A 72,089-nucleotide genomic window follows, 5' to 3' on the forward strand; every position below is an offset into this window, starting at 1 on the left:
GCAACTCTGGGAAGCGGAATGATTAACCAATCTGGTCCATTCTGGAGGAACTCAAAGCTAATAGCCCAAACATCGTTGGCTAGTTTGTGGCTCAGCGTTGCTGTCTGAACTCAGGCAACCAGATTAATGAAGTCAGCCCTGGTTCCATTAACTATGGGCTAGCTTATTAGTAGGATCCTCCAAAATATACCTTCCTTGTAATTTTCCATCCATTGGCTTTAGCTCAGTTTTTCCTCTAGTCAAGAAAAGGTCACCTGTGTCCTTCCAGAGCCTGTCCTTCAATAATAAGCCTGTTGCTTTAACAGGAGTAAATAAACGAGGAGAGAGATAAAAGGGCGTGGTTAGCGACAAAAGGGAGGAGTTTTAACCCTAAAAGCAACAGTGCCTACCAAATACTTCGCTCCCCGTTTTTCCCCCTTCTTGCACGGGAGCAAAGCAGGTAGCGCATTCCTTTCCTTCGCTCGCGGCTTTCCCGAGGGGTGGGCGAGGGGGGCAAAGAGGCCGTCCAGAGCTGCGAAGCTCAAGGCTCCGCTGCCCTTTGGCGGGGGCCGCTTGCCACCGGGCGGAGTCACGGGAAGATGGAGGGGCCGGGATGGGGAGGGCGAGGGAGCTCGCAGGCGCTGCCTGCCTACCTGACGAGCCAGCACAAAGAGCGAGGGAGAAGAGGCACGGTGGCTCCCTCCGGCCCGCCCCAGCCTCAGCGCGTTGGAGCTGGGGAGCGGGGCGCCGTTTTCTCTCCGTCCCGCGAGGGGAGCCTTCCTGCCCTTCCCGCGACGTCCTCGCCTCGCCTGGGCGGACTGGAGCCTGGGTACCGCTGACTGGTCCTTAGGCGGACCTCGGCGGTGATGTACTGACCACGGAAGGGAGCGCGGGGCGCCTCCTGGGCAACTCTCGGGGCGCTTTTCCTCTCTCCCTCGTTTATCTTAACCCTCCTTTTTCGCTCTAAATTTAACAGTTTTGTAAAGACTAACTGTTGATCGGTCGAGCAAGGCGAGGCGCGAACCAAATAAACATAGGGGGTAAGTAACTTAGATGAATCGCTAGGGAAGAGGGTCGCATCAGGCTGCGAAGGGAGGGCTCTTTGCATGCTTACCCGGGAGCAAGTGCGGGTGAACTGGGGCAGATTTCTGCAAAGAGTAGGAATGGAGCTGCCATACGCCCTTGGGTGTGTGATATTCATTCACTCTAAATAAGCCTTGCTATGTTATGTGGATCTGGCTATTATGTAAGTGTGCAAAGAAAGCAGTGCCAAACTGCAATTCTGTGCATACTCACTTTTGGACTAATTCCCCTGAAATGGGCAAGATTTTGGAATAAGATGCTTGAATCGGCTTTGGCACAGGAACAAATAAATAATCAGCAGACATGGCTGTGGGAGAAAGAAGAATGTTAATAATAGATGTTAATAATAGATGTTTTAGTTAACCTCTCAAGAATGGCCAGAGCAGTGCAACTGGGGAATATCTCCTTGTTGTTGCTGAAGTTGCCTTGTGTGGCATCTTTGTGGGCAAAGAGAATTGATGTATCTAGCCTGAACATCATATACGGATAAACAAACTTCCTTCTGGTTTTACTTGCCTTGTTTCCTTGGAATTCTGGGAAAACAAGCCATGCTAAGATGCATATTGCCTTCTGTACCATGATGGTCTCCAGATGCCCTGGCCCAGAGTTTGTTATCCTTGCCAACCTAGGTGGTTGGGGTGATGGGAATTGTGATCTAGTGCATCTAAAGGATGTCAGAGAAGGGCTGGACTGGTTTGTGATTGGGGTTTCTGCACAACAGCCCTTCAACAGATGGTTGAAAAATGCACTGTGTCCTTCCCGTGATAGGCTGGAATGCAGGAATGTGAAGAAAGGGGATTCCATCTCCCTGATGCTCTTCAGCCCCCAGTGAAAAAGACCTTGACTCTAAAGAGTGAAGCTGACCTAATGTATTGGAAATTCAGTTGCACCCATTCTGCTAGAAATCTCAGACGCAGAACATCTCAGGTTTCCAAATAGTTAAATAAAGATTGTATCTTATTTGTTTCCCTTGTGTAAGAGTCTTGTGTGGGTGAGAGAGAGAGAGAGAGAGAAAATAGGAATTAGCATGTCCCTGTGATTTACAATGTCCCCTTTTCAGGAGGAAAAGTCAATTCCCCATTTTAGGAAACTGAGGAACTTTTGACGAATCAAGATAAAGTCCAAGCAGATCTGAAGATTTGCCTTCTTAATGATCTGGTGTTCCAAGCAAAAAAGCTTAGCCTCATTTCATATGCATATGTTTTATCTACATCTGTTACTTTGCTCCTCCCTCACCCTCAATTAATTTGGCAAATACTTATTTCAGAGCTGATAGTCTAGCCTGGGTTCCACACTGGTCTGCTGGTGCCAAAATTAATCATTTGTCCAGTAATTTAGGGGAGAAGCAAAACTATGACTATCTCTGTTCAGATGATATTTCATTTTGTCTTATAAATTGTGCTGCTGTGAATGAAAGTGAATCCTGAAATTTTTCAGGATACAAAAGGATCTTTGGTTGTTTCTCAGATATTTGCAATATGGAATTGTTTCAAAGCAAACCGTATTGTCGACTTGAACATGATCTCAGCTGATGTTAGAATCTTCCCTTTGAGACAATCAAAGGCTCCTCCTCATCACCTCATTCCTTTTGGAGTTCACACTCCTATTTTAAAAGAATTACTCACTTGCTTGTGGTTCAGAAGAACTTGCTGTTGTGCCAGATTATGGCTTTACATTTCTATTCTTTCCATCTTGGCAGAATTGGGGCCCTGATTTATTTTAAAATCTGGTTGAAAGGCAAATGTGCTACAAAGCTCCAGCTACTTAAAAAGATATTGGGGTGTTAGTGAGAGAATCCTGGATAAAATGGAACTGTTATATTCTTAAACACTAACGTTTTACCTGCTTTGGAATGAGGAACTATCAGTTGTTATTCCATATGTCCCTATTTTTGAGTAAAGCTTGATCTGAGGTTTATTTGTGGTTACAGTGCATGATATAGTCTGCATGGTGACAGCCACATTCACTTATTAAAAATAAATATAATTTAAATTAGTAGAATTAATCTCTTGCTAAACTTAGCTTGGAATGGGTTCTTAATGTACCATCTGGAATATACCCCAAGATGTAGCAGGGAGTAATCATTTCCAATGTGTTGATGAGATGTTATCTGACAGTGTTTCACAAAAAACATTTACAATGCAGGAAACATTTGGGCTGGGTTTGCACATCACATTAAGCCATAATGTAGTTTGTTGAGTTTTGAGTTAGCATGTTGCATGAATCCAGATTTTATGGTTTGTAAATCATGCTTATAGTCTAGCACATTGTAGGAGCCCAATTCTTGGACTATGGTTTATGCTTAGCATGTTGCATGAATTGAGCCATTTGTGGTTATTGGCACACCACGGTTGCAGAAATTATGGCATAGTGTAATATGTAACATGTCAGTGTAATGATACTGCATTGTCAGAATAACCAGGAAATCAGAGAAACACTTTACATGCACATACAGTCCACCGCAGAAGGCTTAGAAATCTAAATTATCAGGTAGTCTGATGAAAAGATTCATTAAACTGATAGATCCTTTTGATAAAAGAGAAAGTGGATGTATGTTCTAGTTAGATCCCATTGAAGTAGTCGAAAGAAAAGCAAGCTGAAGGAAATGGATGCATCTCATTTGGAAGTGTAACATTTGCCATCTTGTAATTACATAACTTGCAGCTGAATAAAAGCTAACTTACAGTCTAGATCCTGTATTGATTCTGCAAGTATAGATCCTTGTAATTGAAGCAAAAGCCCATGTGTTATAGATGGTTAAATTACATGCTCTAATCTGTGAATCTGAACATCTCAGGTTAATCATAAACCAATTGTTCTGTCTTAGCTGGATGCTGTTGAAAGATAGTTGAGAAGATGGAACATTTGCTCCTTTGACCCCCTTGATGATTTAATTCCAGGGATATTAATAAATGAATGTCTGGATCTAGAACAGTCTGTGCTTCTATTTTATTTGTGGAGGTTGGCTTTTTTAGTACACCCATGATTGGATGCTATAGTTACTAGGGGTCAAATGAGGGAAAGAGGTGGTATGAGTTTACCATTTAAAAAGTTGAGCAAAATGATATTTATTGTTAAAAATGATGAAATATTCAAAGACATCTTTTCATAAAGCCAAAAGATAAAACCACTGTGAAACAATCCTTTTAAACAAAGACTGTTAAAATACATTAAAGCAATATTTCCAAAATTAAACCATCTTAAAAAGCATAACATCATGACACCAAAATGCAAAGACTTAGAAGGTACTAAAAAGCTGTGGGATGATGGATCTCTTTGGGGAAAGGCATTACACAGGAATGGGGACTCCTGAAAGTCCTCTCTCAAGAGATAATGCACCCAGTTGCAGTGTGCCAGGGCAAGATGCAACAGATACTTGGTTGATTCAAACCACTTGTTCATCTGCTGCAAATAATCCTGTGGTTTGCACCATAGTACAAAATTGTTTTTGTGATTATATACATGAAGGACAGTGGGGGTTCTAATGAGCATGTTCCTATCCCATTTCCCCTCCCCTGGTGATTTGGTTATCTCCATATGTAGCCATCTGCATAGGTTTAGACCAAGATGGTCAAGTATGCATAGATGGGCATGTTATTCCTTCCAAACAACAACATGCTATTCTTTCTTAAATAACATAATGAGTTACATAAAAGTTATCTGTCTTTTCAGTTCTGGGCATAGACATTCTTTGGCCATGGATGTATTCATGAAAGGATTTAATAAAGCTAAGGAAGGAGTGGTGGCAGCAGCAGAAAAAACCAAGCAAGGTGTGGCAGAAGCAGCAGGGAAAACGAAAGAAGGTGTTCTCTATGTGGGTAAGTGGCAAGAGGCACTAAACCTGGAGTGTGCAATCTTTTTTTTGAGATAGGGGCCACACAGCCTTTGATTGGCAGGTCAGGAACCACAAATCAAGAATCGGGTGGAGCCCAGACAAAAAGAAAATATGAATGAAATTGAATGAAATCTAAATTCAATTGTTAACATTTTAATAATTTCCCTTGTGTCCCAGTCAAATTAAGATTTGATGCAAATAGAGAGAGTTGGGGGGCAGGGACATACAGAGTCAAGGTTCATTAGGAACATGTGAAGTTCTGGGTTCAGTATGTATATGTATGTAGAATTTAGATTTTTATCCAGTTTTATCTCCAGGAACTCAAAGTGAGGTGTCTTGCACTCCTTTCTTCAATTTTCCTTCACAAAAACAATCCAGTGAGATAGGTTGGACTGAAGATGGACCTGAGCTTGGATCTCCTGGGTCCCAGTCCAACATCTTAACCATGACAGTAATCTGAATCTCTCTTACATGCTGCCATTCTGTACAGAGTGAACAATCAAGATGGCCTGTAGTAAGGTGCTCCTCCTTTAAACCAAACATGTCATTACATTTCTTGTGCTGCTTGAATGGCGAACCTTTAAAACTGGAAACAAGCTAAAGCTTCTACTAAGTGTAGAAGTGTAATAACATTTATTTGGGTATAATATTTATTCCACTTAGGAATGAAATGTCTGTTGTATTGGCAGATTGCTTGCATCTCTTCAGGGAGAGACCTTAATGTTAAAGAAATTCAAAAGGGATGCATCGCATCTGTGGGGAGTAGATTCATGGCTGCTATCAGGATCATCAGGTCCAGATCTAACCTTTGCAGAGCTAACCTAGATGAATGTGTTGAACACTGATGAACCATGGGTTTGTTTCCAGATGTGTCTTAAGGGCATAATTTACCCCTACTCAGGTTTGCCCAGTATTTCCTTATCCAGTGAGAATATAGTCTAGGCTGGTTTACTGCTTAGAAATGTTGTTCACATACGGCAAGCAACTTTGTCTGCTGACCTTTCAGAGGAGGCCATCTAGAGATGTGAGGATGTCATCAGAAAGGGTGTGGCCAAAATATTTAAGTCCATTTTTGCTTTGTTGTTATTCTTGTTAAAGGATGGGAAGGGGAAAATCACTCCAGCCACACCTTTAAGCCACATGCCCAAACTGTCAACAAAGAGTCCCCACTTTTGGAGGCGCCCATTTGGAGTTGTCTTTCCATGGCTTTAAGGGTAGCTTAAAAATGATTTGCCTCCCAGTCATTTCTCAGCCTCATTCCCACCCCTAAAATCCTGGGAAAGAAGACAGAAAGGGGACCAAGCCCCCAAATGGTTACTTCTCTAAAGATAAAACAACAGCATGCTGCCATTTTACTGTTGGCGCAATCTTAGGGAATGTGGGGAGCGGGGCTCATGCAACCTGTGGACTTCCCACTCCTGGCCTAGATTGTGGATAGGATGGGGATGGTGGACTTATTTAGCAGTTGTTTTGATGGAATTCCAGTCATTAAAGAAAGTGAACCAGCAGATTTCTCCATGCTCAGCTGAAAACTGTGTGATTCATGCTTCATAGCTAGTGTGAAAGCAGCAGCATTTTCCATAGATGTTCTGCTTTGGAACACACATAAACTTTCAATTTTCTTATCTCGGCTCCCCCATCACCACCATCTGGTATACACACCAAAAAGAAAGCAACCTAACTGATTTGCCTAGAGGAAAATTCGTGCTTTACAAAAATACATGTGGGTTTCTTTCACTGGTGTTCTCAAGAATGATCTTTCTGTTAGTGGTAATGTTCTATTTATTTCTTTTAATAAGCAGAGAAAAGGGTAGTTTTGGAAGCTTTTACTTTCATTTTTGGTTAACTGCAATTTGTTACATCATCTGGAACGGCAAGCTGTGCTTAATACTATAAATATTTTTAAAGAAGGCAATATCAAGTCATGGACTGTGAAGTTGGCTGTTGTTGTCATTCACTTTAGTTTTCAGTCTGAATAATATGGAAAACTAAGTTCAAAGCAGTATGAAAACTTAAAAGGTCTCCAGTTTGGTGGAGTGGGCAAGTGCACAAATCTTAATTTAGCCAACTTCTGTGAATGTTGCAGGACACCCAGAGGATGCAACTTCAACATGCTCAAGGGTCACATTAGGCTTTGCACAACATGTCAAGGACTGTTCTCCAGAAGTGAGTGGGGCCAGTAGTAGCCCACAGTGTGGAGAGGGGAGCAGAGGAATGAGAGCTGCTTTTCCTTTGTCATATGAAATGTTAATAACCATGATATTATCTCAGATGACAAAGCTGGAGCAATATGGAAGCCATCTTAGTAAAGGAATACCTGATGTTTCATATGAATTTTGGAAAAGATTGGCTTCTGCCATTTAAAGAAATGTCCAGTGATCTGAGCAAAGGAAATGTTTTGCTGATTATTCAAATGGAGTTTGCATTTATGAAGAAGATAACGTACAACAAAAACCAATGAGCATGAAAGGAGTGGGGATGTGTAGAAAGGATATGTAAGCTTTCAATTTGCAAAAGGCCAGCACCAGCATATGACATCCTTAGTCAATGTCTATTGATGCAGCAATGGACCTGGCCTATGGCATCAGATCCACTTCAACTAGTATGAGTTTACCACAATTTTAATTTCCCACAATACCCTTACCTTTGTTTCATTCCATTGCATTATGGGGCAATTAAAAAGGCATAGCTAAATCCAACAAATTCATATCTGGGAGCACTGTCACCATAAACCAGCTAAGCACATTATATCAGTGATTTAATCTTTCTAAACCACAAAAGGCAAATGATTGAAGCATCTTTCTGTCGTGGAAGGCTTATCTATGCATCAGATTCTTTTTGCATCTATAGGGGGTTAGGGTACTTTGCTACAAAAGACCTCTAATGACTCCAATAACTTTTCACCAGAAAGTGGATCTGTCTGATAAATTCCTGTTTCTGGAATGTATTACCACTTGGACAAATAAAGGCAGGGTGGTTGGAACATGACCATTGTCTTTGTGTGAACCCAAGCCCTTATGTTAAGCCATAATTTGCAGTTTATTGTGTGGGCTACTATTTTATATAAACACAACAATTGTGCTTTGTGAACTTAGGTTCAACAAGTTATGTGAACTCAGCCCGGGGTTCTTTAACTTTATCCTTATGCTTCCTAAGACCCAGTCCATTCAGTTCCCACTGAGACTGATTTGTTGTATTGTTGTTGGATAAACAGGGTCAAAGACCAAGGAGGGAGTTGTCCATGGTGTCACGACAGGTAAGTCCATAATTGCATTTCTATTTCTAAGTCTGCAACAAATCTCTTGTCTGTTCTTTTAAAAGTAGACTCTGATTTAGGAAGGAAAGTAGGTCTCCAATATGATTAAGTATTTGGGAAACCATACTGTTGGTCTTATTGGGAGATGAATATTCCTGTAGATATGACATTTGGAGATATTAATCTGTAGTACAATTCCAGTTTCACTGATTATTCAAACACATGACATGCCATCTGTGGTGGACACGTAGCCAGCAAAGTATTGGCCCAGATTGCATATCTGTTTCTGGGCAATAACCAGTGGGCCTCAGTGATGATTTGCACTGCAAGAGAATCATGTAATGGATGGAATGCTCCATTGCATCTGTAGTCTTTTCTTACATTGAAAGCAGCTTTCATACCTGGAACTCCTTTGATGCATTGGCAATTGTTTATAAATTAGTTATATAAAGTAATATACTGGTGTAGGCTTTCACGGCTGGTATCTGTTGGGCTTCAGGTTTTAGTGATCATGGTCTAGAGAACAGATTTCCTGATATTTTGCGGGAATTGTGGCTCACATCTTCAGAGACAAAGTGGTCAGTCGGTCCCTGCTCAGTTGCCTGTGGTCTGCATAGCAGACCACTTTTCCTCTAAAAATGCCAGCCACAGTTGCCGGTGAAATGACAGGAAATCTGTTCTCTAGACCATGGTCACTAAACCCTGAAGCCCAACACTGTCCAATGGTACAAGCAGCTTTGATTTTTTTCCCCCCTAAGGAACTTCAGAAAGTCTGGATACCCAAGAGTCTGTTTACAGGTGTTGAAATTTTTAAAAGCTGCATTGGGCTGAAATTTCAGGAAGACTTCTTACATCCCCCCTACCTGAAGAAGCCAACTGGCCTCAGTGCTCTACAGCATCCCTTGAAAACTCTTAGAAGGATCTGAGGGTGAAGGCAGCTTGAAAGACTCTTTCTAAATGTCCAAAATCAGGATGGTGTTGTTTTTCTTTTAAAAAGCTGGTGGTTTCTGTTAACAGCCCAGAAAACTTTGCTGGGAGTTACTTCTTAAAATGCTGAATTGCTTTCTTAATGGTCATGCAGCTTCCACTTCCACACTGAATACCCTGATTAACTAAGCCATGGTTCCTCTGCAATTCGTTAACAGTTGCTGATGGAGCCACCTTCTCTTACACTTGTTTTTCCTGATGAGGTGAGGCCAAAAAAAAATTAAATTTCAGGGAAAAGGAGGGGCCTAGCTAGGCCTCAGCAAACCAGAATTGGCCTATAGACTGAAAGTTCTTTACTGCTAATCAAGCTAGACGATTGCTCCTGACTCCACATTCACTGGCTCTTATATGAGTTCAAAGAACATTTTTCATTTCAGTATCGATAGCTAACCTTACTCTCTCTTTGGTAAGCCCTGAATATTTTGACTGGTGCTAGAAAAAAAGAATTAAAAAGTTTCCCACCAAGGAGCAAGAAATTGAGATAATTAACACAAACTGTTGGGAAAGTAGCTGTTTAGGTCATCATGTGTATTTTTATTTTACATAATGTGCATATTTAAAGAGGATGATGGTAAAATAAGTGCAGCATTACATGATCAGGATATTTCCTTGCATTCTTTTTCCCCATGATGCTCAATCCTTCTGCATGGAAAGATATTTAACAAGTTGGTGGCTCGTCTTGCACTGGCTGAATTCCTGTTGCTGGGGTGTGAAATCTTTTGCATCTAGGAAAGGCTAAAAGAGAACAAACGTATGGATTTGGGTCTTTTGATGACCTACATTCATCTCAAATAGTCCCAGAAAGTCACAGAGTTGAAAAGGGACATTCAGGCCATGTCCAATCCTTGTCCCTGTAAGAGATGTAGCCTCTGCTTGAATAGATCCAGTGAAGAGATGCCTACTATTTTGCTGGGTAATTAGTTCCACTGTCAAATTTCTCTTACTGTTATCAAATTTGTCCTTATTTTTAACTGGAGAGCCAGTTTGGTCTAGTGGTGAAGGCTCCAGGCTAGAAACCAGGAGACTGGGAGTTCTAGTCCTGCCTTAGGCATGAAAGCCAGCTGGGTGATTTTGGGCCAGTCACTCTCAGCCCCTAATGTCAGGCTTAGGCAACAAGTCAGTCAGTCAATTCCTGTCACAACCAACAGATCAACATTCAACTGACTGAAAAAAAGCAGACCCTGCACATGCCAGAAAAATGCTAGGAAGAAAAAAAAATAACTGGAGTCTGCTTTCCTGCGTCTTCTTATAATTCCTCCCTGCTTTTGTACACAAATCACAATGAAAGGGAAACTCTCATTCCCAGGCTGCATGTGGATCACAAGCAGACAGCCCTCTGTGTGTCATCAACATTCCTTAAAATCTTGGGTTTCCAAGCTTCATTCCTTGTCCTGTCGGGATGTCTGTCTTTGACCAACAAAGATTATTTTTAAAAGTCCGAAAAACAAATCTCCGTGCTTTTTTTCAGCAGCATTGGTCAATTCTGCTGAATGACTTAAGACCCCAAACACATTTTTAGTATGTCATTCTTGAGATTTGCAAATAACCTGGTGATATGGAAGTAATCCACATCCATTAGCTTCATAGGCTACAAAATCCTCCTACATTGCTTTCTTTTCTAATTGTGCAGAATGCTGTTCAAGTAGTGCAAGATCTATATTTAGTCTCACAAAACAATCAGCACATCCTCTAGGTACCATAACCTAATGCACATCAGGATTTCATCTTGTTTTTCTGTATCTCTGGAACAGTATTGAGTGAATATATTAGAAGAGCTCTATTGTTTCTTGGGTGGGCAATTGAAAGCGAAACACTTAAAATCAATGTTTAGAATGAGAAGGAACAATACACTGTGATGTCCAAGTGATAATAGATCTATAACCAGATCAATGACAACCCTTGGACCAAAATAGGAGTTGTTGATCCAGAAAGGCCCCAAATGGCAATGCTATACTGCCCAACTGGTCAAGGTTGCAGAAGCAACACTTCATTTTAAAAAATGGAAATATAAATGGCAGGCAACGGCCATTCTGATGTTATCTTTGTGGGTGAGGGTCAAGGATGGCATTGGAATAGTAATGGTTTCGAGGCATTCCAGTGCAATTGTTGGCTGCAGCATATAATTGATAAATCTGCCTGTTACTTACATTTCCATGAACTCTTCTCTTATCAAATGATTTGTGGCCCTTGTAGCTGCAGCTGCAATTCATGACAGGATCTCAGAATACAATTTGACCTTGCGTGGTGATCAAAAGACAGTTGATATAGGAACAAATTCAGATTTTCTTCCCTTGTGCCTCCCCTTTTTGATAAAGTATGGATGTAAGAAGGAAGCTCCAAAGCCTGGGGTAGTTCTGCTGTTCTACCTAATTCTCCAAATCATTGTATTCTGCAACGTCTGTATCAAAGATGGGCAACCTAGTATCTGCAGATACTTTGGACTATAGCTAACTTAATCTATAACCATTAGCCATGCTGCTGTAGACTAAACCATTTGAAGGTGCCAACTTGCTTGTCTCTTGCAAAGCTTGTCTGCTTTGGAACTTTTATCAAATATATTTTGTTTCTCTTCTGCACACACACCAGAGCTGTTCTCATTGTCTACACATCTGCTGTCTGCAGGTTCATTGGAGCATGTGAATAATGTTGATACTAGCTTCCATGCAATTGGAACAAAACTGTTTCCATCTGATGCATTCATTTAGCTTGAACCTGTGTGTACTCCTAAAATAGCTTTTAAGTAGGGCTGTGCAATTCTTTACAACATGGAATTAATTCAATGAAGTATCTATGATTTCATTTGTTGAATCATACTTGTTTGTCAAACTGGACTGAATGATACAGAAGAGACCTTATCGCCCAAGTAAAAAAGCTGTTCAACTTCTGAGTCAAGTCAATCTGCTCCGTATATTTGAATTGATTATTTGAAGTGGACTCAATTCACATAGGTATATTTTTTATTCAGGTTAATGGATTTTTCAGTATAAGCAGTGGGGTATGCCTTTTGTAAAATAGCAGTCTGTAAACAAGCATGTATTTATTTAGTTAACCTTGATGTACGAGGTTGCTTTAGATCTGCCTTCCCATATCAGATATGTTAATACTGAAACTCCCCAATCCATCATGGGATGGCAGTTGTACTGCCAACACATTTGATAAAGGATGGCACTTTTAGAAGATCCATCAGGTAGACCTGGGTAAGCAATGTATGAACATTGGAGGCTAAACTCAGTCAGTCTGACTTCTAAAGAGACTAGAATGTCATCAAATGACAATGTGACATGAAAGGGCTGGGTAGTTTTGGCCTTCTGGGGGTATTTAGGCTAGGGAAGGGAGATGAAAACCCCCAAGAAGTATCATTCTCATCCTTGAAACCACCTCAAATCCCCCAAATGGGCTGAGGTTGCACCACTGAAATGGTGCACAATGATCTGCAGAAGACTATGCAAACACTTCCCCGTGAGCTGTTATCCTTCCCTCCATCAGGGTACCAACCTGCTCAAGTAGATTTTCTGCAGCAGGGAACTATCCTCTACATGCCAATCACACAGCAAGTGTGGTTTCTCACAGTCTTGAGTTTCTGTAGAAGCTCCATATCTAGCAGAAGAAAAGAACGTTTCCCCCTTACGAAGCCAAAGGAAAGATTCATCTCAAGAGAATTACAGCCTCTTTTTTTGTTTGTGTTAGGTAACCCGGAAAAAAGAATCAAATTTAGAAACAGTTGCATATTGAGTACCTTTGGGTTCAACTAACTTTGGAAGAAGTGTTGATGTGGCTCCTTTTGAAAAAAAGAAGTTCACATTTCAATTTTGTTTAGGAAGACTCATTGACTTTTGTAGGTGCTCATGCTCTTTTGAATGATCTACTAATGGTTTTGGAAACTCACTGGATAAGAGTTGAAATGGATATTGCACACTTTTATGATGTGGAAAAAGTACTGATACTACAAGATTGAAAGGACGCACCATCCATTTTACAATGATCTGAAGAGCTGACTTTTCTTTGCATATATAAGCAAACATTAGCTGTCAGGAGCCCCAGCTGGAAGATTATTTCAAAATTTGAACTGTAATTTATATAAATAGATTAGTTAAAAATATTTTTAATTACATTTAAAAAAAAATATATGTAATTGTATACTAGGACACAAAATACGTATGTAGGGCAAGTTTTATTTAGTACCTAACAGATATAGATCGATAGATGTGTGTGTGTGTGTGTGTGTGTGTGTGTGTGTATATATGCGCTTTTGTGGTTTTCTTTCTTTCTTTTGCATGCCCAAATTGCATCCTCTGCCATCTGTGAATGACCTGAGACAGCCATATTTACCTTGGAAAGTAAGCCTGAGAAACTTTCTCCCTCCCTTACCTTTCACTTTTTCTCCCCTACAGTGGCTGAGAAAACTAAAGAGCAAGTGTCAAATGTAGGGGGAGCGGTTGTCACCGGAGTGACAGCTGTAGCACAGAAGACAGTGGAAGGTGCTGGAAATATTGCTGCAGCCACTGGCTTTGTCAAGAAGGATCAGTTGGCCAAACAGGTTTGTGGAGCTGGTGGATATTTGCAAAAGATGGGTTTAAAACGGAGCATCTTCTTTCTGTGGTTTTGGAAAGGCTTAACTAGTTGCGCTTGCTCTGTTTTTCTTTGCTAACTCTCTTCTCTATAATGTAGGTAAACCCAGTGAATGATGGGAAATCACTGTTTATATTGGTTGCCTTGCTAACGTCCTACCAGGACCATTATGTCCTACTTGACCCAATTACACATCACTGACTAGTGGGATCAGCACAGTGGAAAGCCTTAGGATGTCACGTTAGATGCATCTCGCTCTGCTTTCAAATCATCATTGTTCAAGGAGGCCTTGGCCGTATGCATGGGTGGTTTCCTTCCTTCTTCAGTTCTGGGCAAGCCCACCTATAATCTCCAAGCTCCTTTTGTGCCTCTTCTGTCTAAAATACCATGGTGTGATTTTCTGGCATTCTGAGGCAGGAGGTAATGAAAACTGTAGCATAAACTCTCTAAAAATGTTCTTCCTTGAATATAGTGAGGGGACAAAACCAGAAAACTTCACCCCTACCTTGTTGGTCTGTTCCTGCCCCCATCCTGCAGAACCCTCCCTTCCCCTCAAAATGTCAAGGGCAATGCCTGAACACCAAAAGACTGTGTAGCTCTATACTAGAATATGATAGGGGGACTGATCTAAGTTCACATCTGTCAGCTTCAAGGTTGAATATTGTCAGCCGTCCCAGGTAGACTAGACAGGAAACAAGACCAGATGAGCTAATTCTACTTAATTGTAAGGCTACATTAACAGAATCTTGCAAGTCTGAAAGTACAAATCTCCTACAGTCTCCTTCACAGGGTCCCTTCTGATTCTGTTTTTCCGCCTATTATGCAGCTGTGGGCTATGCCCTCTCTTATCTGATGATTGCTTAGGCAGCATCTCTTTGCCCTGTTTCTCAAAGTCTTTCTCACATTCCATTACAATATGGATTGGAACCCAGCTGCTTTGCCCTAGCCTAATATTTTGGGTTTACTAAGGTATGGAAACATAGATAGCATGTAGGAAGTCTGATTATTTGATGGCTTATACCGTTTGTTTTGACTGAGAGCAGTTTTCTCAGCTCTAGAGCACAGAGCAGCTTTTCTGATCATTTTTATCCAATCCATTTTAACTGGGAATCCCAGGGATTGAAACTTTCATCCTTTGCATTTCAAGCATTTGTTCTATCTCTGTGGTTTACAAAGAAAAGAAAGGGAAGAGTAGGGATGCATGTCAGTGTTGACAGTTGGAAAGCTGTATTTGCTGCCTTAACTTAGGGTGTAGGTATTTTTTTTTTAAGAAGAGCTTTATAGTAAATCATTTGTCTAAGAGGTGTGGGTTTTGTTTTGTTTTTTGCACTTTCCTTTCAATTTTTAAAAAACAAATATTGATTAAAGGCTAAATGAGAAAGGTGCTTTACTGTACATTTGGCCTATGTTCTTTGTATAAGCCATTTAGAAGCATTTGCAGTTAACATGGAGCAAATCACTGGGGAATCTGATGAAAAGCTGTTGGGCAGAAACCACTGTTTTATTACTTGGAGATATCTTTCTATATCTGTCAAAAAAGCAGTTTTATTCATTCTTCCTACAGACCTTTATGAAACCATATTGCCCATTTAGCAAAGATAGTGCAAATACAATACTGCTTGTTGTGTGGCCCGGTTATCACTACTGATGGAAATCTATATTAGGCTGAACCATCTCACACTGCAGATTTTTAATGGAAGCAGCCCCTTCTGTTTTCTCTCCATGTCTCTTTTAAATTTTTATTTTGTATTTAAAGTCTCAAAATCTGTACAAGGTTTTCCTCTCTCATATCTGTTTTGGGCTAAAAGCCTATGATTCTGATATTCAGTTTGATGGACCAGCTTCCTAAAATATGCTACATCCATTTCATAATTTATCACATTTAAAATCAATTTGAAATGATACTTCCCCCCCCTTTTTTTTTTTGCAAAGCCATTGTTACATTGTCATTTAAAGTACAACCAGTTTATGGATTACACTAATCTTCCATTAAGTACTTGTTCAGCCCACATCAGTATGCATTTATGATATGATTCAATGAATTAAGATAAATGCATCCAACAGCTTTTGAATGTGCCTATCATAATAGTTTAATACAGGCATTTACTAGGCACTTGTTTCATTGTCCAGATTTTTCAAGGCTTAATTTTTTTAAAAAATAAAGGACACATCTCTAATATATAGAAAGCATCAGCCTTAGAAAACTTAGTGAAAGGAACATGAATAAGTACAAGAACCAGATGTTTCCAGGCATATAAAAGATTCATGCCTCTAATAAATTGAAAAGACATCTGCTGGAAAGGTGATTCAAATGTGATAAATATTTTTCAATTCCCAAAAGCCTAAACTTGGAGGGCATTCACATCTTTAAACTTGCCAGGCATCAGTCCAGTAAAATTTGAAAAGTGTTATGTTAGCCTTCCCCAATTTATATGCTAGGATTACAGCTCTTGGGATTATCCATGATAGCTTGTAAATTTCAGAGTGGGGACAGCTGTGCTAGATTGTCAATTGTAGAGGCTGAAGTATATTTTTTCACCCTGATCCAGGCTTAACCAGTGGTCTCATAACTTCTGAGACTCTATATATTTCAGAGATAGGTAAGATATTTTGAGCTGTAGTATCAAATCGTGGAAGAGGTATGGTCAACTTAAGTAGTTCATGGTCTTAGCTGTTGCTGTTGATGAAGGTGGGCTATTGGAAGATTCTGAGGCTTATTTTTTTGTTCCTCCAATACTTTAATAAAGGCAAGCACACCAATCAGTCCTGCAAACAAGAGTTATTGAAAAACAGTAATGCATCTGCAGTGTCTGTCTTTGTTAACTAAGCAAAGTTAGAGAATAAATGTCACCATTACAATGGCAGATCTACCAAGAATAGTGGTTTTACTTTGTCCCATAGGCGTAAATGGAATCAAGCCACTTTTATGAATGAAATGAAAGGGTACATCTTTTGTGGCAAGACATTGAGAATATTATGTAGCCTCCACCCCAGATTCTAGGACTGACCTAAACAGAAGCTGTCTAACAAAGGCACCTTTGGGGAAGACATCAAAACAAGGTCAATATGGTGGTCATGACTGTGCAATCAAAACTCCACCCCTTTTATATGGGTGTGGGTCACAGCTGCCAACTTAACTTTTTTTGATACCCCCAGCTGCCTAAAGGAATAAGTAGCTGATGCTTCCATTAACTCACCCAGGCTAAGGTGTATAGTATTTAAAGCCAGGAAAGTTATTTAAGCACAGGAGGCAGTAAATTCTACCAACACCTATCTTTGTTCCAGTATGATTGAATATTAGGAGCTAGCTTTTATATCTTTAGATAAGAAGATAGTAGGCTACCTATTATGATGGATGTTTTAAAAAGAAAGAAGTAAATGAGTAAGAAATTCTATAGAGAGAACACAGACCTTGCCTTTAGGCATGCAAATTTGTCTGTCTAATTAAAGGTAAAACAGGAGAACTTGCCAGATGTCAAGAATGAAGCACTGCAAGATCTTCACTTTTGAAAGGTCAAGTGAGTCTTATTAATATCTGGAAAATACAAACAAGATGACACACATATAAAAATGGTTGTTTTTGCATGCTATTATGGGTTCTGTTCTTGCATTCCTGCCAGCCTCTGCCACCTGCACCTTTACCTTCCCAGAAAGAAAACTGTTTCTTTAAGAAAAGGGCTTTTACATGGGAATGGATAGCCATTCAGGAGATAAGAACCAAGAGTAACAATTCAGTATGGATGCCTTCATCTGTTACAGCTTCAAGAAAATGAGTAATATCAATAACACTATGTTTTCAGAAGAGCAATATAAAGAGTAGATGTCTCCTTATTTACAAGGTATCACAAGGCAGGTGTCTTAGTGCCTGCATCTCCAGATTCTTGATCTTTAGCCCTCACCAGTATCTTCAAAGGGAATGGATTGGTGCTGATTATTCAAAATATCTGGAGGCCACTAGGTTGCCTACCCTGGTAACCTTCTGTAATCTATCTACTCAGAAGTAAGCCCTACTGATTTCAGTAGGATTTTCCCAGGTAAGTAAATGTAGAATTGCAATCCTAGTTTCAGATGCATTGGTGATAATGAAATAAACACTGATTTTGGGGGAGGGGGCATTGAAGACCTAGCTCTTTGCCCAGGCTTTTGGCTAGGGCAGTTGAAGCCCCTTCTAAGTAGCCTGTGTATGCTTTTTGTTGTTGCCTGGTATTGCCATTTTTGGTTCCTTTATTTTTATTGTTATATTGTTTTCTTGATTTTATTTTTCCTGTGTTTTTACCTTGGGAACTGTCCAGAGTTGCTAGGAGTCGGGCAGTGTATGAGTAAATAAATAAAGCAAATAGCCCACTGCCAGGATCAGAAATCCTTTACCATGCCCAGGACGATATGGGAATATTTTTTTATGTCTTCTCCTCCCACCTGCACTGCACTGAACAGAACAAAACCTTAGTAACTTGGGCTGAAGCAAGGTTACCACTGTGAGGTCAGTCATCCCGTAGGCCCAAGCCAAGGGAAATACGTTTAAATAATGAAACGGCACTATCTGCTTACCAGATTACTGCAAATGTCATTTACTACAATGACTAATTGTTCTGCAGGTTGTTGTTGTTTTTTTAAAAACGATGAAAAAATAATTATTTATTCACTGTTCTGAATGTTAGTTTTATGATATTTTTGCTTGAACCTCGTTTTAAGCATAGCGCAGCCATAAGACATGAAAATAGAATCTCTTTTCCACGTCAAAGAACGTCCAAATGGAGTGATATGCAGGGTTTGAAAAAAAAAATTCTCATTTCTATATCAAAGAAGTCATTGGTAGCACTTCAGAATAAAATCTTCCTTCTATATTAATGAACCCTATAATGTTTGAAAATAAAAAAATGATCCTGCATCAGACAACCGAAGTAGTGAGCAATATTTAAAATACAGTGAACATCCTTGATTCCAGACAAACTTGCTGGGAAATCTGTATGATAGGCTGGTGTACCCACAAGTCAGAATGAGTTAGGGATAGCCACTGGTTAGTCCTATCCTTTGATCTTAATGTGAAAAATTGTTGAGAATTCAGGAAGTTGACCTACACATCTGGTAACACCCAGCTTGAGGAAGACCCTTTTAGTGTATGTCTTTCGGTTAAAATTCACTCAATTACAACAATGAAAAGCATGAGATGTTTCAATTTTATTTTAATTTTTGGGGGGGACCCTTGAAAATTAGGCTTGGGCTCATGTGCCCTTTCAGTAAGGTAACTTTCAGCAGTTCAGTCAGAAAATTAGCATATATTTTTAGGACAAGTTGTGTGAAGAGCATTCACAAGATTGAATGCATATTTAGCACTTTTCCCTCCACCTCCTACACAGATGAGCTTTTCAAGTTGCTAGAGTTCTCTGAGGATATTGTTGTGCAGTTTATTTTTCGGACATGTGATTTGCTCTGAGCTGAAGGGGAAATGATTGATGAAATTTTCCAGGGAGGCTGCATATCTACTTTACAGAAAAACTTTTATTTAAAGATGGGGAGTCAAGTTGCACCAAAGGTTTTCTGAAACTTGCTGGTGGAAGAAACAAGAAAATAATTGTCCCCCATTCTGAAAAATGTAAAATCCAGCTGTTAAAGTAAAATCTTGGACTTTAATAGGACTCTGTATTTGATAAGATTCAGTTCTTATATCTACAAATTATTCCAACATGTGTCTAAAACTGTAGCTTGATAAAATCATGGTTTCAATATTAGCCATATTTCTGTATCCTACCGCCAGTTCTTAAAAAGCTCTGCACTGCTTTGTCATCTTTAGTGGATATAACAAAATTATTGCCTATTTAGATTATTTCCCCCTGATCAAGTCTGATGTTTTTGCTTTTGATATTATGTTGGTGGTTGTTATGGAAATAGCCTTTGAAGACTGAGCACATTTACAGTTCTGAACATTTATTTCAGGGTAACTCACTCCCCCCAAAGCACACATGATTACAACCTACAGTCCATCTATTTCTTAATTTATATTTTAAAATGGAGCATTTGGAGGCCAGTCTTAAGATTTTTTACAAAATAGTTACACTGACTTTAATGGAACTTATTCAGAATGCGCATAGTATTTTAGTTTTATTTCTATATACAAATTTATGGGTTGTGTCATGTGTGTGGTTTAGAGCTGCCAGAATATAAATCAAATAATTTATTAGAGAAAAAAGTATACGTGTTTGTGGGAAACAAAGCATTAACACTCTCAGAAGATGGGCTTGTTCAGCCCAAGTTACTAAGGTTTTGTTCTGTTCAGTGCAGTGCAGGATGAACTTTAAGAATAAAAAAATGATGAAAGTGCTTAAGTACTAGAAATAATTTTAATACAATTTGGCTTGCTTCAGCCAGTGTGGCTATTTATAATAAAGCTTAAATTAGGCTTTGGATCCCTTCAATCCAACAATGCCATCTCTCAGATCAGGAAGCGCACCCTCTTTGTCATGGTGCCTGCCTTCTAGAATAATGTCCCCCCAGAGATCCACATTGCTCCCACCCTGATGATATTCTGGAAGTCTTTAAAAACTTGACTGTTCTCCCAGCTTTGGGATAGAGTGCTTGTGGAGCACTGTCAGCGATGTTTATCAGAGGGGGTTTGTTTGTTCAGATCCATGGGATTTCCTTCTTCTTATTTCCTTTTTTTTATTTCTGATATAAGCTACCCAGAGTCATCTGGACAGTCTTTAAGTCTCATAGATAGATAGATAGATAGATAGATAGATAGATAGATAGATAGATAGATAGATAGATAGATAAATCCAGGTGTATCCCCATCATCTGCTATTATCAGGGAACAGATCAGTATGAGCCCTGGGTGACCTACTTATTTTAAATAGCTGCATATTTTCAGGTAAATGGAGACCCTAAAGTGGGGAATGACAAGAACAGCCCTACAATGGTATGTGAGAGAGTCTCTCTGAGGAACTTTTTATGTCCTGCTTATTTCCTGTTCAGAAGAATAGTTGATGCAACTCTGATGGCTATTCCATCATTTCATGATCCTCAAATAGAGATTTTGTAGATTTCCAATCAAGCTTCCTTTCATCAGTGTTTCTATTTAATTCTTGGTTGGTAGTGTTGTTGAATGCTTGGAATGGTTCCATTTCAGAAGTGGTGTTCTTCATTTGCCAAAACTGATGAAGTTGGCTCGGGAGAATGGGATTACTGGTACAAATCAAAGCCAGGAAGCCAATCCATTAATTTTCATAGTGCAGTACTTCCTGATACCATTTCAAAAGACTTTTCCTTTCAGCTTCAAATGCCATTTAGATGCATGTGTCTTCATCTTGTGCTAATGGAGTTTAAAGAAACAAGAAAGCCTATTGGCTTGACTTTCCAAAAATATTGTGTGTTTCGAGAAATATTATTCACACTCATTTTATACTACTAATTTTCAGTGATGTTCATTATGGTTGGCCAAAGCCAATGCCTCATTAGACCATCACAGTAATAAGTACTGTAGGTGCTGGGAGGAGGAGACACAAAATCAGAGACTCTAGAACAGAGCAAATGGCCCAGCACAAAATATATGTGGGGAAAAAAGCCAGTGTACCTGAAGTTCTCCATAACAGCCCATCAGAAGATTGCTCTCAGGGTGCTCCCTGGAATCTGGAACCCTTTCAATATGTTGGACAGTAACCCCCTTTAGCCAGCATGGCCAAATTTTAAAAAGTTGTGGCTTTCCTACTTTTCCCTTTTGACAATTCAGTCCCTCAGAACTGAATCAACACAGTTTCAAAGAAATAGGAAATGAAGAAGCAGAAATAACCCAATGCCACTTCTTTATTCATTTCTATCAAAGAAGAAAGCATTTATTGCAAGGGCTTTGAGATTGTTTCCTGAATTAAGATGAATTTGGTTTTCTTTTTTGATATTCCCCATGAGACAGAATGCAATACTGCAAACAGTCAAAGCAGCTATTAGAATTTTTGCTTTATTAGAAATGTTCTGAGTCTACAATTTTCTAGTTAGTATGTTTGCACAAACACATTGAACCATTAACTAGTGAGTCATTTCAGCCATGGGAGGAGGCTAACAATGTGGTACAGGCTTTCCAACCTCGCGCTCTCCAAATGTGCTGGAGGACAACTCCAGAGAAGTCCAGCTTCTTGAATTTCTAATCAGAATGGCCATTGGCTAACTTGCTTGAGGATGTTGGGAGTCAAAATCCAGTGCAACCAGAAGGCACTATGTTAGTGATGTCTGTTGTTTGTGAATTATACAAGCCACAGATTAAATCTGTAACATCTCCATCTCAGGGAAGCAGGTGCTGGGAGGAAACCTTGGTGATCCTTCATGTAAAAACAGAGTCATATGGATTCCTCAATAAGGTAGCCTTTTAACTTCCAAAACTACCATGTTTCCTAAAATGAAACTATTGATTAAAAGAGTGATGTTTTCCAATGGGGCTATTGAAAGATTGCTTGGTAAATTACTCAGTATAGAACAGTACCTCAGTAAAGAAATTAGATACTGCATCCTACACAGCTGAATGCCACAATTAATAGAAATCTCTCATAAAATCACATTGTTAGAAAAAGTGACTAAGGGCCATATGAGTTCATTTTAAATGTCCCCTTTGTTCATGCAGGGTGTGGTGGTTTCTCTGTTGCAAAACATCAGCAAGTTCTAAATGCAGCATTGTCCAGATGCCCAAATCTGGGAGGCAATAGCATTATTGTCATTTCAATGGAAATACTGAAAAAAAAATGTAAGCAGCTTTTCACTTTTGAGAAATGAGTCCTTGTTTAGTTTTGCTTTCACAAAGGAGGGTTTCAAAAATGACTGTTAGTCAAGGGAGCAATTTTTGGTTTTGTTCCCCCTCCCAAAGAATGTTCTGAAATTATTGTGTGTTGGATACAAAAACTGCTATGTGTGAAAGAAGCCACTTCTTCTAGTAGAAAGAGAAATTGTCGATTTCTCCCCCTCCCCCACTATAAAACTGTATTTCCCTTCCATAGTTGTCACTTGGACAACAATCTAAGCAGGCAAGCAGATAGGTCCACTGATCACAACATTCACTATAATGGTAAAATGTTTTTTCACTGTAAGTAGTCTTTCTAAAATTTGCAGCCTCATACCATCAAGGACGTGGCATTTTCATGCAAATATGTATCCTTCATTTATTTAGTCATTTACTGCCTCTCTAATACAAGTCACCCAAATATAGGCAGAGGGATAGCATGGTGTAGAAATTTATAACTCACTAATTTTCACCAATTTCCAATATTACCTGGGTAATTTTTACATGTCTCCTTATTCCAAGATAAGTATAGAAATGCAGGCGTATTTGTACAAACTCTCACTTCTAGAAAATATAGCCAGTTCCAAACAATTGAATCTTATCAGTGCACATGTTGTTCTCAATTTCCATGTGGAATTCATCGACAAGAAACCAGAAAGCAAACTATAAGCCATTTTTAAACGTTTGTTCACATCTGAGAATATTCACAATTTCAGAATTCAAAATCTTGGAATTTAGAGTGAAACTATCCATTCAAAAACTTTTTTAAAAAACAGTAACAATAAAGAGTTGTGCTTTTCTTGCATAAAGGAATAGGAATGTATGTTCTCCTATATTCTAGAGGAGTATGTTCTCCTCTGGAATGTAATAATCTTATCTCTGAAGATGCCAGCCTCAGTTCCTGATGAAACATCAGGAAATTTGTGGTCTAGACCATGGCCACTAAACCCTGAAGCCCAACACTGCTCAACAGATACTGTCCATGAAAGCCTATACCAGTATACTTTTCTGGTCTGATTAGCTTTTGTTTTAATTTTTTACTAGAATACTTTGAAAACTATTTCTTTTGCTCTAGATTTACTTATCTGAACCAAGCAAAATTTGTCCTCAATTCATTAGGTTCAGTCTGCTTATTCAATCTGCTAGTGAAACTAAGATCTGGTTCAGTGTTCTTTTCTGGAGATAGAAGTCCATCTGAAGAAACTTAAAAGTAAGTCATAAAGAGAAAAATATGTGTTCATTAAAGCTTACTGTCTGGAAACTTTGCAGAGAATTGTAACCTAAAGCTGCACACTGAGACCCAGCATGATGTAGTGGTGAAGGTTTTAGACTGGTACCAGGGACACCCATTTCAAGCCCCCTTTCAATCACTGAAGCTCACAGAGTAACTTTGGCCAGGCACTCTCGCTCAGCTCAACGTACCTTAAAGGGTGTAGTTGTGGGGAAAAATTGGGAGAGGGAGCCTTGAACCCGTGAACAAAAGACAGGATGTAAATCTAATAATCAAATCCAATATACACTTAATTGAGGTAATTAGGGGTCATGCTAGGATCATGCTATAAATTTCATGGTAGTGGCTATCTTGGGAGACCAAATTCTTCAAGTCAGCTATGCAAAGAAGTATCTTCTCCTCCCTGCCTGGAAATTGATCAGAAATCAATTTGTTTGGGTAGCAATGTTTTTGTCTGTTCCTTTGTGTTGGAACTACAACTCCCAGAATTCACAGCCTATATGACTAAAGTGAATTCTGAAAGTTTTGCTCAAAATATGCCGGAAGGGCTTGAGTTAAAAAGACTGTTCTGATACTGTATTTTTGCATCATCTGAAGGTGCTAATATCCAGTACAAAATCGCAGTTTTATAAGCCAAGGTGGCGGGGGAACCTTCCAAAAGTTGTGAATTAGATTTCTTAGACTGTATTTAATTCAAGACATGTAACAGATAGAGATCCTACTGGTATGCAGGTAGTCCCCAGTTTAAGAACAAGTTCCATTCCCAAGGTCAGTCATTAAGTCAAATTTGTACGTAAGCCGGAATAGTATTATTGTGTAATACTGTATAAGTAGTATTGTGTAATGAACTCCAACCATTGTGTATTTAACTCAAATCATTGTATATTTAACTCAGATTTTGCTACCATAAGCTCTGTTCTTAACTATGGGTCATCTGTACCCTGGGTGTTCTTAACCCAAGGACTACCTGACCACTCATTCAGTGACCATTCAAATTTGCAACGGTGTGAATGAGTGGTACTTACAACCAGTCCTCAGAGTTCTGGCCATTGCAGTGTCCCTGCAGTCACATGGTTGCCATTTGTGACCTTCCTTGCCAGCTTCTGAAAAGCAAAGTCAACGGGAAAGCCAGCAGGAGGTCACAAATGGCGACTACATGACATTCTCGCTTAATGACCCATAGTGATTCGCTTAATGATGGCAACCAGGACTGCCAGAATTGCCACTACTAAGCAGCACAGTCATTTGATGTCACCCTTTACAACCGTGTCACTTAATGACAGCAATTCCGGTCCCAATTGCCATCGTAAACCAAGGACTACATGTAGATACAATCATCTTCTTGCATTGAATGTACAAGGAGAGGTGAGCTACTCCTGTGCATGGCCAATCTTCACATCCCTCTGGTCTCCTGTGTCCATACTGTGGACATGTTATATAGGACCATTCCTGACAAACTATTATTATACTCCCACGCAAAGCCAATGGATAGCTCTACTAGCTGTTACCATCAAGGAGAAAATGCTTTAATCAAAAACTGCAGAAAGATGAGTAATGGTGGAGACAGACGAACTAAGTACTGTGTGGATCAATTATCAAGACTTCCTCTCTCTCACTTTCCTAAGCCCTTTTTTCTGTCTTTTAAAACTGCCTGGATAACAAGTGTTTTCCTGGTTCCTCACTCTGTAAAACTGTTTCCCCAGCTGTAGGAAAAGAGAAACCCAACAATCAAAAGCAGCAGTGCTGTAGCATCACACCAGCTATTATTCAGGCACTTCCTTTTATTGCAGGGTATAAATTGGATTAGTAATGATAGTTTTTTTGAACTTCGTTCTTTTTCTTCTTGATTCTACACAGCAAGAAGCGTAAAACCACTTCTCTGCACCCATTCTTATAAATACTCTTTCAACATTGATAACACAATGTTTTGGAAATCTTACCCACACAGATCTTTTCTATAACACATAACACACCTCGTACTTACAGATGGACAATTTTGAATTCGTTTCCACATCACATCAACAGTGATACCTGGTAAGCAATGCTAATTATTAAAGTCATATCTATCTCTTAATCAATCTTCATGTTCTTTTAATACATCTTTGTGCCTTTCACATCTTTACCCCGTGACAAAATGCAATTGCCATGCAGGGTCACTCATTTATCCCCAGAGCTAAATTGTATGCCTTATTATTTGCATAGGGTTGTCACTTGATCACAATTGGCCAATTATTTATAGTCCCACCGTTCTCTGCCTAAGTCAAGGGAAACAGGGACCTTTTCACGCTCCACATCCATCATCCTTAGTCAGTATGGCTGCAGTAGAACACTAAGGATTTTGTTACAACTGCAATATTATCAGGTACCTCCAGACATATCTTCCTCTGTAACAGCAGCCTCTGCATAGGGGAGAGATGAAGATATTTGGTACATAGTTTATTCCAACAATACAGACTCTTAGATGAACTCATCATCTCCTTTGATTGCAAGTTTATGGAATGTTCACACATCATGGAGGGAAGTGAGAAGAGAGTAACACAGGTCCTGGTTTATATATTTCATGAACTAATAGTTGTTTAGTTTTGGTTTAGCACAATGGGTAACCATCTCATTTGGGCTACTACAGAGGGGCATCCTCATTCTGTCTCAAAGGAGGGCATTTGGAGTAGAGTGAGGGATTTGCAACAGAACTCTAATACATATTGATTAACCAGCTTCAAAGTAAAAATGCAGAGTTGAGCACCGAATAACAAAAGGCTCAGAACTTTTGCTTTAAATAGCTTGATTGCAGCAGGAACCAAAATATTCCCCTTGCAGCTGGCAAAATGTAATAATTGCATTTACAGCCTTTTGAGCCCAGGCTATGACCTCACAATTTTGATGCGTTCAGGAAATAGAGGAATGGATAAGAATATTTAAGTATTTGGGCATCTGTACCTGCTTGATTTGAAAACCATTAATTTCTCTCTTATGCTGGCAGTGTCCCTTGGCCTGACATTATTTTTCTAATGTCTGGATGGAATGACAAAGGCTAACCTGGTTCAAGGAAAGTATTGCCATATCATTTGTGTACAGAAGCATGAAGCTAATCTGTGATTTAGCAAAAGAGGTAAAATTCACATTTAGAGAGAGCCTATATGATTTCATTAGCACAGAAGTTATTGGAGGAGAGTATGGCTACAATCTTGCTTATCCCACTTTTGCATGGGGATTGGGCTGTATAGGTGCCATTGGAATCAAAGTCACAATTAACTTGTGTATCCTTCTGTCCGTGAAGTAGCCTTTTCCCCAGACAGTGACCATTTCCCACTACTATAAAGCCATAAAGTCCTGACTCTTTCAACAGACACTGGGATAAAGTAGAGTGATCTATTCCGTGATGGGAGATGGTGGGGAGATGTTTGTGTTATTACTCCTCTTCATTGCATGTCATATATTCTTTTGCTGATTCTGTTCCATTATTTTTAGTTGTTTTTACCTGATTCTGATATAAGCTACCTAGAACCATCTTGGGATTGAAGTGGCATATACATTGGTAAATAAACTGTACTCTTCCATGTACATGGAGTCAGAATTATACGTTTGGTGAATGTGGCCCCATAACCCTCAAGTTAAGTGGTCTCAGATAGGTGTCATGCCAGTCTTATGGTTTTTATTTTTTCTGGACCATTACTACTCAGAAGAGTTCACTGAGCAAGCAAAGGACGCTTGTAACGCCCTTGTGAAAGCACATGTGAGACCATTCTAAACATAACTCCCTCATTGTTCACAAATTCTACCAAACAAACTTTTGAGAGAATTTATGCTAATCATAAATAGTAACTGCTGATAGATCTCCTTTATATGTGGAGCAACATACCTAATTTCAGTTCTGTAATAGCTCCAATTAGCTCTTAAAAGCTAGTGTTTCTGCATAATTCTGGACAGCTTGTCAGTATTCATTAACTCAATCACAGATGTTACTTGGTGGAGAGAAAGCTATGGTTATTATCCTTACATTGCTCTGATCATACTTGTGATCTGGGAAGCTTGATTTCCATGTTACTCTTCCTTCATGTCTGTAATTTTGATTGATGGAATCTTGAGTTAACACTTCTGATTCAGTAATGCTGTTACATGATTAAGATGGACCTAGGAAAAGGTCTAGTATACGTATATAATCTTGTAAATACAATCCATTATAAGGAATCCTTTATAATGGTAAATCTGCTTTTTCCAGTTCTTTTTACTGGAAGATTATGTTTGGTTACTTAAAGCAGTAGAAGCCATCTCCTAAATTATCCAAGAGTCATTGCTAATAACTGTATTCTCATGTTGGTTGCAGCTTCTTGTCAGGAAATTGTACATTTTATAATTGTTCTTGTTGCCCAAATGTATCATTCCACAGATGTATAATGTTAGGGTTTTTGTGAACAGTTGCCTGCTATCAGACAGGAACTGGAAACAAAATATTTGCCATTGAAAAGTCAGAACCAGTAAGATGTTCAGCAAAGATGTTTCCTGATCTGAAAGATTCCATATAATTCAGCCAGAGGTTCAGTCCTGTTTCATTTATCTCCTAGAAGAGAAGTTTGCATTGAATCCAAGATTGTGTTTGATTTGTTTTTCGTAAAATCTTTCCAAAATGTGCAAATTTCTTCATAAACTGGCAGAACTGGAGAATTAAGATATTTGAAGGCAGAAGAAAACTAAGTTATCCATCCTTAAACAGCACAGCTGCAACTGCGAAAATGGGTAGTTGGGGTAAAAAAAAAAAAAGATAAAACCCAGCACCAGCATCAAAGAAACATTACCAGCCTTCACATAAGCTGCACCTTTAAGCCAATAGCCATCATGTGCTACTTCCAAAGTGAAAAAAGAGATGCAGAGATTATTAACTTGTTTATTCATTGAATTGAGTGTTTATTCTGTTTAACCAATGTTAGAGAGACCCTAGAAAACTTCTGAATTCTAATAATCAGTGCAGGTAGTTTTCTCCAACTGTGTGTTGAATTTTCTTCCAACTGGTATAAATTTGAATAACATCTCACTAGGTGGAAGGTGGCGTATGCAGAATACTTAAGGGAGCAATTGAGAAAGAAGCTAATAATGTCAATAACTGCAGGGAAACCACTTCAGAAACAGCAAGATTTTTTTTTCCTTAGAAGTAGAGCAAATTTTTAAACAAATCTGTGGTTGTCTGTCTGTTTTCTAATAGATGTAGATATTCTAGTTTATCAGGGGATGGTACAGAAAGCCCTGGTCTGCTTTGCTGTGCTTTCTGTCTGTTGCATTTATACCATCTCATTGACTTTGGAACATTAATATTGGACATCTAAGCAGGGTTAGAACTGATTAGTACTTAGACTGGAGGCTACTAAGAAATCTCAGGGCTGTGGACTACATGGGAAATCAAAAAAATACCTTGGAAGAAGCCAGTAGTAAACAACTTCCTTAGTTGTTGCCAAAATATGGCTGTATTCATAAACTCACCAAGGGTTGAATTTGATCTCCTTTACCTTATCTCTTCCAAGTATTCAAATCAGCTTACATCTTCACTAGTTTTTAATCTCCTACCAACAACCTTGTGAAATAGGTTGGGCTGAAAAAGAGTGACCTCCTGAAAGTCATTCAGTGAGCTCCAAAGTCAGATGGAGATGTCAACTGCGTCTCTCAGTCAAATCCACCACCTATTATGCTACACTGGCTCTTTTTTTTTTTTTCTGTGCCCATTGTCTTGTGAGAAATTCTTCAGAAATTCCAGAGGCAATTGTTACTGAATCTGGAGGAGGAGATCACTAGAAACAAAATGATCCAGGTTCAAGTCCCTATGAAGTCACATAGCTCACAGGATGATCTGATCCAGTCACTTTCTCTCAACCCAACCTAACTTGCATGTTTCTTGTGAGAATAGAAGGAGGAAAGACTCCATGTATACTATCTGGAATTCTTTAGAATAAAGGCAAGATATAAATGAGGGAAATGTACAAAACATAAAATATACAAACAGCACGGTATGCCTTCTATTAGCTAATCCACTTTCTTACATTAGTGATCCTAACAAAGCAGCCCTAAATGATTCTTTGTAGAACCCAGAGCTAGATTCTTTGCCTAGTTATCTTTTCTGGAGGAGGATATCATTCCCTACATGTTACTTCCCATGTAAGAAGCAATATGCTTATGAATACCAGTTGCAGAGAACATGAGCAGAAGAATACCATTATGTTCATGTCCTACTTGTAGGCTTGCCAGCAAGGCTTGTAGGATTGCACAGCAGGTTGGACAGCCCCCCTCCTACCATTATAAAGTTAGATTTCATGACCGCCCCCACCCACCCCTTTTTTTTTTTACAAGCTTTCTCGCAAACAAGCCATTTTGTGTGATTTCCACAATCTTGCTCTAGTTCTGTGAAATTTCACAAGTTGGCTAAAACCTGATGAAATTCTGGCAGTTTTTTAAAACAAAATTCTTAGGAACCAGGGTTTCTGGCCAATCTTCTTTACTCTGTCCTAAATTTTGATCTGGCAATGTTCAAATCTACCATTCGCTGTTAATCTAGATGATACTTTTAGCTATTCGCATCACTCAAAAGCAAAAACAGATGTAAAATTGGGGCACTAATATGCAGTTTTGAAAGAAGAAAGACTATTTAAATGTAAATACTCTTACATTTTTAATCCTCAAAAATTGGTAATGAATGCCTCATGTGTTGGACTGTTAATCATGCCTGGCAGCATGAAATGTGGGTGTTGCTGGTGACATTAATAAACATATAATCAAGCATACAGCACTCAGTTGTGTAGCCCAATTTAGCTCAGGTTACAGCCTTTTTCTCTGCAAAAGACTGCCCCCCATTAATCATAGAGAAGCACAATTACAAATAATGACAAATAACATATAGGCAGACAGCGAACATCAGGCAGTCTTAGCCATTTGGAAATGCATTTCTATTAATGTTTGTCTTGCTTTTTTTCCCCAGCGATCTCGGTCTGAGATTACAGAGAGAACAAATGCTAGTATATTCGAGGTTATGGTAGTAATTCAGTCACGTGTGAGAGTCATTTCACACCAAGTATGACAGGCTTCCCTCTCTCCTTCCTGCCTCCAGCACACCCCTGAGGAAGAGATCAGAAGTTTATGTTTCCATTTTGAATTCAACATCCATCAGACTTATTGCTGAGGCTGGCGTATGGCCCTAAAATATAATCTGGTCTGTGAGCACTTGATTTAGTGTGTTGTGTCAATTTTGCAAATTGTAATTTACTATTTAATGTGATGTACAAAAGCAGCCAATTATTACTTTCTGATAAATTCTGGCTAACCAAACCATGGCTTAATGTGTGTGAACCCAGTTTTGCATCTTATCAAAACCATAGTTTAAACAAACCATGGTTTAGCATAAAGCCCAGTCCTGAGCCCAGGCAAATTTTGTACCTACAAACTGACCTACACCTAGTTTATAATCCTGGGTTGTTTCCTCTATCAGGGTTAAGACCAGCCTTCCTCAACTTGTTGTCCTTTGACTATATGAAGACATTTAGCACCAAACTGGGAATTATGCGACTGCCTAAATCGGCTGGCTATTTTATTTTTTCAGCAGGAACTTTGAGGCTTAGCCTGAGAGATGCTTTCTCCAGCTTCATACTCTGAAGTTATATTGGAATAAAAACTGCAGATTTCCAGGTTGATATGGCCATTGGTAGCAGGGAATGCTGAGAGATGTGATCCCATCATATCTAGAAGAGAAGAGTTCTAGTTTCAAACTAAGGTCAGCTTTCGCTTCAGACAAAAACAAGGAACTGAGGTTCATTGGAAGATGGAAGCAAAGATTAAGCTGGAAAAGAGGAGGCAAGCAATCCCAAAATAATGGCCTCTTGCCCAAAGGTGAAGCTTTTTGCAAAACACAATGGGATGGGTTTCACACAACATCAGTTTAAAATAAATATGGTCCCATTCAAAATTCTTTGATTTTGCTCTAGTGACAGGCAATGCAGCCTTAATGGTGCTTATGCTCAGCGGCATTTACAGGAGGTATATTTAGGGTTACAGGCTATACCTGTAATACCAGTATACCAGTATACCAGTACAGAATACCAGTATACCAGAATACCAGTACAGAAAGCACAGGAATGAGGGTGTTGGCCATTTTTTAGACATGATGGTGTTGTAAGTTCTGGGACTTTGAGAAACATGAACCATACCTCTCTCTCCTCTTAAAACTGGACCTGAGCTGGAAGTTAAATCAGAATCTGAGGCAGCTAGAATCTGAGGCATAACACTCAAGCAAAACTGAGCATCCAATTTGTCCTTATTGGAAAATGTGATGAAATGGCCTCATTAAGTAAGGTCTGAACTTGCAGCTGTATCAAGGTGTTAAATATTTCAGTGCATACCAGGAAGCCACAAATGGAGGTAGGAAATTATTATAAACTCTGTGAGGAAAAGAGGGAGCTTTCTATAAAGTTAACAGGGCAAATTATGCTAGTTCTTCTAATGACCTAACTGAAGAAATGGCATCTTCTCTTTCATTGGAGCTTCTTATTTAAACCAGTTTGATATTAACATTTTGCTGCCATAGATTTCTTAAGAAATATAACACTGTTGGGATGATGTAATAAAAAGAGTTATCCCATGTCTGGAATTTCCTGGACAAGCCTAGTTTTAGAACATCCCACCCAACTGGGATCAAAAAAAAGAGCTAAAAGTTCAGGGTTGCTTTTCATTTTGAAAGAGGCTTCAATAGCCTTGGAGAGAGAAAAGGCTGGTTTGATGGTGGCTGCAGTGTCAGCAACCACAACCAAGAAGCAACAGTGCCACACTCTGCTACTCCTGATTGGCTGTGCTACCACATAGAGAAGGGGCATGGGAGTGGCCACAATGGTTGCTGTGCTCTAGCTGGAGCACAGCTGCCTTTGTTCTCCCTGGTGCCCAGATGGGGCACCCTCTATAAAGGAGTACGGCCCACGTTGCCCCTTACATATCCAGGCCTTCCTCTTTATTTACATGCTATCCCCCACTCCTCCTTTCTTGCCACCTCCCATGTTCTTGTTCTTATTTTTTTGCACCCATTTCAGTCCCACTCTTCTTCCTTCACCCAGCCACCATGCTCTTCCCTAGCCTTCTCCCATTTCCTGCCTACCCTGTCACATTCTGCCTACCCAGAAGATCATATTCAAAAAGACAACTCATCCACCATGTTGCTGTTGTATCAACCAGTCTTACATGCTAGCTTTCAGGAAAAAAAAAGTTAGAGCAGGCCCAGCTTTGTGTATTACTTACAACTCCTGTGGTGTTCTCTGGTAAGAAACTGTAAGTGGACAGAACCCCCAATTAGACACGAAGCACAACAGGAATAAGGAATATAATCTTCCTTATATAACAGCTTAGACAGAAGCCCTTAGGGCTTGCTCAAACCAGGCATTCCCTATAGTGCACTGTGACAAATGCCCTAAAGCTGTTTTCCACAGTTATCTCTGCATACAGACCTTACAGGGAGTGCTGTTATAAACACAGATAGGCCACGGGCTCACACTTGGCATCACCAAACAGGAAGAAGGAAAGAGGCCAATGCAGAGAGAATGTAACATCCCAAATTTAGTCCCAAAGGTTCATTGGGGGGAGGGGGGGCTATTGATCTGGATTGCAAAAATCTGGACCAATGTAGAAGGCAGAAAAGAGACAGAAAATTCAAACTCCTTGCTGCTACCTTGTGCCCATTAAAAATTATGCAGCCCAGATCTAGTAGTTGCGATCGAAGGTCAGAACCATGTTTGCCCTGAGCTTTCTTGTCTTCACCCGCTGTGCATTTAATCCTGAATTTTCTCTGTGAAAAGTTTTTTCTTTAACCCTCAGCACACCGCAATTACAGGAACAAAGCCACGGTGAATGTTGTCTTTGCTTTGCAAGAACACAGCCTTTCTAATTCTCTGTTGATCTTTTTATTTGAGGCTACATGATGGAGAGGGCTTGGGGGGTAAAGCATTTAGGACGTCAAGTGGCTTGCAGCTCTTTTGAAAGTGGGAATCAGAGGCTCTTTTTATTAGGACACAATGATGCCTTAGGAACACCAATATCCTCATTTTTGGCAATGTTGCTTTCATATCATCCTCTGTCGCATTAGTGAAGCAGCCTTAAGTTATAATCAGGTGTACTGGTTTTAAAGTTGTACTTCTCCCCTTGAGCTGACACTTTCCCACTGCAACTTAAAATGCGTAATTGCTTCACTGCCCATTATTTGGAGGTGAGATCAGTTGACCTGTTGTACCATCAGAAGTGTGCTTTGGGATTGTTGGAAAGCCACCAGCCAGCCTCCACTACAGCCATTGATCTCCCACTGTTTGCCTCTCTATTAACACTTAATTTCCTACGCTCTTTTTGTACTTATCTCTCTCCCATTATTTTTATACCAACTTCTCTCCCAACAATGTAAAGGAGAGGAAAGCACCTGGAGGTGAGTTTATGTCAATCCACAGTAGCAGTATAATGTATCTTCACACGCAGCAGTTCTGCTTTTCCTCGTTGCTTTCCTTCTCCCAAAAAAATAATTAACAGGATCTTTCTTGCTTATTTGCCAATTTTTCTGTATTTGTCAGTTTGGGTCACTTCCCTCCTTCCTATGAAGTAAGAAAGTAATTCCCCCACAACTAACCAGCTTCAGTTCTCCTGTTCTTTAGGCCTTAGCTCGCTGCACCATTATGGCATGGTCTGACACCTTCTTTTCAAAGGCTATTTCTGTTCTGATGACTTGCCACATGTTTATTTCACATGTTTTTAACATGCCGGATCTCAAATGGGTTGTGTGGGAAGGACAAACAACAGTGTAGAACAGCCTGGGAATAGTCCTGAAGTCAGCTCTGCTCCAGTATCCTGATTCATGGGAGTTTTCTCTGTTGGGTGGATTTATGCTGAAGTGGGGGCGCAGCAGAGCCAGAGGAGAACAGCGATCCCTTTGCCTACATTCAGTGGCACATTCACAAATCAGGAAAGCATCAGCAATGACTCAGAACATTTGCAATGGAAGGAGAACAGGAATCAGCAGTGGGGACAGCAGGTTTTATGCTGGCATTGTTTTATTAAAAAGCTGGCTGGGTGACTTTGGTCAGTCACTCTCTCCCAGCCCACAATGTCAGGCTCAGGCGACAAGTCCGTTGGTCAATTCCTGTCGCCACCAATGGATCAACATTTGGTTGATCCGAAAAAAAGCGGATCACCTGCGGGAAAACTCTAGGAAGAAAAAAAAATGTTTTGTGCTAAGTCAAGGATGGAGGGATAGTATTTTAAGTTAGTGCTGGAGAAAGATGTTAATAGAAATGTGGGGGGGGGGGGGAGAGAGAGAGAAAGATTTACATTCTTATTCCAGCCCTTTTACAATCACTTACAACTCTTTTACAATCCAGCTATGTTACAAACTGACTGAGTTGGTTTGAACGGCATACTTTGGAGGTCTGCAGCAGCTGCTTGGCATTTTTCAAGCAGAGGACAGAGGAAGAAAGGACAAAAACGTACTTATTTTCTTGCCAGCCATTTTTCTGGTGGCTGGACGTTAGCTGCAGCTGAATGGATGAGAGCAAGTAATTAGATATTTTACGTTTACTAACCACTGAACCTTTTAAAGCTTACCAGATAGAGTGAACAAAAGCTAAGGGTGGAAGGGATGGACAGGAGCAGAAATAAGGAAACACATAAAGTTTGAAAAGGCTAATCCATATAAAATGGAGTCTAAACATATTTTCACAATATTAAGCAATATTCATTAAATAGTTATGATCATCAATATCCAAAAAGTCAAGATCTGGATTAATTCTGTAATAGGAAGTTAAATTATGGTCAGATCTGGCAAGTAAAAACACCATAGATGAACTTTCCTACAACGTGATGCTTCCTCCCACCCTTCTCCCCGCCATCAAAGCACTGAGTCTCCAACTCCCAGAATTGCATTGCCAAGTTAAGGAAAGTTGCATAGATAATGCCATGCACGAGCATAATGAACTGTAAACTGGAGTTCAAGAAAACGTGCAGATGGTTCACATAGAGAGAAATGTCTAAAAAATTCTATGGTGCATGTTTGAAGAGGGGACACGCACGTAAACTGATGTGCAGACTTAATCGCTTTGTCATAGCTTTCATTCATGGGATCTGCATTGCTTCACTTTTGAGAAAGAAGGATCAAGGGAATCAGACTTTTATGTGCAACTTCATACATACTGCACCTACATGAACATGTTAACTAGTATGCATGGGAAGATGTGGATTTGTATTCTGTCAATGCACAAAAATGATTCCTAAGAGAGATCAGTGTTGAGTAGATGAAGCTTCAGTCTTGATCATTTGGTTTCTGGAGGGCAGTAGGGAACCATCTCTCTCCCCAAGGTTCAACACAGAGTCGTATATATTTTCTGAGTTCCAGGCTGAGTTCCGGGCTGACTGATTGGGTCTAAAAGGAACATACGCTGATGCAGTTTTCTATAACTGTTTTCAGGACTTGGCATGCTGTCCTCAGTGACCTGGAGTACTTTGCACAATTTTAGCTGGTGTCTACTATAGCTATTCCTATGCAGGAATACTACAGCAATTTATGTTCTAGATGGATTGTTGTTCTGTGTGGGACAACTCGTGGAGATGATTTGGAAGCTACTAGGGTGTTGTTAATAATATTTATCAGGGATCATATCATACCAATCCTGAAAGATGCCTGGTGGTTGCCTATCCATTTCTGGGCCAATTTAAAATGCGATGTTCTTCTACAAGTCATAAATGACTTGAAAGTTAGATATTCAAGTTTCCCCACATGTCAAATACTGCTCTTCAAAAAGCAATCAGGTATCGGCTTTTTTGACATTTCTGCCTCTGGCTATGACCAAGCTAATGTGCCGAGCATTTGTGACTTAATGGTGGCCACAGCCAGAAGTTAAACAGGAACTCTTGCTCCATTTGTTTTTTCCACTGTTGGCTGTAATGATTTTTATTTCATGCTTTTTTGTTGGTTGTGGTTATTAAGAATGCAGTTCAAATGGAAATAAACATAAAGTAGCAGACAGACATGATACCGTCCCTGCTTGCTTGGTGGAAAGAGGAAAAAAAACCCTCTTTCTATAAGTTGTATGACTTAAGACTAATCAACATGAGCAGCAACTTGAGGACGAGGACTTCTGAGGTGGTCAAGCTTGGTGGGAGATTCTGTCGTGGAATGTTTTATGTTCTGCACTTCTTATGTATTAGAAACAAAAACTGCATGTCAGGGAGAAAGATTGTTGCCCGGTGCTAATTTTAATAATGTGTCAAAAATCTGTTTTGTGTAGTTTTTCAGTTGTTTCAGATTTAATGGAAATGGATGGTTATTTATTTATGTATGGGGGAGAGAATATTTAACTGAACCTTTCACTGGTAGGATGCCAAATGCATTGACCCTGTATACCGTATAATCAAAGGGGATCTCTGTGAGACCAGCCTGTGTTCTACTGTGCCATAAACCCTTAACAGTCTGCAACCCCCCACCTAATGCCCATGTTTCAATTTAAATCTCAAAGAAGATATGAAGGAAGGCATCCCAGTGGGGTTTTGCAGAGAAAACTGGGGGAATTAGGAAGTCTGCAGCGTGAAAAAGAGATGTCTGATTGAAAACAACACCAGCCCACTCTTTAACGTCACAACCATAAAACCAGAGCAAAATTACCACTAAATTAAATTTTAAAGCAACCTGAAATAGGAGAGAAGAAACAGAAACAGAATCAGAAAAATGCTTTCACAACACTGAATGGTGGATTGTGGAACAGGAATTGCAAATATTAGACTTTTAGGAAGGTTTTACTATAGACATGTGAGTTCCCTACATCCAACTTGAAATGCACATTATGACTGCATTTGCATGGCATGCTTCTCCATGCATGCTGAATCATGGTTTAACCAATTCAACTTTCTAAGATCACAAGATACACCTGGATCATGAATTTCTTACACTGGCTGAGTTTGTACAACAACCTAAGCCTGAAATGTGGCAAGGTACTTTGTGTGTCAGGGTGTCATTTCAGTTTACAACGCAACCACTTCATTCTGCTCACATGTGTAAATAGTAAACCAAGGATAGGCAACCTGGTGGCCTCCCAATGCTTTGGACTACAATTCCAATAACTAACTCCCTGCTATTTGTGATGCTGTCTGGTGCTGATGGGATTAGAAGTCTGAAACATCTGATGGCTTACCTAGGCTTGAGCATATTAAGTAATTTAGGTTTAGTATAAGAAATCAAGTATGACCTAGTAGTTCATCACTTTAAGTCTTCAATTTTGCTACTAAAATGTGTTCTTTTTATTTTATTTTATTTTATTTTATCCCTAGTGCTATCAAAATCAGAAGGCTTCTATTTCCTGCTATTGACAGCACTAGATAGCATACATTCTTTATGGTGAAAGTTCAAAAGCAGTTTCACAGGCATGGTTTGCTTGACATACTCCATTGCTAACAAGCCAAAATAAGAGTCCGTTCTATAATAATAGAGGAAGATAATCATGTTAAGTTCACGATCAGTAGCAGCATTGATATCCAATATATCCAAACCAGTGATCAGTTTGTTAGGAGAGAAAATTCCTTCATACATCTAATTCTTAAAGACAGCTAATTTTTAAAAAGTAGTAATTGTTACTATGGTAACCACATTCTTTAAATGTGATATCGTATACACACGCATTGCATACAGGGGTAAATGAAAAAGCTTCTTAAGGAACTTGAATTCAATGTTGTACCAACTCTCCCGATCGTAGTCTCTTCCAGACGCATTGGACAATAATCGCCATTACTCCACACAGCATGGCCATCTTTCTCTGCAGTTGCCTATGCCAGATGAGAGAAAGGGATAGGATGGTCTATCTCAAAGAAATGTCAAGTTCTCTAAAGCCATTTTCATTGTAGGAAGAGAGGTATGTAGCAAAATCTGGTAGTATCTTTTCCTGTTAACACATTTTATTAAAAGGGATACATTTTTGTGATAATAGCTCCCTAAAGTTTATGCTTTTCACTAATATTTGTTAGCCAAAAAAGGTCCTACCAGACTCCTCCTGATTTAAAGCCATTTTCAGTTTTCTTGCTAAAGAAAATTTGATGTGAACTGTATTATCCTGAAGGTGCATAATATTTCTGAATCACACTGATTTGACTAATTGTGTGACTAAATGCTCTGTAGGTGAAACCCCATGTAGCATTTTAATGATGTGCTCCTTTGGTTCATGTCTTTAATTATATCCCTCTAAAGTGAATTATAAATTGTATAGCTCTTTGTCCCCCACTATATGCATCAGGCTGCTGCATTTTTATGTCATATTTTTCAAAAGCTCCTCAAAGGATTTCCAGTCTCTCTCTCCTCATACCACAGCTACTTTGAAAGATTTGGATTGTAGTATCATGCTTAGGGTTTTCCTTGCTAGCCATTACAGCTCCAAGAAGCTGTTCTGAATATTAGTTGTTGTTGTTGTTCAGTTGTTAAGTCGTGTCCGACTCTTCGTGACCCCATGAACCATATCGCGCCTACTGAGTATTAGTAGTAGCAAGCAACTCAGCCACTTGTTGGAATACAGAACAAAAATAGTTCTCAAAACCTTAGTTATATTTTAAGATTAAAATATATTATTAGAAGACAGCCTAGGAAAGATTAATCAACTTACTATACCAGGAACTGCACCCCATTATATATGTTATTTGTTAACACTGCATCTAATCGCTCATTAGAGTCCACAATGAAAAAAGAGAAGAGGATTTTTAATTCTACAACTTCTTGCTTTCCCATGTTTTGCCATCTCTGTTTACCCTGTAAAGCTGTATTTGCTTAGCTAATTGCTTTTTTTGGGATGATCTATGGATTCCTGCTCCTTCAAAGCCTGTTAAAATTGTTAATCAGGGAATCGTAGTGTTGTGAGATGGGGAAAAGATCATGTAGTCCACAGTCTAGAACATATAAATGTTTCTACATTAATCAGTATAGGCAAAGGCAACCAGCAAAGTGTGTCACCAGCATAGTACATTCGTAAGAGTTTCCAACAAAGTACATGGTGCTTGTAGGTTGTGAGGCATACAGACACTACATAAATGTGTGTGTCAGGGCAAGGAGTGTCATTAACCTATTTCATTGTGGAAGGGGGGAAGAGATACCTTTCAAATGTAATTTGTTGCTCAGCCAGACTCTGGATATAAGGGAAAGTGATTCTGAGAAGTGTTATGTATTACCAAAGATCCATACTTCTGTCAGGAGGTTCCAGATTTATGATTTAAGACAACAGAAAATTCAATATCGGTAGCTGAAATAAAATATAAACATAAATTGGATTTAAGTGAAAAACAGCCAGAGTCTTGGTCTCATTAAGACAATGGTGCTAACTTTCATAATGGGACTGCATTTATTAGACTTTGTATATCACCAACCATCAAGGTTTCTTGGCAATTTACCATTTTTAAATGAATGCATAGAAAGCCCATGAGTTTTTTTGGAATTTCAGTAAGTATTTATGAGCCATCTACCAAAAGTTGATATTTTGGAGAAGTTGGCTACCTTTTCCTCAACTTGCTTTCTACGTTTGGGAATGTTCTGTCTTTCCTATTCTTTGTGGCAACTACATAACACTTATTTAGTACTCTCTTAACCAAGCTGAATAGCAAAACATTGTATTGAAAATGGGGAAATAAGAAGAAAAGTGTGCCATGTTTTTAAATACATATATATATTTTTAATCGTAGAATGAAGAAGGTCTTACACAGGAAGGAATTATGGATAACACAGACCCGGCAGAAAATGAGGCCTATGAAATGCCTCCTGAGGTAAATCTGTTTCTGACTTCTTCTCACAGGGCATTCCAGTAATAGAAGCCTGACACATACTTACAGGGATAAAGCTGATACGGCCTGAGACACTGAATTCACCCTTGTGAAATTTTGAAATGAATGTTCAGGAGAAACATCTGCAGAACTCTGAGGAAAGCAAGTAGAGCTTTGATAAAAGCAGTGACATTTCTAATCTCTGGAAGCTCATAAATTGCTGTAATGACAATCCCAGGCAAAAATAACCTAGTAATGTATTCTTTGCTGTCAAAAGTTATTTTTGCATCAAAATATATGTGGGTGGAGAAATAGAAACAAGGGGATGAATGGATTTTCTTATTTTCTCTCCATTATTATTCTGAGGTTCCATTATTATCAGAATGAACATTTTAGGAATGCAAATAAGCTCTCTGCAAAAAAAGAAAAGAAAGAAAAGTAAGCTAAGCATTTTGTAGACATCTTTACTACAGTCGCTCCAGCAACAACAAAAATCATGAAACTCTATGAAAAAAACAGCTATGGCAGAGTCTGTAGATAAAATGCTTGAACTACAATCCCTTCATTTGAGCCATTGGCCATAGTGGGTGGGGAAAAAGAATTCCAATAACAGTTGGAGAATCACAGGTCTCTTGTCCCAGCTTTATGCTGTAAAATGCCCATTAAGGACATCACTCTTGATCACATTCTCAAAGAAACACCACAAACATAATTCCTATAACATTAAATTTAGACATATAAATGCAATCCTACAACCCTAATTATACCACATCTCAAAAATTGTTTGAAATTATAGGTTTCCACAAAATATTTTCCACTGCTTCTTTCTTCCAGCAATACCCTACAAAGATATTCTGCCTCAAAGGTAAATACAAATTGACAGATTTTAAGATTGTAAATGAGAGCATTACAGCATTTTCCAAGGAACTAGCATCATCAGGAGTGCATATTTTATCATGCACAAAGACATTTACCTTTTCCCTCCTCTGTATAAATTCCATTCATGCAAAAGGATTTTTTTTCTCTTCAAGGGGAAAAGGTTGCTGATATGCTGGTTAGTTATTTCCAGTGGGGCTAGAAAGGGGCAGGAGTAATCACGTCTAAGCTCTACTGACAAACTTCTGCCTATCAGGAACCAGGCAGTCTCTTGAGAGGCCACCCAAAATAAAAGATCTCAAAAGAACCAGTTCAATTCATAGGAGGCAATGAGCATCAGTGATGAATAAGACAACTTGATAAGGCAATACCCCTGGGTTTGATCTTATTTAGTATCAAGTAGCAGACAAACAGAATTGCTCCAGGATATTTCAGCAGAGCTCCAAGTTTGCATTGCTGTTGCACTGATTTTTCCCAATCAAGCATGGGCGAGAAATCAACTTCAAAATCAGCAGAAACCTACCCCATTGCACTAAATCAGATCCAAAACTTATTTTCTTAGGGAAGAGACTGCTTCCTCAACTGTAGACAGCCAGCACTGCTTCAAGAAAGAGGCCTGCTGGTATTTGTCCCTACTTTTATTTATCTATTTAATTTGTACAGCGCCCAACTCCCAGTGACTCTGGATGGTTCACAAGAAAACTAGAAAACTAGAAAACAATAAAATAATGTGGCAAAAAAAGAAAATAACCTAGAAGCAAGGATGGCAAAACTGGGCAACAATAAAACACACAGCCATTCCTCAGAAGAGGCTATACCCAACCTCACCAAAGTCCCGGGTGAATAGCCAGGTCTTCAAGGCCTCTGAAATGGGTATGTTGGGAGCCACATGGATCTTGAGGGAACACCTCATTTCAGAAGGCAGGCACTGGAACATAAAAGGCATGCTTCTGGGATCCTGAGAGATGGCATTGTTTATTCAAAGGAATGTTGAGCACACCAACCTTGTTGGATCAAAGCAACCAAGCAAATACTAGGGGAGATAGGCAGTCTCCAAAGTAGCAGGCCCTCTGCCATGTAGGGCTTTATAAGTAATGACCAGCATCTTGAATCACACCCAGAAGCAAACTGGCAACCAGTGTAGCTTGCAAAGTAGTGCCAATGTCACTGCATTCTGGAGCAGTTGAAGCTTCTGGGTAGCTTCTTCAAGGGCAGCCCCATATAGAGTACATTGCAATAGTCAAGAATGGAGACAAGCATTTCCCCCTTCATGGAATGCAGCACCAACTATGGGGTGGAGATATCACATTCAGTCCACTAGGCTCTCTTTTCTAATCTACCTTCCTTTTCTAGCCTATCCCAGGGAAATGAGAAAGCCAAAAGGACTTTCAGGGAAGAGAATAAGAACCTGTGCCTAGTTTACTACATTCCTAGTAGAAAGCACAACCAAGACAGATTTTCTCATTCCAAGATCATTAGTTCATATATATTAATAGAAAAGAGTCCTATTCTGTTTCAGTCACTCCTAGCTGTCCCTCAGATGTGTCCAACTACAGTTCCCATTCTCCACAGCTCACAAGTCTGGAAATCCACCCTGCAGGGAAACTTGACCTATCTCAAACTCACAAGGAATTATATTTCTTAAATCTACATCAGCCCCTTTTTGCAGACAATAATTTAGGTACCCAACTGAATCCTGGACCTATCCATTAGGGAAGCCAAGGCAAAGCATTGTTTTGTTTTGTTTTGTTTCATTTCGTTTTGTTTTTTGTGTGTGTGTGTGTGTTTTGTGTTTTGTTTTGTGTTTTGTTTTGTTTTTTTTGTTTTGTTTTGTTTTGTTTTTTGTTTTGTTTTTTGTGTTTTGTGTTTTGTGTTTTGTGTTTGTTTTGTTTTTTGTTTTTTTTTGTTTTTTGTTTTTTGTGTTTCGTGTTTTGTTTTTTGTGTTTTGTTTTATTTTTTGTTTTGTTTTGTTTTATTTTTTGTTTTGTTTTGTTTTGTTTTGTGTGTTGTTTTTTGTTTTGTGTTTTGTTTTGTTTTGTTTTGTTTTACCAGAGACTCCTCTTAGTGAGACAGTTCCAAGTTCTCCCCGCTTGCAATTTCTAAAGGCTCTACAGAGCTCAAGAGATGAAAAGATATCTCAGAATAAAAGCTAAATAGAACCTAGTCCACATTACCTTTTATTCCACCAATCTGATGACTAGGGAGAAGAAGTCTCTTTTCTGTTTTTCTTGCAATCCTCCATCTCACATCTGACAACCTGTCATTTAGTGACAACTACTTTTTACTCTGGGTTGAGATGTTAATTTCTCCTTCTTCCTTCTGCTCCAACAGGAAGAATACCAGGATTATGAACCAGAAGCTTGAATCTCACCTCTTTCTTTCTATCTCTTGCTACCTGTCAATGAAAACATCTTGTCCTGTACAAGTGCTGAGTTCCAATGTGCTGAGTTGTAAATTACTTTTTATAGTTTTTATAGTGTCTTGAAGTTTTCCATCAGCAATGACTGGAGCATCTATAACTGTGTTCAGTTTTCATTTCTGTGGCCAATCTCCTCCTAAAGTGGAGCCTGGGTTTAAGAGCCATTGTTGTTGTTTGGATATTGTGGCTTCAAGTTCTAAACACTTTGAAAACAATTTAAAGAACACCTAAGTGTCTACTCCTTATTTAGAAAGCTGTAAATGTTTTGTTGATAGATCGTTGGTAATTTAGTATTGTTTATGGTACGAAAGTTTTTAAAATGTTTTCTATGGTCATTCTTTGTTGTCCGAGAATGACATCATTGTGAAAGTTGTTAATATATTTCTATACATATATACATATATATAAAGTAACTGAGCATGAACTATGCACCTATAAATATTAACTGTGGAATTTTACTGTTTTGTGATAGGTTTTACTAACTTGTATCTGTAAATAAAGATGGCCAACTGGAATAAATAAAACACATTGTCTGTTCAAAGAGGAGCTGCTTAACTGGCTTTGAATAATTAGTACTCCGCATCCCAAAGTGCTGTTCCTAAGCATGCTTCGCACATTAATAGCTGCAAGTACAGGTTGACTGCTGTGAACAGAAACAGCAGGGAACTGCAACCGATGTTGGTTCCTTGGAACAAATCAGGGCACCAGCTTGGCTTGGAAAGGCCAAACTCCAGGAGTCTACCATCAGCCTTCCTTATCTCCACTTCTCTTCCAAACAATATTATGAAGGCTTATGACAGATTACAGATCTGATTTCTCCAAACCCAAGTCACATCTTTGGATCTGGACAACAGAGTAAGCCTAAAATCTTAGTTGAAAAGCAGCATGCAATAGCAGGTAAAATGACAATGTGCGCTGAATGTGTAACAGTTTTTGTAACGTAAGAAATGTTGGCAGAGTAGTTTATCAATAGTTTTTAATCATGCTAGCCCAACAGGGGGTTCATAATGACCTTTTAATTATATTAATCTTGTTCAGAGGGAGTATATGAATGAATATCAGTTGTTGGAGGGCTTCTGTTGGAGAGCAGGATTGGTTTTACTGCCATTTATAAGCAGTTTTGAAACATTTGGCTGATTATGGTAGAAAACATGAATGATGGTATTAATGGGCCATCCAACTGATCCACAAACATTCTTCTTAAATGTGTGTTTAGTTAGCATGATTTATGCAAGTACGCAACTTAGCTCATCATAAAAGTTTCATTGCTGGGAAACATCATTTTAATATTTAATAAAGCAGAATATATTCAGCCTTGGCTATATTCCACTTCAACAACCCATTTTCAGGGCACAAGAGTTTGTAAACTTAGTAACAGCATACCAAGCATTTCCTCTGGGAAAGCATATGCAGAAAATAAAATGTATTTTGCCACAGACATGTTGGAAGATCTCGTCCATTAATGATTTACCACATGGTGCTACTGAGTTGTCATTCTATTGATTTTTTTTATTATTATTTTTAGCTGAGTGACTTTGGAAAATATGAAATATAAACATTTATCAGTGAGATGCGAGCCAGTGCTATTATTTTGTTACATGAATCTTCCCCTCATCCCCACACATTTTAGGTAAATGTCAGCCGAACTATTCACGGTTCAAGGTTATTTGCGGCCATGCTATGCATATAAGTCTTGGGTTCATGTGCCTTCTTGAAAACCTGCCCTCACATGGCCGAAAAGTTTGCTGTCTATAGGTTCTTATGGTTGCCATGGTAACCCTCCATGTGAGGGCTTGTGCGTGTAGATGTGTGTGATGCAGTGCATGAATAATATGTTGAATTTTAATGAAATTCTTCTAGGGTTGGCAAAGCCTCTTTCCCAGATAAAAGCAATGTCTCCTTTTGTTTGATCACCTGCATATCTATGAAGACCAGCTAACTTTAACCCTAGCAAATTAAACCCATACAAAGATCAGATGAACAACAACCAAAGACCATTCTGTCTGTACACTCTTGCAACATAGACTTTGAGTATCAGGCAATGCTGCCTGCAGAATAATGCATGAGGTTGGCTAGGCGATGAATAAGTTGCAGAAGTGTTGTTACTTACCCTCTGCTTTTGCTTGGGTGGAGGCTACCATTTACCAAATAGTAATAATGGATCAAGGTTTGCATTCCACCATGTGGTAATCTGGTTGGCTTCATCACTTTCAGCAGATTATTGCAAATCAGGAACTACCATGGGCAATAGACCTTGCAATAGGGACAAACAGATTTAGATGAAGCCTTTATGTTCCTGAAGAATACACTTTCTTCCTCTCCTCCTTGATCAATCTGGATAGTTATTTTAATTTGAAGCCTGAAATTGTCATCACTTTGGAGATAATTTAATCCAATCTTCTGATCAAAGGAAGGGAGAAAGGCGGCTTCATACAGCCAGCCTGTACTTAAGTTGAAAAATTATCACTTTCTCTTATATTATCATAAACCAACCACAATCTGCTTCCTTACAATTTCTACTCCCTGTTTTTAATCCAAAATTCTGGTGCAGTAAAGAACACATCTGATCCCACACTAGCTGGGCTTGTTTAATCCTTCTTTACTGCATTAACTGAGTTCACACAATATGTTAAGACATATATCATGGTTTCCATAATGCCTAGGTTGATGCATCTTGCTAAACCAAAACCAAGAAACCCCATGATGCATTTGTGTGATGGTAAACCAGGTCAGGAAAGCTACATTGAGGACATAGTAGAAATCTCTATCCTGGCTTCCAAATTCAGCTATGTGTGCTGCTGGTAAGTGCCTGAGGGAGAGCAAGTGCAATAGAAAAGGCCCACCAGTGAACATTTGGCCAGAGCACCACCAAAAGAGAAGCTAGTCCTAAAATAAAGCCTATTAAGATGATTTCGTGGTCTCATCTATAGTCTCTATGAAAGCATCCTCTGTTTAAAATCACAGCCCTCAGTGTCTCCGGTGTTTTTGTTGCTCTGGCGTTCTAGAACTACCTAATTTCTCTGGAGGTGGCTGTTGCCAAATGATGCCAACCATTTGATCATGAAGTTTAAACTTGGAAAAGACTTTGGAACTCATCTACTCAATTCTCCTGACCAGAGCCAGAATCATGAAACTTCCCCTTTATCAACAGAGAATCTAACCTTATTGAAGTCCGCTGGTTCACTGTCACACTGCTCTTACCTTTGGGGCATTTATCCTAAAATCAACACAACCTGAAACACTTCTTAACTATTATCATGAAACAGTGTTGCATATACAGTATATCAGCTGGTTGCATCCTTGCATTCTTTTTTAATGGTGTCAAGTTCCACATCAGGTGCCATATTCTGAAATGCATGATGATCTTCTCAAGGCCGTGCCAGATAGATATTTCTAATTTGGAGCTCCTTGGCTATTTTCTTTTTTATTGTGGGTAATTCTACATTGAGAATAAAAGAAGCCCTTTGTGAATGATGTCCTTCCTTTAAAATAACAAAATACTGTCCACTTAAAAGTGGATCCAGGCTCTTCAGGCTAGCTACCTGGCATTTAACAATATTCAAGAAGCTCTTCTGATCTAAAAATGCCTGGCAGATGGAAAAACTGTAGGTGGGAGGAACACAGGAGAGAGCCAGAAAAGTAGGTCAGATGTGAGCTATCATTTTAAAAGAATTCCAGGGAGCAGAGAGGAAATATTACTAAATTGAAGACAAAAATATGATTGGCCTTTTAGAACTTGAGCACAATGAGGTCAGAAGCTTGAATCCTTGGGCTCATATGACTGACTGTTCATTTTTAAAATAACAGCTCTCCAGATATACCCCAAAAACTAGCACAACAGGTTAGAACAGTGTTTCTGAACCTCAGCAATTTTAAGATGTGTGGACTTCAACTCCCAGTATTCCCCAGCCAGCATGGGAATTCTGGAAGTTGAAGTCCACACATCTGAAAAGTTGTTAAGGTTGAGAAACACTGGGTTAGACTCTTCACCACTACTTCATCTCATTTTTATCTAGATTGACTGTTGCTGGGTTTGTTTGTTTTGGTTAAAGAAGATGGTTCAAACATGCAAATCACACTTTCTCTCTGGTAGGAAATCTTGATACTCCCATGGAAGTGTGTTCTCACTGTTGCTCCCAAGGTAAGGAATTGGAATGCTGGGTCATGCCTAATCCCCATTTTTGCTCTTTTTAGAAACGAAGCCAAGGCCTTCCTTTTTAGCCAGGCTTTTGTAGTGTGAATTAGTTAACAATTCTTTTAATTTTTTATTAGCTTTTGTTCAATTTTATTTTCTTATTGCTAGCTGGGGGCAATAAACAATAATAACAAATCTGGGGAAACTAGATTGTATGTAACAGGTTGCTCATTTCTATTTTCTGTAATATGTATAATACTTGGATCTTACTTTAAAGTATTATTAATTAATTAAGTATTAATTAAATAATAAACAATATTGTGTACATGCATGTGAGCATTCTTAAACAGATTAAAAATACCGTAGGAGTCAACAAAATGACAGCCACAGGTTTAAGGGAACCATAATTTTTATTTACTTTTTATTTATTTTTAAATGTATATGCTACCCATCTCCCCCAGAGGACAGCTCTGGGTGGCTTACAGTTAAAAACCAAGACAATGAAACAATAAAACACAAACAACAAATCTATAAAAACAATATATATTGTCTCCCTAAATACTCTCCAAATTTAATGTTTTGTTTTTAAAAAAAAAGATGCTGTTAGAAGTAAGGTAGCTAGAAATGCTGTTAAATAAGTAAATCTCATAAGATTTCAACATTTTCACATGAGATCTCACAAGATAGGGTGAGAGCGGAGAAACCCCATAACTTTGAATGCAGTCATGGAAATAGCAGGAAAATAGCAAACTTAGAAATAACTTTTAAAGTAGTTAATTACCAGCTGAATATAATTTAAGGAGACAATAAGCAGAACTGATAAAGAAGCTATATCTTAGAATCACAGAATTAATTAATTAATTAATTTATCAAATTTGTATAGCTGCCCATCTCACAAGAAGTACAACAATCATATAAAAACAACGGTTATATAAATACAATGATCACACATGTATATGAAAGTCACACATGAACACTGATTTCTGTGATAATTCACAAGTCCAAAAATCACACTCAAGTATGCAGATGATATAAAGAGAGATAAAGTATAAGCAAAATGTGTGTATAGCGCACTTTATAAAGTCCATATAAAATGCATATATTAGGAGAAATACACATGAAAATGCACATGTAATGGTTGGGAATGAAGGCAAGAGACAAGGATAACAAAAAGGAACTATCACTACCAGGAGTAATAGTTATTGTATTATAATTATATATATATTGTTATTACTTTTATAGCAGCCCATAGGTTTACAAGAAAACAAGAAAATAACCTTGAATAAAACTGTAATAAATAAACGAAACATTCCTCAAAAATAATACAAAGATTATTTTAAAAAATAAATTCAATATCACAGGCAACACAGATATTCGATTTATGCATTATCCTAATACCTAACAATGGCCAACAGTTCATTTCAAACAGAATCTTTCTGAATTAACATTCATAGTTGAGAAAAGAGCTCTAGATTTTTCCATTTTTATTTAGTTAGAAGATGCTACCACTTCATCACACTTAGTCTGGAGTCAGATGGAAAACAACATCTGCTGAGATGGAAAATAGAGCAGACAAGCTGTTTCAGAAGCTAGTTAACAATGCACATTTAACTCTGCATGGAATACATTAAACACATGTATCTCTCATTGCTGAATTACACATGTCTGCCCCACCAAGTCTCTCTTATGTATAGTTCAGATACTGAATTGGAAGCACAAAAAATGTTCCACAATGCCTTAAAATAGAAATTTTTTCCCCCTCTAACAGCTTTAAAAAAAAGAGTATACATGTCAACTTTTCTATGATTAGCAAGCTTTGGAGTCTTACTGTACACCAGTGAGTATGGTATAGGAGGCCATCAATATTACCTCATCACCTGAACCCCAAAATAATGATATAGTAAATGCACTCACACATGATGTTAGAAAGAAATTGCTGCTGTCAATAAGCACATAATGTTAATTACAACCTTAACAGGGACAACGGAGAAATAGCAGTTGATCAAAATGCAGCATGACAAACCAATCACGGCTTATTTGTCATGCCAGAAATGAGTTTCTAACTGAAGGAGTGCTCTGAATCACTGGTGGTATATCCTAATAAAGCTCTAATCCTTAAGCAGCCACTGAATACGTTTTTATTGATTTCTCTTGTAATGCAGGTCGACAGCATATTCAGGCCTGAGGAGATGGCTTTAGAGGAGGAGGAAACCTGATCTTTTATGAGCAGAGCTTATCAGAATTTGTTTAGAGCAGTTGTGGGTTTTGGCTAAGGCAGCAACTCAGGCTGGAACCATGGGGCTCCTAAGCAGAGGGACAAGGCAGAGGACAAACTAGAGGCTGTTTCACATTATATACTGATGCACTAACTAGTTCACATTTTAGTCTAACGTGTTGTGTGAAGTCCAGGCCAAGTGGTTTGTGTCATATAAAGAAAGAAAATCAGGTTAAGTAAACCATGGTTAAGCTAACAATGGTTAAGCATGTTCTGTGAACATAGCCACAGAGTGCTAGTTGGGGACAGTGACAAATAGGCCTGACATCTATACCTGAGTTGACATGTGTATAATACGGTGTGCAACAGAACTGACACTTATATCATCTCTTTTTTAAGAGGTGACTAGCTAGCCATGTACAGACATTTATTATTGTTCTTTTAAATTTACATATTCTTTTAAAATAAAGTGCTAATTGTGCTCAAGTAATACTCATAGTTGTCTAAACTCTACTTCTACTAAGTCCATTAAATCCAGGGTTTAAGGTTACTTAGTGCTTTCTTCCCTACCCTGGATGTTCAAAACATCGTGGTCACTGAGATAATTTTGGAAGTTGTAGGCTATTTATCTGGAAACCACCAAAGTTCGGAAAAGCTAGTGAAGTGCCAAATTAGGAGAGGACAGCAAATGTGGATCCTATTTTCAAAAAGGGAGTAAAAAGGATTCTGGGAGTTACAGACCAATCTGACGTAAATACCTGGGAAGATTACGAAGCAGATCATAAAGAAATGAATCTGTAGTACAGTGTGGTAATTATAGCATTGTATTTGTCAGTAACAAGTCTTGCCAGACTAACCTTATTTCATTTTTTGACTGGATAATTTTCTTAGAAGAATGTGGAAATGCAACATACTGTATCTTGATTTCACCAAACCATTTGACCAAATATTCCATTGCATTCTGATTAGCAGTCTAAATTAAGTGCTGGCTAGATGGTATGACAATTCAGTAAATATACAGCTCGTTATGTGTGTGTGTGTGTATAACCAACTGTATATTTACTGAATTGTCATACCATCTAGCATACATACAATTGTCATACCCTCCCCCCCCACATGCGTGTGTGTGTATATATATATATATATCCTGCTTCAAACCTATTATGCAAAGACCCAGCTCTCTGAAGAAGGCTCTGATGCTGGGAAAGGTGGAAGGAAAGAGAAGAGAATGACCAGCAGCAACTTGAATAGACTCAGTTACAGTGGCGATGAGTGAGCCATTGGAAGACCTGAAAGACCAGGTTAGGGACAGATCGTCATGGAAAAAATCTATCTATGTGGTCACGAAGAGTCAACAACAACTTGATGGCATGTAATCAATCAATCAATAGCTGGCTTGAACATGGTACTCAAAGAGTGCTCATCGATGGTTCTTTATCAAACTGAACAGAGACATCAAGTGAGATGCCAAAAAGTTCATTCTTGGGCCCTTTACTCATCACTATTTTTATTAATGACCTGGATAAAGAGTTGAAAGGAATGCTTATCAAATTTATAGATATCACAAAACTGAGTAGGAAAGCCAAAATGCAAATCAAAATAATTTATATGCAGTAGGTTAGAGAACTTGACAAAAATAGCAGAATTAAGTTTAACAGAAATGCAAATTATTCACTTAGGAAATATAAATCAAATGCATGGGTGTGGAATGGGGGATACCTGGCTTGGTGATAGTGCTTGTAAAAAATACCTTGGAATAGTAGTTGACTGTAAACTAAATATAAGCCTGAAGTGTAATATACCTGTAAGAAAACGAAAATGTAATTTTTAAGCCATATCTCCAAGTATCATTTTCAAATCAAGGAAAATAATACTTCTACAACATTCATTTTGGATTGATTAGACCCCCACCTCAGCAACTGTGCCTAGTTCTGGGCACTAAAGTTTAAGAAGTATTCAGACAAACCGGAACAGGTTCGGAGAGGACAACAAGGAAAATCAGGAGAAATTAAATTGTGTGAATAGGGATTGAAGGGCTCATTATAACAGCAGATGCATGGAGGCTGACCTTGCCTGGATCAGCAATGGTGGAGTTATGGTTAAAAATGTAGGGGGCATCACAACCTGGCTTGTTTATTGGGCACCAGAACAATCTGAAATTTCACTACAAAATTCAGCTGCAAAATTGTTTTCTCTCTGGTCTATGGTAGAAAACAAAAAAATACAATGTCTGAAAGGCTTAACACCATGAAATCCAGCCCCCCTCAAAAAACACAAATGCATTGGAACACAAGACTCAACTACTTGTATAATTTTATGGTTATCATCACCATGTTCACTCCAGTTCTTTGCTACTCAAATCAATTGTCATAAAGTACGGATCCTTTCTTCCAAAAAGTTGCCCATCTTTGCCCTAGAGCAGTGTTTCTCAACCTTGGCAACTTGAAGTCCACACATCTTCAGGTTGCCAAGGTTGAGAAACACTGCCCCACAGACTTCAGCTGGAAAATGTGATCCAAGCATAACTTATTATTTAGGGCTAGTCTTTAAACAGTTCCTAATACTCTATCATACTTGATTTTAAAAAAAAAACTGCAAGCAAAATAACTTACAAATAACTTACAACCTGGTGGGAGTTAATTAGCACCCCTGAAATGCCGAAGATTTCTGGAGCTCAGCATAAGTTGAAAAATCTTCTTACACAAATAACTACTAGATAGTAATGACTGAGCGCAGACAAAAAAAAAAAAAAAACATTTGGAAGGAAAACATTCACAAAGAATTGTATTGTACTGTCCAAATAATAATGTTGGTATTCCAAATGATAAGTTCTAAACTAAAACTCTGCTTGTGTTGGCATCTTAGGGAAATCGTTGGGGAATTACAAAGAGAGAGTTGTGTTATTTTAAAACCTGGAGTCTTCTCAGTGTAGTAACATTTACAAGAAGCAAAGGGGCAACTCTCCTTGTGTTTGGATTCCACTTCATGAGACACAGTAGGCTTCTTAAATTTCCTATCTATAACAGCTTGAGTATTTTTGTCTCTTGTCCTCATAAAAATGTGTTAACATTGCAAAAGTTTTGTGGCCTACATGGAAAACATTACCACCAGGGCCCCCTGCGTTATAGTGAGTAAAGTCAGTTGACGTAATTTGATTCCCAGAAGATTTTTTTTTTTAAGAAAATCCAGCACAGAGTAGCAAAAAATGAAAATAGTGCCCTAATAATTTCTTGCCAGCAAAAACAGGCCAGGAAGAGAAAGAAGCTGAAGCCGGTCTGCTCTTTGCTTGTAATTGGTAATTACCAGCAGAAAAAAAAACTGGCTGGGATATTTTTTGCCAGCATGCAAGGAACAAGATGTATTTTCAGTGTCTGAACATGTGCAGTGATGTCACCAGGCAGGCTCCGCCCCAGGGTGGAGCTATTTAAAGAAGAAGCTTTTGAGGGATGTCTGTGGGGTGGGGCTTGTAAATATTTTGTCCCTCTTGCTGTAGACATGGAGGCATCAGGGAGGATTTTTTTTAACCAAAAAAAAAAGTCAAGATGGCTTTTTACATGCATCACACATTAAAAAAGGAGATTCTTTGATAACATGATCAGAGCTGCCATATTTACTGTACAAATACCATTGTATTGAAATAATGTGTATTGAATGTATTATGTATGTTTTACAACAATACAATAAAAAATAGCTGCCATCTTTACTTTTTTGACAACTGTCCTCCTCCAGCACTATCCCTCTGCTTGATATTTGTTATTTAAATGTTCTAGTCATGAACTTTGATCAGCATACTTTCTAGACTCAACTAATACAAAACAATAAAAGTTTAAATTCTGATAATTTGAAAACATTGAAGTGCTCCAAATGATGCATAAATGACTTGGAATGATTTTTTATAGCAGAAATAGAGCATCAGTTGGAACTGTATTATAGTAAGGGAAAACACAAATATGTTTATTACTATTTCAACATATGCCATGTTGTTCAATGATCTGTATAAATGCCTTTAATGTTTTCAAAATTGGAATAAAAGGAAGTTGAATATGTCCACCCATCTTAATCTCAATATCATTTAACCCATGTCCATACACAACACTAAGCTGGAACATTTAACTGTAAGAATGAACATCTATACTGGCTTTGACTGAACCATTATTAAGCTATGTTGGAATTTAATAGAACATACTGAACCAACAGCAAACCGCATTATGACTTAGCATAATGAATGAATAATGCAAATCATTGTTTCCAGCATCAATTACTAGATCTGAGGCCTTATAAAGCCAATGTTTCTGGGATCCACTGATACTCCAGATGCCAACAATTCAGTTCTTTAAATTTAGACTTGGCTAGCAATCATCAGGCCTCATAGGGTTTAGTGGAGCCTCAGATTTTCTAAAGAACTCTTAGACTTGCAATGATTTACATCTGTGACTGCATTCTAGGCTCCAGGCTATAATTCTGCAAGCCAATTCATCCATTAGATTCACCTTCTGATACAGACTCTTCTAAAAGAGACATAGCAGCAAGATAAATCACCTCCTTGGTGGGAGACCTAGCATCTTACAAGACAGTTGTTCCTTTAGAATGTTTACTGCTGTCTTTTTGAATGAATTTACTGATCTTTGGTAAAAGGAGGATGTAAAGAATACAGTGCAAATTCTGGCTTTTAATGTCAACTGTGATTAAATTCACTGATGACACACCAAATTAATCCAGAAATTAACAAAACGGCATTTGCCTTTCAGCATAGGCATTTGCTCTAGAATTAATCTGAACTAGGAAATGGCCTACCAGTTCATTTCAGTAGACCACTGCGTTGTGGTTTTGTTATACTTAGTTCATTATAGCTTAGTGCGCAGCAGACAGCTGACAAATGTTTCTAGTTTTTTGAAGGTTGCCAAATTTTCAAGGAGTTGGTGTAGCTGTTCTATTGACAGTAGTTTGATATTGTGTTCTAGAGATACTTGATGAGCAGGAATATGTTTAAACAGTCACCAAAACTGTCATGAGAAGAAAGCTAGGAAGAACAGGGGCTAGCAAAATGCCTGTAAACAAGGCAAATGATTGGTAATACTGTAATAACTGTTCATAATATAGATAGAAGCTTAGAAACCACCCTGAGAAAATAACTAATCAGGTAAAAAAAAAAAACTCTCTCACCCCATAGGTGGTATGTGTCTTCCTCAATCTCGGGTCCTCTACCAGAGGCCTGGGAGCTTGAGGGTTCTGTGCAGTATCTTAGCTGTTCCTAGCGCTGCACTTTTCTTGACAGAGAGCTGTGACGTTGTTCCTGGGTTCTGTTGGAGCCACTCTCCCAGATTAGGAGTCACAGCCCCAAGTACTCCTACCACCACTGAGACCATTTTGACCTTTTTTTCTACATCCTCTGTATCTCCTCCTTCAGGCCCTGGTACTTCTCCAGCTTCTAGCACCACTGCTGTCTTCTGTCCTTGTCTTGCCATGGTACTTCCTCCACTTGAACTTCCTCCCATGTCTGCTGCTGCCTCAGGCATTCACTCAGCAGCTCATCTTTGGGTGCCATATTATTGATGTACTCCTGGATGCTCTGAGTTTCATCCGGGACAGTGGTTTTGACACTCACCAGATCCCACCTGCCCTCTTTCCAGCTTGTGTACAGTCTCTGGGTGTTGCACCCGGGGTAGAAATCTCTGTACATTGTGAGGAGCTTTCGGGTCTTCACACTGGCAGCCTCCATGTCCTCCTTTGTCCAGCTTGCTATACCAGCAGGGTATCTATTGACTGGCAGGGGATATGTGTTGATGGCATGGATCTTGTTCTTCCCATTGAGCTAGCCCTTCAGGATCTGTCTTATCGTTTGGTTGTACTTCAGTGTTGCTGTCTTCCTTGCTTCCTCATCATGGGATACCAAAGTAGTTGTGACTAGTCTGTATGTCTGCTATGTGGCCCACTGGTAGTTCCACCCCATCAGTCTTAACTACTTTCCCTCTCTTTACTACCATCCAGCCATACTTCTCCAGTCCGAATGACATCCCAATGTCCTCACTGTAGTGTCAGGTGGATCGGTGAGTTGATGTCTCATTCACTCTTAGCATTCAGCTTGATGTCATCCATGTAGAGGAGGTGGCTGTGATGGAATGGAATTATGAAGGCCAAACTCAGGGAGGAAAACATGCTCTTTCGTCTCCTGAGGAGTGAGGGAGAGATAAGAGGATGAGGCTGGCACCTCCCTGAGGAATTCACACTGTTGTGACTGGCTGACTTTGGGAACTGGGGTTTCAGTCTGGGAAGATTCTTGCTAGAGGTTGTAGCTAATAAACATTGCTGAACTGAATCTACATGGTCTCTTGGAGTTCCTTGGGCTAGGCCTGACAGTGGCTGATGGTAGTTCCACTCTTGAACTTGTACCTGTATCCAGACCATGTGATTATCTGGCTGAGGAGGTTCAAGCCGAAGCAGCAGGAAAAGTGCATCACCTTGGTATATGCTACACTTAATGGCCACTTGTGCGAGCTGTCTTGAGCTGACTTCCAGTGTTGTCTTCCACAGTCCCATTGAGTTCTTGAGGAAAGTCCTTAGTGTCTTGTTGAGTTTGTATAGCACCAAGCATTCACAGATCCATGTGTGTGGCATTTGAAGACTTGGCTCTGCCATCTGGCCTGGGGCGGGGAGGGAGGATGTCAGAAATGGGATTGGCTGGCCCCTTAGCGGCCTGGTGTGGCCTCTATCGGCCTCTTGGATTTTTTAGCCTTTTTATCTCTGTAAGTGTGGTTTTTTATAACTTTTAATTATGTATTTCTGATTTTAGTTTGTTGTAAGCTGCCCAGAGTCCCCCATTGTGGGGAGATGGGCGGGGACAAGTCTATTAAATTAATTAATTAAATAAATAAATAAATAAATAAACTTTCCTGTAGTCAATCCAGGCTGTGCTCAGATTGGTCTGTCTAGACCTTGAATCTTGGGTGGATTGCTCTATCTATGAGCAGCTGGTGTTTTGAACCTCAGTATATATATTGAGTGTGTGTGTGTGTGTGTGTATATGTGTGTGTGTGTATTTTCACAGAGTAAAAACAATATAAATTTTAAGTTAAGAGAAATAGAGAAAAGTAATAGAAAAGTGAAAAAGAGATAAAAAAGAAGGAAAAAGGAAAAAAAGCAAGAATGATAAAGAAGTGGCTTCAATCTTCTTAACAGCAGTTGTAAGTGCATTTATATTTTACCCTGTCTCTCTAAGGTTACATCAAAGTTTCCTTCTTTCCATAATCTACCCTTTCTAATCATCAAATCCATAAATCATTTCTTTTCTTTTTTCAGTAAAAAGTCCATAAGGTGTTTCCAGTCATTTATAAATGTAGTAGTTGATCTTTCTCTAAGCAAACAGGTTAATTTTACCATCTCTGCTAGTTCTGCCGCCTTCACCAACCATTCCTCCATTGTGGGTTTTTCTGAATCTTTCCATTTTTGTACATATAGTTGCCTCACAGCAGTGAACATATATAAAAATAATCTTCCATGGCTTTTTGTTGTTGTTGTCTGTCCATTAATCTCAACAACAACAACAAAAGTTCTGATTTTGGTTGAATCTTAGTCTTTAAAATTCTTCGTATTAGTATATGTATTTGAACCCAAAATTTTCTGGCTTTTTTACAAGCCCACCAAAAATGATAAACTGATCATTCATATTGTCCGCATTTCCAACATAAATTTGAGGTATCTTTATAAATTCTAGACAATTTTTCTGGAGTCATATACCAATGGTTACATAATTTTGTAAAAATTCTATTTTAGGTTACAACATAATATGAATTTCATTCCTTTCAACCACATGTTTTCCCACTGTTCCAACAATATGTTATGTCCAAAATTCTTAGCCCATTTTATCATCCACTCTTTCACTTGTTCATCCTCCATTGCAAATTCAGCAAGAGTTTATACATTCTGGCAATTACATGTTTATAATTTGTACATAATTCAGCTTCAAATTCTGCCTTTTGTTGCTCAGTACCAAATGTCCTGTTATCTACCTTGTATCTTCTCTTAGCTGTACATACGAAAACCATTGAAAACTAAATCTATCTGCAGCCAATTGTTCTCTTGATTTCATCTTATATTCTCCATGTTCTTGTTCTAACAACTCTTGATAGGTTAACCATTAGGAAATATCTAATCAGGTTTCTAAGGCACTGCATCTCCTTTCCTACCTCAGAGAAGCCTCCAAATGAAGTAATTGATCAATTTCCCCAAGCTAAATGGTTAAAAAGAAGAAAAAAAATCCATATGACTTTTGTAGATAATAAAATCACAAACAGGGGGTTTGCACCTAAATTAAAGGTTTAAATCAAAGATGGATGATATTTGCTATTTGTGGGTCATGCATTTTCCTTATATTTCATTTTCAGCCCCAAGGAATGCAGCACATAATGCCTTGTTACATGGGTGAGTCAGCATTTTGTGGTGGACAATGTTCTCCACATTTTAAGATTTTCCCATGCTCCAAAATATGAAAAAAGGGGTTCATATTTTATTGCAAGTGGTTTGCCATAGTATATTGACATGTCTCTTCCCTGCTCCCACCCCCTTATATAATGCTACACATTTAACAGACTTCTAGAGATGAATCATGAGGAGATTGTTTCTCCCACATGGAAAGCAGCAGGTGGATCATTTATTTCTCTGCAACATACAAGAATCAAGTCCTCTTGAGTCATTGACCTAAACTCATCACAGCAGTGAAAGTGACTAGATGATGGGGCCAGAGACACAGCTGCCTTACCTTTTCCAGTTTCCACATGTTCACCTGAAGAAGTGTTCTGCTTGGGTTTGCTTGAATGAAGATGCAGCTTTCAGTAAGAATGGAGTGAAACATTACACAAACAGCTACAGTATATGTATATGCAAGTAAATGTTAGTTTAGCTCTCCAGACCTGGCTGAATGTCCAAAACTCAGACAGAATGGGAGGCTGAGATTGTAGCTTCACATAGACATGTAGCTGAAGAGGCCTTCTCTATATTTAGAATCCACAAACCCATGACTGCTGCGAAATACCGAGTTCTGTTTACATTTCTCATGAGTACCAGGTTAAATCAAATTATATAAAAAATGATCAGACTGCCTTTTTCCCAAGGCAGTACAAGCTAGACAGCATCCAAAGGTTTCTGAATGTAATTTACTGAAACTAACACTATCATAAAAAACGGAAAAAGAACAAAACATTCTTCCCTTTCGGTTCTTTTGTTAGAAAAAAGCTTTCAGTCCCCTAGAAGGTTGTCTCAAATGTTTGCGTAACACGAGTACAGGCTTCTTGAGGGTCTCCCAAGCTATAGATTTTTCCCCACTACTGAGCTGAAATACTAGTTACCTATTCTCAAGTTGGCAGAAAACTATCAGCATGAATTTGCTGTCTCTATTGTCAATCCCTACTTTGTTTCTATTGCCAGTTCCCTAACTTCCTTCTAAAGTAATGCCCAGCAAAGCTTAACACATTTTTCACTCCTCGAGACTGTGTTTGGACAATGCTAGAATCAGGGGGGAAAAAAACAACTTCACACCAATACAGTTAAGGACAACTTAAACTGCTCTCACTCAGTCTCACTCCTGGGAAGGAGATGAGATGAAGACAATGTCATGGAGACATAGTATTAAAAAGATGTTACTAAAGCCATGTGCCATGATTCAGTGCATGTATGAATATTAGATGATCTATGAATTTGGGGGACTTGTAAAAGCACAAGACAGGGCATGTTCTCTCCTTGTCTGCAGAATCCTTGGGGTTCTCTGAGCTTTGTTGTTTTCTTGCAAACGTTTCGTTACCTGGCTAGGTAACGTCTTCAGTCACTGAATCTTCAGTGACTGAAGACATTACCTAGCCAGGTAACGAAACATTTGCAAGAAAACAACCAACCTCAGAGAACTCCAAGACCTCCACAGTTCAACCCTGAGCCACACATATTCTCTTCTATCAGTCTCTTCTTGTCTCTTCTCACTTTCTGACCCAGGCTAAGGGAGATAAACATGGGACTGAAAAAAAGGGGTTTTAGCTCTCGATCTGGCTATCTGCATATTTAGTCTGTGTGCTGTTCCTTTCTGCATTCTAGGGAAAACATGAACTATATGGATGTTTGTCTGGATTTCACATGAACTGCAACAAAGTTGTAAGTGAGAAGACACACTTCTCAATGTATACAAGCAGATCAAATGAGGATCCATAAATTTTAAACTGATTTATGCAATCCTCCATAAATATACCCCTCCCCCAATGTTTTATTTTGGTTTTAATCTATTACATTCTATATGTGTCCTCTAATATTAGCCAGGCATTCAGAAGATAGAATTACTCAAAAAGGTGACCCTGGGCTGTTTCACATTTCATGCTAAGCCATAATATGATTCTTTTTTTTCTGGCTTGGCATGATGTGTAAACCAGGCTACTATGGTCTGTTCAACAAATTATGGTTAAAATATCTTGGCTTAGCAATAGGTGGGAACCTAATCACTGAGAGGAGAGCTCAGTTCTCTGAGTTTGAACTAATATTAGGCAGTTTAGCACTTGCAAGAAGTGCTCCATATATTATTTTTTCATTTCATTTCATTTATATGCTGCCCAAACTGTATGGCTTGTAGTGGTTTAGCTTCATAAGAACATAAAAAAGAACATAAATATAATCCAAAAACAAGAAATACCAGTAGGTGTGTTCCAGAATACAAAACTTCTTGTCTTACATTAAATATTAACATTAAATATTATGTGAGAATAAACAGGAAGAGAAAAATGATACATGAATTGTTGTCCAGATACTGAGAACCTCTTCCACCTTTGTCTTCATAGTGCCTTGTTGACAAAGAATGGGTCTTCTAGTGGGCAAAACACATTCTTAACTTAACAAATTAACTTCTCCAAGTCAATATTATCCATTCCCCTTATGTAGATAGGGATGACATCTGAACAGAGCTGAACAATATTCTGGCAAAAGGAAGCACAATTTTGTGACTGCAAGATAAATGGAGAAGAGTGTTAACCCCACCTATCTTCAGTGATCTCCAGATTAATTCCCAGCAGCACATTGTTATAAGTCAAATAATTTTCAAATGTATTTCAGACCCAGCAGATTCTTTCATCCTTCTCATCAGTCAACTAAGTGTTCAAATACACTGAACTCAGTGTGTAATATATAAACTTCTGTCATCTGGAGACATTTGTCTTTTACCCTGAACTTTTAGATCTTTACTGAATCTTTGCTGAAACATACAGCTCTGACCAAATAAAGCTATAATTTTACTCCTATATTTAATGGACTTTACTAACTTATTGTGAACCATAGGCTGGAATTTTCCAGTTTCTGGCTAAAGTCCAATCTGGTAAATTATTTCCCCCTGTAATTATGTGATTAATGTGATCTTAAACTGATAAGAGCCCATTTGTCTCTGGATGATGCTGTTTTTAAAGAACTGTAACAGATTTCTCAGCTTTCTCATCCAAATACAATACCCAGGATTATTTGGGAGCTGCAAGAAAAATTGATATAACCTTGATGCTATCAGGTGGCTCTGGAATTGGATTCTGTCACAGAGGAGCCCAGGGGCACCAAGAATCTTGGAAAATTGGAAGATTCTCTATCTGAGCTACTGTAGTTTGCAAAGCAGAGATTTTCAAAAATGGAGAGAAGGAAGATTCTAAGAACTATTTTCTCCATCTATAGTTTGTTTATTACATTCGTATAAGCACCTATCTCACCTAGTGGGTGAGTGTACATAATAAAACAGTCCAAATACCTAAAAAAAAATGACAAAAAATCATACAAGAAGGTACATTCCAATTAACTATCACGTAACCATCTAGCAGACTCCACTCTGTCATGGGATCCCCAGGCCAGTTTAAGGGCCTTCTGGAAGGCCAACAGGGTTGGTGCCAGCTTCACTCAGGGAGAATGATGTTCCACCAGGCAGAAAAGGCTTTCCTCCTATGTCTTGCCCAATGAAATTCCCTGGCTGACAGGACCTGCTTCAGGCTGGACATGGTGGGATAGGTAGATGTAACTGGGGAGAGGCGGCCCCTCAAATACCTTGGTCCCATGCCATGTAGGGCTTTAAAGATCATAACCAGCACCATGAATTGGACCTGGAAGCAAACTGGCAACCAATACAGCAATGTTATTAGCCAAAGTTTTGGATAGCAGATACTTATTCCACATACTCCATCAGCAATAATGGCCATGTATCTCCAAAAATGAGGGGGAAAATAGAAGGGATCAATGAACAGCAATTGATGTAAGAGTTGCAAGTAAATAAATACATTCATTCTATAATTCTTTCCTCAACACTGAACCCTCAACACTGGGTTCAGGAACTGGCTGCAGGTCCTAGGCTTTCAAATAAGGCTTCCTTGGCTGTATCTAACAATGCTAGGGATTGGACCTATGGTCTTTTGGTTGCAAATTATTACTGTATTTTGTACTGGTCGGTGACTGTAATAAAATTTATTGATTGATTGATTACTGTATTTCCATTACAGAAATATAATAAAGCATGAACACAAGTCCCTATTTTTTTTATTAGAATTTTTCAATACAATAAGGTATCAAAATAAAAGAAGAATAAGAAAGAGTATAGAAAATGAGAAAGAAAAGAAATGAAAAAAGGAAGAAAACACAGAATTATTACTTCTGCCCTCTTATTCTTTTCGCTTCCTCTTTGACTCTTTTGAATCCCCAAATCCTTAAATCATCTGTTCAGTCTTTTCTTCTTTCAATGAAAAGTCCATAGAAGGCTTCCAGTCTTTTAAAAAAGTCTTTATTGTTTTTTCCCTGACCAAACTGGTCAGCTTCACCATTTCCACAAGCTCTGTCAATTTTATAATCCAATCTTCTACTGTGGGTATTTCATTATTGTTCTATCTTTGTGCATACAATAATTTTACCACAGTTGCCATATACAATCTTAGTTTCCCATATTTATTTTCTAGTTCAGTGTCCATAAAACCCAGTAGAAATAATTCTGATTTCATAATATTAATCCTCAGTAACTTTTGCATAATTCTATGAATTTGCCCCCAAAATGTCTTTGCTTTTTCACAAATCCACCATGCATGATAAAAAGTTCCCTCTTCCTTTTAATGAATACAGGTCCCTATGTCATGAGCTAAATGTATGGAGCAGGGAGGAATCTGCTCATTTCACTTCCTAATTTTTCCATTTATGCATTTGGCCTTCATGCAAAAAGGTCCCTAAAATGCAAACACAACCAGCATTCTTCCTTTAATCCCCATACTCCATATTTTGAAGTATGCTGGGAGTGGGGGATGTCCACATCTCCCTAACACAGTCTTTCTCAATCTTAGCAGCTTTAAGATATGTGGACTTCAAGTCCCAGAATTCCCCAGACAGCCATGCTGGTTGGGGAATTCTGGGAGTTGAAGTCCACATATCTTAAAGTTGCCACGGTTGAGAAAGACTGACCTAGCATATGACTCAGGGGTGATTTAATTTTTGTTGTTGTTGTTCCTGGAAATACTAATCAGCAATTTTTAACAAGAATTCCAGTTATGTGCATTTATGCAACCAGGTTTTGAAAGGAAGGAAAATGTATCAGCACACAATGGGTCTTTTACGAAGTTTTTCAGTTTGCGTAAATATTCATGAAAGCCCACCTAAGGGAATTTGAAATAAAAACTTTGGGTTCACCATTATAGCTTGATAGGTACAGCAGAACATGTCTCCAATGATGTTCCACCAGTCCTCCAAATACATTTTAGTTACATGGCCCAATTTACTGCATGCCCAACAAAGCAGAGGCCAATCTAATAATAAGGCGCATAGAAAACATGGTTTGATTGGAGAGATTTTGGATTGTAAAAGCTGAGTGGACATGGCTTCATTTTTATCTCTCCGCTACAAGCCCTGTCTAATGTTTCAATTACGCTGGCAACATGTTGCCAAGGATAAAACATCACGTCTGCCTACATAGAACAGCCATGAATTTTAATTAAATGCTAACTGTTTCCTTTTCCATTTTAGTCAAGCTTGCTATTCATTCTCATGTCATTTCTTATATTTTATTCCAAGCCTTACTATATAAATTTGGGCAGTGACTTTGGTTCATGTGCTGAGGGTGAACTTCAAGCTTAAGAAGATAGAGGCATTATGACACCAGCATTCTTATCTTCAAAACACATCTAATTTTCTCTGGTTTTGTTGCTAGATTAAGTCACTCAAAACAACAACAGCAGCAACAAAAACAGTAAGTTTGGGCTGATATGAGACTGAAATGAAGAAAAGCCAGTTGTTCTGATTCTGAAGCTTCCTCTGAAAGGAAAAGTTTACTGATGGTCACTGACAATAGAATATATCTATTGGTTACTGGATATAACTTCAGTAACATTACACTCTAGCTTAATCCCTTCTGCAGTTTTGCAGTTTATTTTAAAATGCACTCAAATGTATGAAATTTACAAACCAACATAAAACATCCATGGTATAACTACTGTCTCATATAAAAAAAATATTCCCTTGATTGCGTCATCCCATTAAGTAAATTAAAGTAAAAGCTCTCAGGAAGTGTTTCAACATAATCATTTTTGGGCAAGCTATCAAAGTCAAAGCAAGACTAGAGGAAGGCAGGGGCCATGATAGAGAAATGCCACTTCCTGGGTTCAGCCACCCTGATTTCACATAAGGGAAGGACTACCAGTAATTTCACTCAAGATAACAGCCGGGTGGTGTGGGGGGAACAGTGCCTGCTGGCTTTCAGTAAAAGTGTCTGGTCCAGGGCTTTGCAAAGATAGCCACTTGGTTGTAAGAAGAAGGGAAAGTTGCTCTCCCTGGGGATATCAAGCTAAATTTAAGCTAAAGCTAAAATAAAGCTAAAAATAAAATAAAATAAAATAAAATAAAATAAAATAAAATAAAATAAAATAAAATAAAATAAAATAAAATAAAATAAAGACTTGGCTCTGCCATCTGGCCTGGGGCGGAGAGGGAGGATGTCAGAAATGGGATTGGCTAGCCCCTTAGCGGCCTGGTGTGGCCTCTATCGGCCTCTTGGATCTTTTAATCTCTTTTTTATCTCTGTAAGTGTGGTTTTTTTAATAACTTTTAATCATGTGTTTATTATTTTAATTTGATGTAAGCTGCCCAGAGTCCCCCATTGTGGGGAGATGGGTGGGGACAAGTCCAATAAATAAATAAATAAATAAATAAATTTGGCTTTCAGTGTTCTGTCTACTGGTGAGGGCATGTTGCAGATAAACATCCTGTGTTGGCACTGCATAGTGTTTATCTTAATATGCCACCATCTTGCTGAGTAATGTGGCCTTTGGGAAAACAAGAGAAAGAAGTTCAAAACTTAACTATTCTGTTTAAGCAGCATCCCTGGAGAGGCAGGAAATGGTCTATTGTAAAGACACAATGCTTCAGGCACCAACTCATTGGCTTGGCTGATGCCAGAATGGGCATGCTGGGGAAAAGGAGTGCAGGCCAATAGGCAGAGCCTTACAATTGCTCTATTTGATATTAGGCCTAATTGTTTTATTTCCTTCCTAAATCTGAGTCTATATCTATATCTATATCTATATCTATATCTATATCTATATCTATATCTATATCTATATCTATATCTATATCTATATCTATATCTATATCAGCTGGGTAGAGGGACTCAAGTTTATATGTAGTAATGGAGCCTATTCCTCCAGTCTATTTAATTAACAGCTATGAGTTTTCGTAAGCCCTGTTCAGCTGAATGTTGGGAGGGCTCAGATTGGCAGGGAATGGGAAGCACATGTTGGTTCTTCCCCTCCTCTCTTTTCCTGCCATAGATTCAGCTGAAGGCTGAAGAAGAGCATGACTATATTTCCTTAAATGGAAGTACAGCTTTCCACATGACTTGGGGCACTGTTTGTTATGGAACTGGATATAGTAGACTGGAGACTTTGTGTTCAGATCAACAAAAATACATTCTCCTTTGAACTTCCAGTAGAATACTTAGAGGTTGGGGAGAGTAGGGACAAGGTTGCCAGTGTATAACTTTTTTCACAGCCTAGCTGGAAGCCTTCCATGTTTGTTGGAAGACTTCCAACTAGGTAACAGAGGTAATATGATGCTTCAATAAATTACTTTACCTAGATTTTTCTCTCTCACAATAATTACAGTTTTGTAAGCAATTGAGCACTTTTTAGACAGTCTAGATTGCACAATTATAATCAAGTGCAGAACCAGCCCCTTGGCCATTTTGCAGCTTCCTCCCTGCTATCCACATGATGGAGAAACCTCTCTGAAGGGAGAGTACTGTAAATGATGATTCAAGTTTCCAAAATACAGAAGAAACTTTCATGTAGACAGCAGTCTCCTCTTTACTGAGTAAAAAGTGTGTGATTTATATCCCCAAAGAGCTGGCTTTCATTAACAATATGGCTAAAAAAGAAGATATTTAAAGGAACATCTATTCCTATGGCAATTTATCCATTCTGATACAGGGATGAGGCAGATGTCAACAAGAGGTTCCCCCAAACAAACTTTGGAGGATAAGCTGTTCTAGGGTATTGAAGTTATCACAGACTGCCTCCCAGTCCCATATCCTTCTCCTCACATGGAATGGGGATCCAAGATATACTCACAGGACAGGCAGATTCTAGCTGGACAAGATGGTCCTGAAGGTACACAGGAATCAAGCCATATATGACTTTATAGATTAAAATCATCATTATGAATTAAACATCTTTATTTATTCATAACAAATGCATGGACCATAATACCAGTGTTCTACTACTAAAACACTGCATCTCTGCCAGCAGCTTAGCTGCTGCATTTTCAACCAATTGCAACTTCCAAGTTATCTTCAAAGAGAGCCCAATGCAGAGTGTGTGGCATCAGCCTAATCACATCACAAGGGGATACATCACTGTCATAAGAGCTTTTTTTGAACAGAAAGAGTCCCAGTTGGCACACCAGCCAGAGCTAAGCAAAGGCTCACTTGCTGTTCGAGCAGGAGCAATGTGTCCAGGAGAACCCCCAAATCAAGGTCTCTTTGAGGAGAGTGAGACCTCATGCAATGCTAACCTTGGAACCTGAAGTATAAATCTGAATTATGAGTTAGTATTTGAAATGAATGTATGCGAACTAAGTCCTTGGGTACAGTGATTGATTGATCTGAATTTATTAGCCACCTAGCTTCAATGAACTCTATAAGTATAAATTATATAGTTATAGTAGACCCTTGACAAATGGGTTGATCTGGCATCAACTCTGGTATTTTCAGCACCATATAAAGACCTTTTCATATGCTTTAACTTCTTGCTTTTTAATCTGGGGCTGTTGTGGCAATTGTCAAAGCACTAGCCAGGTGCAAAATAAGTGGTTCTTTTAGTTTAGTTTAGATCCAGAGACAATGAACACACAAATAGGTAAGGAGATTTTGAGCTTTATTGTTAACTCTAGCAAGCAGATTTAAACAGGAATATAAGAATTAGCAGATAGCATTAAACATAAATACAAAAGCATAGTATAAAAACATAACATACCAAGCAAAATTATAAAACTCTTCCCCTACTGTCAGAAGCTACCTATAAGGCAACAGTGGAAAGACCCCAAGATGGCCTAGATAACACAGCACCTAGTGCCATGGCCTGTGTCCATGCTCCAAACTCCAGGGGCAATGCCAGGAATTTTTATCAAAGTCTGGCACTGCAATCCCATGACTCTATTTTGGAGCCAGGGGCTTTGAGAGTGACCTAGGCTAGATTATCATGCGACCTAGCCAATGTCTGGGAACTGTACAGATAACCTTAAAGTCCTCCCCTACTCCCCTATTCCCAACTAAGAGTGAAAAACAAGCCAGCTAAACATTATTATGACTCAGAGTGAACTTTCGTAACATGTGCAGGAGAAATCAAACTATGTCACCTAAACTCCTTGAAATAACAATGGTCTTCAGCATTGCCACCACAGGGGCTATGTCCAGATCCAAGCCCATTTTTGCAGGCTTTTACAGCCACCATGACAAACATCAATCAGTCTCAAAAACAGGGTAAAAAAATCACCCTTTGCCAGGCCCTGTTGAAAGGTTCAGGACTTCAGAACATTCATAGTCCCAACAGGAGAGAAGAGAAGGACTTCCTAGTCTTCATGAACAAGGCAATGTGGATTTTAAGGGGCTGCTGTGCCAGAAGACGGGGCGACCACAAATATTTGCCCCTACAAAAGACACTCCTTAATGTATTAAAAACATGGAAGAAACCCTAACATTTGATTATCTATTTTTCCCCAAAGAAAGAAATCTCCCAAAGTCATCATAATCCATAAAGGTATAGAAAAACCCAGCCATTGAATGACATGGTTTTGATCACTTTGCATCAATTGCTCTGCCTTCTCTCACACATGAACCTACACATAGATGCACACACAATTTTAAGTGCCATCAAATACGGCCTACTTTTGATCTAAAAGTCTATATGTTGGAAACATCCACAAATTGTAAATAGAATAGCAAGCTGGACCACTCATTCTGAGCAGTGATTCCCTGTTGCTATGTTATCATCATTAGATCATTTATTACTGGTAATTTAAAGTCTCGTGATATTTTTTTTCTGTATTGTTTTTTTACAAATGCTGAATTGCAATAATTGAGCAATCATGACTACGGAAAGAATGAAAAAGCTCGAATAGAATAAAATTACACATTGTTCTATAAATAAAAATTACCCTTGGAGGACACCTAGTGGTGAAAACCTACAATGACTGAAACCTATATTTTTCTTCAAATCAAACAAACAGAATGATAGCTGTTATACAACTGAATACAAAACAGAATTACCAAATTCAATACAGGCCCTTTTAAAATGGTTGACATTTTTGTCAACAAAAATAGTCCTCTAAAATCATGGTTTCATCAGGACCATAAAAAAAAAAAGTGTTATTTGAGGGGTACAATACCTGAAGCTGGACAAATTGTTCTGGAATGTGAAGTAGAAAATCTTAAAAGTACCTCTTCTTTTTCCTGATGGTAGAATATAAAATACCTATCAATTTGCTTTTCTTCCTTGACACTTAAAATCTACTGCCTTGGGTAGTCAGCTTGTGTCTCAAACTAGTTTAGACCAACATCAGATATGATGAATTGGACATAAGCATAAATCTTTACAGGCTGAGACAGAAGAAATGCAAAATTTGAAGTTATTTCCTATTCCTCCATGTATCCATTTTATCCCATACATGGTGATAAGGGGCTGAGAAATCGAAATGGAAATGGTTGGAACCCAGGCGGAGAATTCAGCTCTATGGTTGTAGGTCCAGAGAGAATGGCTTTGGGCAAATTATTTAGCTGGTAAAATGAGATTTGTCTTTTAGAGACATTGTGTGAAAGTGCACAACTTTATGTAATGCCAAAAAGTTGGGATACAATTCTAACTCCATCTAAAAGTTGCCAAAAAGCTCAGGGCATCAGGTGGGAAGGGTGCTTAAAAAGTCCAACAATAGCCATGATCCCATAACTAAAGGTTCATTCTCTTTTACGTTTATTGTAAAAAAAAGGCAGGGCTTTGATCACACATTACAGCCACAACCTTAACTTTTTTTAATCACCTCCCCACCCCCACCCACCACTGATACCTGTACAGAGCTTTCACTTTTAATACATCTGAGGACAACATTTATTAAATGAGATGTCATCATTTTTTCTATACTCAAATTAAGTCAAATCCAGGGTTTCTTTTTTTCTTTCTTGACCCCTCTTCCTTTTGGGGGTGCAACCTCTAGCTTGCCCCTCAAAAACTAGTGAAGCCTCCAGCTCTAAAAAGTTATACATTCTATTTATGAAGTCATATATAAGGAGTCTCTGATGTAGTGAGGGCTACTGTAGTTTAACCTATTACCATTGTCTAGAATTGCATGGAATAGCTTCCCCCGGACATCTGAGTAGCTTAACTCTTTTGACCTTGTCCCCAGATGCTGGGCCAGGATGCCTGTTAAGCCCTATATATGTGTAGTTGCACTGACAGTGTGTTATGATGACTCGGTTGATATATTATGTTTTATAGTGAGTTTTAATGTCTTTTTGTGGTTTGTTGTGGGCTGCCCAGAGTTATGTATTTAAAGATGGGTGGCCATATAAATTTTCTAAAAGAAGGAAGGAAGGAAGGAAGGAAGGAAGGAAGGAAGGAAGGAAGGAAGGAAGGAAGGAAGGAAGGAAAGAAAGAAAGAAAGAAAGAAAGAAAGAAAGAAAGAAAGAAAGAAAGAAAGAAAGAAAGAAAGAAGGTGGAAGGGAGGGAGGGAGGGAGGGAGGGAGGGAGGAAGGAAGGAAGGAAGGAAGGAAGGAAGGAAGGAAGGAAGGAAGGAAGGAAGGAAAGAAAGAAAGAAAGAAAGAAAGAAAGAAAGAAAGAAAGAAAGAAAGAAGGTGGAAGGGAGGGAGGGAGGGAGGGAGGGAGGAAGGAAGGAAGGAAGGAAGGAAGGAAGGAAGGAAGGAAGGAAGGAAGGAAGGAAGGAAGGAAGGAAGGAAGGAAGGAAGGAAGGAAGGAAATCTTCAAATGGTAGCTTAAAAAATGATAAACCTTATTATTTGAAGGAAGAGGGAATAGGTCAGGAGGAAGGGAAAAACCTAGTTCCTGAATAGAATTGATCTTCAAAAAAGAAAAGTGAGAATGTTAAAGAATAAGAGATCATGTATGAAGCTATATATGGATATGGTGGAAGCAAAGATGATTTGCAAGGATAGAAAGGTATGGAGAAGTTAAGTGAAAGATGGTAATAAAAACTAATTTTAGCCATATTTCCTTTTCTTATCTCATGTCTTTACGTTATTTGGCTTACTGCTTCTCATGCTTTTTTATGCTTTCTGTAACATTACTTCCTAGATACAGGAATAGTGTCATGAGCATGGAAGTACTTAGAATCTTTCCGATCTTTTTCCTAGATCCATTGGCTTCATGTTGCCTGCTAATTACAAGTTATGGGCTATTATATTAAAGACCTTTTTCTCCAAGGAGCACAATATAGCATGGACCTGACCACTCTATTTTATGGCGAAAGAGAAACAGAAACAGAAACCTGTCTAAGGGTGTCTAGTGCAGTGTTTCTCAACCTTGGGAGCTTGGAGATGTGTGGACTTCAACTCCCAGAATTCCCCAGTCAGCATGGCTGGCTGGGCAATTCTGGGAGTTGAAGTCCACACATCTCCAAGCTTCCAGATTAAGAAACACTGGTCTAGCAAGCATGGATTTGAGCCTGATTCTCTCTGGCATAAACACAGTCAGCAAATGGCAGTACCAAGCTGACCTTGAAAAAGATTAGGCAGAATAAGAGGAGGAAATTTTTAACTTTTCTTTCACCTTCTGTGTACAGTAATCTTAGCCCCATAAAGTTCTAGCATTTTACTATGGTGCATTATATCTGTATTTCTTACATTTTTATTCCATTCTTTTCCAATAATCTCAGCGTCATGGGTAATTCTCTCTCCCTATCTCCTTGCGATTCTTATCATACCCTGTGAAGTAGGTCAGGCTGAGACATCATGATTAGCCCTATTTCACTAAGTGAGCATCGTGCTACATTTCTGTCCCAGTCCTGCTGTTGATTATTTCATATACCAGCTTTCCCTAAACTAGCCTCTTTCCTATGTATTGGGCTGGGAGATCTGGGAATTATAGTCCCAGAACATCTGGCAAATGCCACGTTGGGGAAAGATGATCTCTTTGCAGCTGAAAAGGGGTCTAAAATTCGAATGTACACAGTCCACAATAGCTAATTAGACAAACCCAAAGAGTGTGATAAATCTGAGATACAACCTATAGTTCTAATTATTTATGGCAGTATGTCTCTTTTACTTTATATAAACATGTACAAATTGTTGAAAAGTTCAGCTATTAGAGAAGCAATGGGTATATTTTTTTTAAAAAAAAATTGATATCTACTTTGGGGTTTCTTATTTTAAACAAATGAACTATAGAATGTGTACTTTGGTTTACAGGTTAAGAACTGATTCAAGCTATGTACATTCTGAACATTA

General features: G+C 38.7%; 1 protein-coding gene across 1 annotated transcript; it reads left to right on the forward strand.

Annotated features, from left to right (window-relative positions):
• The first annotated feature begins 360 nt into the window (after positions 1–360).
• Positions 361–45,327, forward strand: SNCA (synuclein alpha). The gene is made up of 7 exons (XM_007441795.3): positions 361–439; positions 956–1,019; positions 4,735–4,880; positions 8,112–8,153; positions 13,532–13,677; positions 40,397–40,477; positions 43,682–45,327. Exons 3-7 carry the CDS (start codon positions 4,760–4,762, stop codon positions 43,712–43,714), a joined length of 423 nt encoding a protein of 140 aa, XP_007441857.1. The 5' UTR covers positions 361–439; positions 956–1,019; positions 4,735–4,759; the 3' UTR covers positions 43,715–45,327.
• Positions 45,328–72,089: the final 26,762 nt, after the last annotated feature.

This window comes from Python bivittatus, unplaced genomic scaffold (assembly GCF_059951505.1).
Source record: "Python bivittatus isolate LINGU-HERP-01145 unplaced genomic scaffold, Pbiv_v1 ctg000070_np1212, whole genome shotgun sequence".
Taxonomy (NCBI): Eukaryota; Metazoa; Chordata; class Lepidosauria; order Squamata; family Pythonidae; genus Python; species Python bivittatus.

Excerpts from the sequence above, each read along its gene's own strand:
- SNCA (XM_007441795.3), top strand. The coding sequence starts at position 4,760 with ATGGATGTATTCATGAAAGGATTTAATAAAGCTAAGGAAGGAGTGGTG. Across the intron at positions 13,678-40,396 it reads AGGATCAGTTGGCCAAACAG|AATGAAGAAGGTCTTACACA; the intron begins GTTTGTGGAGCT and ends TTTTAATCGTAG. Across the intron at positions 40,478-43,681 it reads CCTATGAAATGCCTCCTGAG|GAAGAATACCAGGATTATGA; the intron begins GTAAATCTGTTT and ends CTGCTCCAACAG.